Source organism: Protopterus annectens, chromosome 1.part1 (genome assembly GCF_019279795.1).
Source record: "Protopterus annectens isolate FY-2018-M chromosome 1.part1, PAN1.0, whole genome shotgun sequence".
In the NCBI taxonomy this organism is placed as follows: domain Eukaryota; kingdom Metazoa; phylum Chordata; order Ceratodontiformes; family Protopteridae; genus Protopterus; species Protopterus annectens.
This window is the reverse complement of record NC_056726.1, coordinates 1,672,767,924-1,672,840,012: the sequence shown is the minus strand read 5'-3', so window position 1 is coordinate 1,672,840,012 and position 72,089 is coordinate 1,672,767,924.

Sequence of the window (72,089 nt, the reverse complement as noted above, 5' to 3'; positions counted from 1 at the left end):
CAATTGGAATGTCCACAGAGGTTTCTCACTAAAATAATACAGGGCATAAATAATATGTCTTATGAAGACCACCTTAAGGCCCTATCTCTGTATTTTGCCTCCCACAGGCTTTTGAGGGGAGATCTATGCCTGGCATACAGGGCATTATCAGACCCCACTTTGGTGGACCTCCTCCATATCCACAAAACAAACAGCACCAGAATTACCCATTCTAAAGACTTAAACCTTGCCTGTGATGCAAATAGGACCTGCTGGAGAGATAAGTATGTATCCTAGAGACTACCCCATCTATGGAACAGGCTCCCCATCCATGTGAAGCAGAGATTCTCCCTAACCCAATTCAAGTGCAACTTGGACAATTGGATGGGAAACTGAAAATTCATCCCTGGTTTGGCACCAACTGTATGTACAAATGTTTCAGTGGCAGTTCCTTTGATAGCACGTTTAGCATTTCAAAGGTGGTTTGTTAGCAAAATGTGTCATTTTCCTGTTCTTTTTGGGGGGAGCAAAGCTGAGTTACTATTATAGCACAAACAATTATATTTTGCAACTTTACTCTCTTTTTTCATCCAGTCTGTTGTTTGAATTTCACATCTCTAGACTACTTTATGTTTCTCCAGTGGGAAATACTAAGAGGCAATCTTTACTGTTTAATCTGGCAACAGTTATGTTGTAGTTATATGGTACTTATGCATATACTCCTTCTGTTGTCTTTTAGGACAGCTAGGTGTATGCCACCCAGGTGTGTCAATCATCAGAAATCCCCTTTTATCGATGCTGAGAAATCGGTTATAGTGGATGCTTTTAGACAACACGGCGCCTTCCTGCTTGAAAGGAGACAGGCAGATATGGCATGTAGAATGCAAATTTGGCACGAGATTGTGGATGATATGAATGCCGTGGGTGGCCACAGCAGGACATATGAGCTGGTGCACCACAGGGTTCCTTACATGATCACATCTGCACAGAGGAGAGCAGCTACAGTAGTCAATGACCAGATGGTTAGCTGGTGAGAGCCTGCTATGGAGCCACCATTAACACTGAATGAAGAGTTTCTGGCCATTGTCTGGGATCCAGATAGCTCTCAGGAAGAGTGCAGAACAGCATGTACTGGACATCGCTGCCACAGTGTCAGGGACTGCATGCAAGTCCCAGTAGGAGCTTCCAGGTAGACTTTGTTATCTCAACAGTTGAATACTGTTGTATAGTATAACAACTGAAACCAATACATTACTTCTGTGTAACAAGAATTTTTTGTCACGGGAGATTGAAGATTGCTACAATAAACAACACATTCTGACTGATTAACTTAGGTTGAAGTTGTCAGCCAAGTTCTTATTGAAAGTATAGTTAATGGGCATATAAAGGGATGAAAGTATTACCCCCTGTATTACAGTTAATTGTGATGATGTTGCCCTTAACTTTTGCTTAACTTCTTCCATGACCATCTTCCTTGCAGAGAAGAATACCGTCTGCAGATGGTAAGGCAGACATTTTTATGTCAGGACTGCTGAGCAATTTAAAGAAATATTTTAGTGTGTGATTTTGATGTCAGGCCTGTTGTATGAATTGCTGTACTGTCTGTAATACTGGCACCAATGTTAGTTTGTTAGGATATATTGGACTATAGTAGTGTAGGTATTCATTTTTTCCTGTGTTTTTTGAATTTTATCACAGGTGATCATGACAGTGGAAGTGTGGGACCTCTGCCACCTGTTGTCAGTGTATCAGCAGACTCTGATGATGATGGTGGCTAAACAAAGTCACAATCAGGGGATGCAGAGGTTGAATTTGACACTGAGGTTGACATACAGCCATCTCCTGCAGTTACATCAGACATAGCCTATAGGAATGCCTACCCATTCCAGTGAGCCCACAGATATTGGACAGGTGGAGAGCAAGACAATTGATCACGGACGTGTGGTTACTGGAGCTTCAGTGCTTGCTGTCTGGGGCTGTAGCCAAAGTGTGAGTGAGGTGCCATGTAGGAGGGTTGTTTGGAGTGCTCAGAGGAGGCCTATGTTCTCTCTTGCACCTGCTCCAGGTGTCTCTTCCCATGCCACTCAATGTATGTTTAGGGCCATCATGGAGGCACTGACAAGTTCCCATAGATGCTTTAGACAAATTCTCAGGGTTGTAGATGTGGCACAGGCTGTCATGTGTGTCTGCTTTTGCTGTGTTGCAGATTCAATGGATTGAATAAATGACACATTAGATTGTGGGGTGTCTGTGATGGAACAAGCTGTGTTTGTCATGGAACAATCATTTTCTGTGACGGAATGTCTGCTAGGAGGGGAATGGCACTCTCGTGGACATGGGTCAGCCACACCTCTGCTGTTAGCCAACGTGGCTGTGCCCAGTCATGCTCCCAAGTTGTCAGTACTTCCTCTCCTACATCTGTGGGTCAGCTGTCCACACCCAGATGTGGCAGACTATAGGGTCATGGTCCTGGGCATCCCCATGAAGGGATCTTGTCCAGCTGACATCAGTCACATTCAGCTGGCAACAGTGCATCTGACCATGGGCGTGGACATGCCAGTGCAACTTCTGGCAAAGCCAGTTCTGTTGGTCGAGGACAACAGTGATGAACTGCCACCTCTACCATGCATGGCTCACACCTTTCTGACATACCAAGATGCAGAGAAAGCATGCAGCTTGACGGTGTTCATGCAGATATTCACACACCAATTTCACCTGGGGGACTCCTACAGACACACACAACAGTTACATGGTTCAACCATGCAGCTTAAAACTCATTTTGTCACACTGTCCATTTGTTGGCTTATCCAAATGTCTGCCTGCTTCTCTTTACCTACTCACACACACTCACCAACCCTTTGTGTCAGCCTAGGCTTCTTGCCCCCCCCCCACAAAACACCCTGTGCAAGTGATGATAACTGTGTTGTATCCCTGTTTATCTTTTGGATGCAGGAATGCATAAGCTTTGTGTCTGATGCTCAGAGTGCGTAGTTGACCTAGTGGTTAGTATATCTGCTTTTGTGGTGTTGAACTGATTATTGTACCTTTGAGTTATATTGGCCTTGGAAAGTTAGATAAATGACAGAATCAAAATTTCCCAACTTTATTGTGAATGACCTTGTGGGGGGGTGTGAAGTCAGAAACTGCAATGTGTATCATTGCTTTCTAACTTCTGTCTTTAATGATTTTCCAGTACAAACCTATGGTGCTAAACTGAGGGCATTCAGTGATCATCAGTACTTTTGAGAGGTATGACTGTGTGACTCTTTGATGCCTGTGGCCTGCTACTTAATAATAGACACATATAAGTCAAATGTCTCTGCTATCACATGTTAAGGTAGTTTCTAGAGAAATCTCCCACTGTTTATTTGCTTACAGTACCAAGTAATGAAATACAATGATATGCCACTCATTTATATTATTATGCAAAACACCCCATTTTCAAGACTTACCTTGTAAATGCAGCAGTTGCCACAGTTTTAGTTCAGGGCTGACAATGTCTGGTACAAGCAGTACACAGCCAATACATGAGGAGGTACACATTGTGAGAGTTGCTTGACATCAATGTTACTATATGTATGTGTGTAGGAGGAAAGTTTTAGGCCCCTGGGTGGTGAGTGAGTGTGCTATGCATTATCTCTTAGCCAATGCGAGAGCATATTGGGTATGCCTACATCTGCCTACACCCACAGCAGACCATGGTTCCCCCTCTGATTCCTCATCTGCCTATGGCTGTGGTGACTTTGGCATTGATAGTGGATGTGTGATCCTTCATCTTGCTGATCCTGCTGAAGCTGTTTTCTAAGGATGATGTTGTGTAGCATGGCACATACTGTGAATATTTCAGTACATGTTCATGGACTGTACTGGAGGGCTCCCCCAGATTTATCTAGGCACTGGAACCATGATTTCAGCACCCAAACATACACTCAATGACATTTCTGGTTTGAGTGTGTACCTCACAATGGCATTCTTCAGTGGGTGTGTGTGCATTTCTGATGGGTGACATCAGCCACAGCTCCAGTGCATAACCTGCATCTCCCAGTAAATGACCATGTGAGGTATTCCCCCAGTGAACATCTGGTACATTTGGGAGGTGTATCCACACAACAAGACCTAAGGTAAACCAAGAAGAAGATCCAACGAGCTACACCAAGAGTAATAAAATTTGATCCAACAAGCTACACCAAGAGTTTGGGAGGTGTGCCAGATATGTGGGTTGTGGTAACTGCCAAGGTGGCCAACACACATGTTCAAGATGATTCACTTTACATTACACATAACTTGGAAGTTAATAGAGTGGTAGCCCTTTCTGTTTATGTAGATACTACCCTGTTTCATGGGTGGTGTCTTAATTTCTATATGTGTGCAATCTGTGGCACCCAGTACATCAGGGTAGTGTGCTACATGGTAGAACTCCTGCACATTTCTGGTTCTGTCCTCAGGAGTACAGGGAAAATATATGTGGTCACTGGCATGCTGGGCCATAGCATTCAGAAACTGATGGATGATCCAGGCTGGACATGCCTATGTCACACCCAGCATGGCACCATTTGGTTTCTGAAAGGTACTTGTAGCTAAGAATCTAAGTGCTACACACACCTTTGTCTCCACTGGAATGGGTTCCCTTCAAATAGCCCCAACTCTGAGTTGAGGATGGCAGAGGTTAAAGAGTTACTGTAGTGTGTCCCTATCCACCCTGTAGCACCATACAATTTCCACATCATGTAGGTTGTGAAAAGGTAAAAGGGACCTGAAAACTCTTCTGCTTCTAGACCTAGATCTGTTGGCAGCAGCAGCATATGCTTTAGCCTGTTGCACATATACATGAATTAAAGCAGCAGCAACAGCAGCCCCTAACATTCTTTCTTTGTAGGCTCCTTTCCATGGCTTTATTCCAATAGTTTTTTGGAATTCGCAGGGAAAACCTGCACTAAGTCTACACGGTTTATAGCTTGTTGAATAACTCCATGGTGTTGGATTGGATGATTAGCATGCAATTCAGCTGCTTTTACTGTAATTAGCATGCTACTATGTTTACCTTGTATGTGCAGTGGTGTGCACCTCTACACATTGCTTACTGAATCTAAAACTTTGTGCTGCTGTGCAGGGTTTATTGAATTTGGCTGCTTGTGAATTCCTGTTACATTCCTGTTACATTTTTTTTTTGATATTGGAAACGCAACTATTCTTATTATTAATAATATTTGATATGCATGGTATAAAATATGAGTATGTAAAGTCTGAAAATAGAAAATCAGTAACATGAGGAATATGGAAATAAGCATAATATATGCAGGATTACTTATCTTTATCTCCCAAGAAATAATCATGAGAGTAATACATTTCCTTTTAAAAGTATGTCATTATTACTTGCATATGCTGCATCAAAAATGAACTAATGTACTCCGCTGTGTGCTTTCTTTCTCAATAATTGCAGTTAGCTGAAAGCCTGATGATGTGCAGCAGAAATTAGCTATTATCACAAGAAACTGCTAACTTAAAATTACATTAAACATTCCATTTTTGTAAGTGGATTTATTTAACTCGAAAGCTTAAATCCGATATGCCATACCCAAATAACTGTTTTGATATTATTTATAATATATTTATAATAGCACTGAGATTGTATGCCAAATTGACACATTAATGCCTTTATATCATATCTGGGTATGCAGGTTATGTCATATTTGTTTATGTACTGAAATAATAATTTGACAAGGAATTTATATTATCCATGTTTTGTCTCCCCTAACCCTATCAATCTTTTTTATGTGGAAACATTACTGCTGCAACAGAAATGGTCATTAGCACAATAAGCAATCCACTGGGACTCAGCCTGCCATAACTCCACAGGTGGATGTGGCAGCACCACCACAGGCAGCACAGACACCTAGCACATCTAGGTCACAATATGCCGCAGAGCATATTCTCTAGCTGAAGTATTCTTGTCATACCAGACCTTTTTCTGCTGTTGGGCTCCTGCCAGGTTGTCCTGGGCCAAGCCCATGAGCTCCCTTAGCCATGGCCTGAGGTTTAGGACATATGTACATGTAATTGCATAAAAACTTGCAACTGTTAAGTTTTTTGTATCTATGTACATGTGGAGCTTTTTTCCCTGGGCCTCCGCTGAAAATGGACCTGTATCCAGTTGGACTTTCCCGGTTAACAAAAGTAAAATAAAATAAATAAAATAAATATGCCACAACAGACTCCTTGTAGAATTCACAATCACCCTCCCACTCATCACAAATCAAATCTAAAGACCCCCCTCACCCTATGCCCATACAGCAACTCAATGGATGAAAAACCTGTGGCTTTCTGGGATACTTCACTGTATACAAACAGCAAATGGGGCAAATATTTGTCCCACTATCCCTTAAACAGGTCTGCAAATGCCTGTAGCCTGGTCTTTAGTGAAGACTTTAACCTCTCCACAAGACCATCAGTCTGGGGATTGTAGGGGGTGATTTTTAGGTGCCTCACCCCACAGCACTTCCACAGACAAGCCAGCAGGTCTGACATGAAATTGGCACCTCTGTCAGTCTGTATTTCTCTCAGGAAATCTACCCTGCTGAAAATCTCTAACAAAGCATTTGCCACCTTCTCTGCCTCAATGGAGGGCAGAGCCACCGCTTGAGGGTATCTAGTAGCATAATCTACTACCGCCAGGATATACTTTTTCCCTGTGCAACTTGGGGTACTCAGAGGCCCCACAATATCCATAGCTACCATCTGAAATGGGTCCTCAATCACAAGCAAATACATCAAAGGAGCCTTGGCCTTGTCTTGTGCCTTGCCTATTTTTTGGTACTGCTAACAGGTCCTGCAGTACCCTGGTACATCCCTTGCAATCCCAGGATGGTAAAAGTTCTGCATAGTATGTCTCTTGGTATGCTTTGTGCCCATATGACCTGCAAAAGGAATGTCATAGGCTATGGGTAGAAGTGTCAGAAGGTATGGTCTAGGCACTACCAACTGCTGTATTACTGCACCCTCTAGCCCTCCCTCAGGGGTCCATTCTCTGTACAGTAACCCTTTGTTCCAGTACACAGACTACCCTTTCCCTTGAGAATCAGGCACCTCCCTAGCTACCCCCCTCAAACTTTTCAGTGTTGGGTACAAGAGCTGAACCTGTCTCAAGTCTATCTTTGTAACTCTTCCCAGGTGCCCTTCACACAGGATGGCTGGTATCCTCTGACAGTTGTGCCTCTCTGTCAATCTGGGTACTACTACTCACCTCTGCCCTTGCAGTCACCCTGTCCAAGGGAATATCAGTACCTACCAGTAGCTGTGGTTCACCTTCAAGCTTACTGCTACAGGGTAGCTCCCTCCATGAAATAGCTCCCTAACCAGCCCTGGCATCAGGTGTGGAGTCTGTCTGGGTATCCCTCAGGTTGCCAGACCCACATGCCTGTATCCAAGTGTGACTGCATGTGACTGCATGCACATAAGGTACTGAATTATTAGAATCATTCCCTATCAAAACATCTGCAGGGATATCCTCAAACACACCTACTTGGTTTCTTTTCCACACTCCCGCTCAAGCTGAACCATGGCCATATTCATTTTGAATGGGGTCCCTACTAAATCTCTGACAAGTGTGGACTGCCCAAGCAAATACTTAACTACTGCAGGTTTCACAATGGTTATGTCAGAGGTTGTGTCTCTTTTAGCAGTGGCCTGTTTTCCATCTACTAAGATCAGATATAAACTTTGATGATAGTTTGATACTCCCATTTTCTCCAGACAAGTTACCACTGACATACTGTTATTCCCACTTGCTAGCTCCCCCACCTTTTGTTCCCTCCCTTGCCTCCATGGGCATCTATATGATACATGGTCCCACTGGTTGCATTTAAAATGTTAAATCCTTAATCCTGGCTGTGTACCTAAACTAATGGCTTTCTCTGCTACTGGTGTACTCTGCTGGGGTGGTTTAGGCTGCTCACCATGAGTTCCCTTATATTCATGTGCAGCACTGGGTATCCCCTTCCTGTGCAGTGATACACTGCTTTTTATGTAGAGATCTCCCTTTTTCCCCCAACTCATATGCAGAGTTACCCTCTTAGTCTGCCAACCAGATTCTCATGTCCTCAGGAAAAGTGCTAAGGGCTTGTTCCATCACCAAAAGGTCTGCCAGCCCTTCAAAATCTGGTGACCTGACACACACTCACCCACATATGAAAATAAGTGCTTAACTCAGCAATATAATCACACACACTTTCATCTGCCTTGCGTCTATGCTCATGAAACATTTTTTCAGTAAGTTTCAGGTGTTGATTTAAAATGTTCAAGTAAACATTTCTTTACTTTGTCATAGTTTAAAAGATCAATATCAAAAAATTTAGAAACAGCAGTTTCTGCTTTACCATGGCGTAATGGAGTCAGGAACTATACTCAGTGCCCTTAGCCAACATTATACTGTTTACGTAGCCTTTCAAATATATGAATAAAGCTATTAAAAATTATCTCCCTCTGTAAATTGTGGAAGAAATTTACTGACCTTGATTTCTTCTGGGGTTCAGTTATTCCCTTCCCCATTACCTCCAGGACCATGTCGAAGAATCAGCATCTCCCTCTAATGTTGACACTTGTTCTCATTTTCTTCGGCCTCCAAATGGCATAGTCTGTCTGCTGATTCTAATTCCCAATGTTTTGCCTCCAGTTGAAGGCTCTTTAATTCCAGAAAGATTTTTAAGTCCTGTGAGGCAAAGGGGAACTGTCCTTTTTCTGAGGACTGCAAATTCCCATCTACAGACCGGTTATCCTCCTGGTTGCTGCTCTGAGCTGTGACTAAGGTTGAGGTAATTTCTTTTTTAGCCATGTTGGCATGCATCATTCCTTTGGCTTTGCATATCTTAGCCAACTGGTTCTTTGCCAGCTTGCCATACTCCTCTGCTGACATCTTTACCTGCTTTCCCAGACCAAACTAAACTAAAAAAAAAAAAAAAAAAATTAAAACTTTTTTTGAAATTGAAACTCTGAATGTTTACCTTGTGGCTGCTTGAGAGTGCACCCATCTTCAGTGACAACTGCCTACAGACTACAGAAGAAATTAATTTCCACACAACTGCTCACCAATATGTGATGTTCCCTGTATGGGCCAGAAATCAAGGAGCCTGAATCCTCACCACAGACACTGGAGAGGGACGTTCACTTGGAAACTTAATGGATACATTCAGTATTTCCAGATGCAGCTTTCTGCATCAAGCACAATTTCTCTTGAGAGCACACAGGGAACACACACAGCCCAGGGTCTGGGTTTCTCTCTCTGTCTCTCCCCAGGTCCCCAATAAGGCTACCAATTGGGCACAGCTGTTAAGTCCTCAGCCGAGTGCCCAAGCCAAGACCTCTCGCACCCTCTCTGTGAAACCAGTGCTTCATGAAGCAGCTGACACATGCACTCTTTGAGATTTGATTTACACACACACGTGCGCACACACACATGCGCACACACACACACACACACACACACACACACACACACACACACACACACACACACACACACACACACCACTTGGGAAAGGCTGGCACTGGTTTACTAGCTATGCTCCCCTTTCGCTCAGACTATAAGGTAGTTACTACTACCAGACTCTCCCAAGATGGCTACTCTAAGACTCTTACAAGGGTACCCAATTATATGAGTGAAATTACTATTAATACAAATGATAGTTTGACCAATGCAGTAAGGCTTTCAGGAGTGGCCACAGAGTCACCAAACAGATATGACAACTCTCAAAGGTTAAAATATTCTCTAAAGGACCAGCAACAATGAAAAGTTTAAATATATTTAATAATAAATAAAAAAGGATATGAAAATACTAAATATTTATTTACAATAAACCCCAGAGTTTCATATACAGGAAATATTAAACTAACACAGATGAACAGATCCACACAGATACAGAAAAACAGTACTTAACTAATTTAGAGAGTTACTATTCCCTGTTCATGTATTAGGGCAAGGCAAGATGAAGTAGGTGAATGATCCTTCTATATCAGGTTTCCAAAAAAAGAGTGCCATGAGACTTCAGTCTAAACTAGTATTGAAACATTATTTTTGTCATAGATAAAAGAATGACATCACATACATTTGGTCATCTGACTTCTGATTCTGATAAAATTCCCCATTGCTAGAAATTGCATGGATTTAGCATGTGTGTGGCAATAATACAGACACAGAGGGCCTTGCTAAGATTTGTTGCAGCTCCTGGAAGTTATAAAACTATAAAAAACTTCCACTCTTCCTACAGGAGCTAATAAGCCATTCTTCTTACAGACACTGTATCTCTGGCTTCAGTCAAAACTATGAGATAACATATTTATGGCCTAGGCCCAGTAATTTAATGTCTTGCTATTTTTAAAGTTTGAGATTACTCTCTTTTCTTCCAGTATCCTCTGTTAAAACATATACAGTTAAACAGTTACAATAATGCATATACATTCCTTTTTCTGATGAGCATGTCACACTGTTGATACATTTTTAACACAAGCAGCTTTTCAAATACAGTTTTCAACAAATGCATCTGTATATATCAGCTTGATGTATGAATGACATATATTTTTTTACAAAATTCCAGCTAGCTGTGCTGGCATATGTTACATATCCACTACCCAGGTCCTCCTGGCATAGCTAGCAATATCTAATATCATGACCTAATTGGCTGAGTAGGAAAAGCCCTGAGACAAATTGCAAAATCAATGCCACATCAGCACTGACCCAAGGAACTGAGACAGGAGACAGTGATGAAGGCTCTTAAGGTGAGAACTACATTATCACTTTCCTTGAGCTGAATGCAAATGTACCTCTGATGTCCCTTACTTATCCCCAGTCATGGTTTCCCCCTGAATGTGTGCATCCATTACCATCCCTGTCTGTCTTGTACATCCTGTATGTCCTTCCCTATCTGACCCTCTTATTCCTAAGCGCCTTCACCAATGGCCTCTACAAATATATATATATATATATATATATATATATATATATATATATGGGTCTACATTATTACCTTGAATGGCCAGTATATTGAATACACCTCTGTCGACACATAAACAATGAACTACACATTCAGTGAACCACCAAACCATCAAAACTGACAACATTGAATGTGTTTGCTGTCCAGCAGCGTGATTGTGGGGATGAGGAAATATATCTCCTTTTCCCCACTATAGTGCGGTCTTGGAGTTGGTATATTTAAGAAGGGGGGGTGTGGGGGGCAGAGCCCCCCACATGGGTCAAAAAGTATGTTAATTTAGTTTTACTTCATTGGGTTTCGCTTACCTGAATGGCGCTTTTGATGACATAATGCGTTCGATGTTTACATTTTTGATAGTTTGGTAGTTTGCCATTTATGTGTTGACGGAGATGTATTCGATATACTGGCCATTCGAGGAAATAATATAGACCTCTCTATATATATATATATATATATATATATATATATATATATATATATATATATACATATATGTATATGTATATATATATATATATATATATAGAACACCCCATTGATATCTCTCACTTTGCCTAGCTTTCTCTTTGAATCACTTGATTGGTTTAATTGGTCACAAAATTATTCTGCTATTGTCACCCACCCCAGATGTGGTGACTCTCTCAAGTATCAAATTCTGTTTGCAGGTCAACATTTATCTTCTGAAGAAGTGAATAGTTATGGTGATCTCCAGCACTATCCTACACATTCCTCTGTTCTGTCCCCTGTGTTCTATCCTCTTGTCAAAAAATAAAATTGCACACACACAAACACAAAGACACACACACACACACACGGCCAGAAATGACTGATAAAAATACCCTTCAGTTTTTGTCCTCGTCATGCTAATTTGCTGATTGATGCTAAATGGCATTATAGGCCTATGGTGAAAACTGGTCAAGTTTTTGATGTAGATTGCACTAGTTGGGTTATCTTCATGCAAATGTACTTAACCCATCTGTGCTGTAGAAATACAGATTAAGGCACTACTTTCAGTCATTTACTTTAATATTTACTAGGCATTAGCTGTAATAACACCTTATGGGATATTGCAATTGCCGAATCCTCATGCCTATATTCTCCCTTGCATCAATCTGTTGTCAATCTCCCTTCAAATAAGTTATTTTACATTTTTGAAGCAAGAGTTAATATGTGTTGTGTTGATATAATTCTCATTATCTGTAGACTGTTTTTTTGCATACTGGCAAGGGTTTGAATCCAAAAGTATATCAAAGTATTATTTTATAGCATTATTATGTGTGTAACTGTTGGCAACATATTTTATTAGCCCGTTAGTATCCTGCTTATGACTTAATCATAAATATGCTTTCCTACCCCTGCATTTTCCTTATTGTAACACTTTATTGTACAAAACATGACAAAGTAATTATGATGAAAAGCCTAAAAGTAACACGCCACAAAGATGGTCAGCAGTTTCCTATACACAAATCTCTTTGTATTTCAATCTTTCTCTGTCTCAGTCTCTCTCTCTCTCTCTCTCACTCTCACTCTTTTTTTCCCCATTCTGTCTCATCTCATTTTATGCTTGCACATTTATTAGGCTGCTGATTATTACGTACACCTTATGCGATGTTAAAACTGCCATTACTGTTATGAAGCCTGAGGCCTACATTCTCTCTTGCTTTAATCTGTTGACAGTGTCCCTTCAAATGTTTGGTTTATACTTTGTGAAGAAAGGATTCCCATGTGGTGTTCCTATGTGGTGTGCTGAGATTATGCTTAGGTCTGTAGAGTGCTTTTTGCATAGTGTCAAGGGTTCTAATCCAATAAGAATGTCAAAGTCCTATTGACCATTTTTGTATGACTATTTTGTATGTAACTGTAGCTACATATGTTATTAACCCACCATTATTATGCTCCTATTGTAACCTGCTCGCTCCCTATTGGAAACACTTTATTGTGTGGAGCAGGGCAGAATATTTATGATGACAAACATAAGAGTAATGCACATCAAACATAGCCAGAAGTGGCCCATAAACAAAAATGTTTTTTGTCTGTCTCCCTCTACCCCTATCTTTCTCTCTACCCCTGCTGTGTTATCAGTCTTTGTCCTTTGCATGATGCCTGGCACTGAGAAACAATAGTTAATGGACAATAAGTGGCAGTTTATGGCTTATGGCAAAAACTTGTGAGTTTTTGCCTTTGGTCACATTACTCAGCTGCCCATTGGGCTATTATGCTTAGCATTTCTGTACTATGGAAATACAGGCTGACAGCACTATCAGGAGAAATTAAGAAGTGTATGTTGAGCACACTGCAGAGTTGAATCAGCACCATATGGGACACTGACATTATAACTAGAGTTATTAAGTATGCTGCACACAAACTTTCTTGTATCATACAGTTTCCATAATCTGGGATTCCACCATCATTAGCAGGCTTGGTCCTTTATGGGTTTTATAATCATTCACAAAATGTTCATAACTTCCCAGAAAGTAGTACAAGACATTAGATACAATCAAGGTTTTATGTGTTAACAAGCATCGTACACTAAGCACATGTGGGAATACATGCTGCTATACACACTTGAGGTGATAGGAATCATTGTGACGCATCTCCCTGGATGCTCTGTTCTCTGTTAAATCTGACAATGACATGTTTGCTATCATGAATTGACTGTATTACTCCATGAGATCATGTAAACACATTCAACCTCATATGAAGCAGTGCAACATGCCCCAAGTGCATGCAGTCACCAGATATAAGACCTGTGTAATTATATACATGCATAATCCATATATTGAGTAATGTTCCATAACTGTCATGATACATATGTAAATCATGACACATACAACAGTTACATAACAAACTTCTGTCCTGAACTGGATCAGAAACAGAACTGTTTGTATTCCCATACTCCTTATTTGGATGAAGGTTTGGCATGGAGCATCATAGACTACTGTTACATTCCCATTCTAAGTTCAAAACTTCAAAATGTAATTACACATGTGTTACTATTTTTGCCCTCAGTCATGCAAATGAGCTTGTCTGTGGTGTTCTTCAGGGACAGATTATTTTGGGAAAAATTAATATGAGTGGCTTGTATAACTTCTGTATGCTGCAATGGATTGTTGTACTGAATAGACATGGTCATAAATGTGATCCTGGTTAAACACTTCATTATGTAAAGTTATGTCTGCACTCCAACACATTTATACTTGCAAATGATGCACAATGGAGTACACATTTTCAAACATGCTTCCTCAGTAGAAATAAGTAGTTCTACATCATATTTTTGATCTGTCTGTTTGGATTTACACTGCACATTGTCCAAGCATGAGGAAATATTGAAAATGACCCAACAAATGACTACTATTTTGATACAGTCATCCTGACCTGAACACTCCGGAATGCTTGGTTCTCAATCTGCTGTTCCACAACAGTGTTTGTCATCAATGCACCATACTTTGAAACAGCTACATGTCCCTCACATTGCCACAATGTACATGAATGACAGGCTTGATAAGTTATCTGATCAGTATGTAATTAATTGTGGTAAACATACTGCTGTTAATTCTACTTGTCAACACACATGCCTTTAGAACCCAATCTGTTCTACAAACTAGGCTCATTGCAGCACACTAATGTGATAATCTTTACAAATGTGCATACTCCCACATTTAAAGTCAGATTTCTCATCTGGTACTTGAAACTGATACAATGAACTCTAAATTGTGCAATTAGATAGGTAGGTGTTTGAAAACAGAAGGGACTGACTATCATGTGTATATGTGTGTTTGTGTGTGTGTGTGTGTGGGGGGGGTGAGTGCATGTGTGTGTGTGTGTGTGTGTGTGTGTGTGTGTGTGTGTGTGTGTGTGTGTGTGTGTGTGTGTGTGTGTGCATGTGTACACTGTGCATGTGTGTAGTGCAATGTCGAATTGGATTCACTCATGTATCTGTGTGTATACTTCCATTTAGGAGAAACATTTAACCTGGGAGAGGGCCCACATCACTTTTATCATAAATATCTCTGCAGCACACTGATTTGGTCACCCTTTCAAAAGTGCACTCTCTCGCTGCTGGACTCAGCCTTCTCCTGTTGTACTTTCTGTTAACAACTGTTAACACTAGGTTCTCTAGATTTTGTAATTATCTAGGTAGATGGTTCAAATCCTTGAACTTCTAAGTGTGGCTTGGTAAGTATAGCTTCAACGACAGATACAATGTGCCTACTACACTCATGAAATGCATTTAAATTGGGAGAGGGCTCACCCATCACATTCTTACACTTTTATCACAAACATCTTCTCTACAAGACACTGATGAGGTCATTCTTTCAGAAGTGCTCTCTTTCAGTGTTGTAGTCAGACTTTTTTTGTAGTGTTTGCTGTTGATGCTGTGTTTTCTTGACTGTGCAAGTAGATAAATAAGTGGTTCAAATCCAGTATTGCTTAAATAGTGTTACTTTGTGTGTGTGTGTGAGCGTTTGCCTATATTGTGAGGTCAAATTAGCTTTACAAACATATCTGTTGTGTAGACTTCCAATATAAGACATATCAACACTGGGAGGGGGCTTCCCCATCAATCTATTGAATTTTTAGCCAAAACACATTCTGTGAAACACACTGATGTCATCCTTTGAAATGTGCACTAAGTATTGTAATCCTTCTCCTGTGGTGCTTGCTACTGATAATGCATTTTCTAGATTATGTAACTATATAGACAGGTGGTTCAAATCCAAAACTGTTGAACTAGTGAGTGTCTAATTCCAAATAAATATGACTTTAGTAACAAATATAATGTGTACACTTCCACTCTGGAGAAACATTTTACTGGGAGAGTGTTCCCACATCAGTTTACTACACTTTTAACACTAACATTAGTTCTGCTACACGGTGATGAGGTCATCCTTTCAAATGTGACTATCTCTTGTGGCGCTTGTACTTGACATTGTATAACTAGTGAGGGAGGTGGCTTGAACCCAGCAATACTAACAGTTTAACTGTGTGTGTGTGTGTGTGTGTGTGTGTGTGTGTGTGTGTGTGTGTGTGTGTGTGTGTGTCTTTACTGTTATGTAGAGCTGACTCTATCAAAAGATCCATTTTGTACACTTCCATGTAGGAGACATGATTACAATGGGAGAGGTCTCCCCAAATCAATTTCTTGCATTTTTTGGGAAAACACATTTTGGTGCATCACAATGATAAGATAATGGTTTTATCTTATCACTATCTTATTGTTGTAATCAGACCTTTCCTTTAATGCTTGCTGTTTATACTCTGTTCTTTGTACTGCATAGTTAGATGGTTTAAATCCAGCGATGAGTCACTAATGTGAATGTGTGTGATTCTCTCCCTGTTTATAATGTAGTAATGGTTGTACCTGCCTATATGTGTAGCTCTACAGTGTTTGTGGACACTCCTACCACTTTTTTTTCATTTTAGCAGACACTTCATCTATTAAAACAATGGCAGTATCATCCATTCAAATGTGCATTGTCACAGTTGTAAATAAACAACTCTTGTGGGGCTTGGGATCCATATAATATGCTTTAACTTGTGATCATAGCCAGGTACTCATTTCAAAAACATACATTAATCCATAGACTAAGTTGTGTCAGAGAGTGTGTGGATGTGTGTGTGTGTGTGTGTGTGTGTGTGTGTGTGTGTGTGTTTACATGTAGATAAGAATAGTGTTGCCCACATATCTGATGTGTACATGTATAGCTGGAGTGGGTTCTTTCACTACTTTTTGTCTATCTTATCACAGGCACCTCCTTTATTAAGCACTGATAATGCCATTTGTTGAAACATACCTTATCTAAGCATAGTATTAAGCCTTCTCCAGTGGAGTGAGGAAATGATACACAATTTTCTGTAGCTTATTGCCTTAGCGAGAGCCATAAGTTCAAATCTGTGTAATATTATCTACACATTGTGCATGATAGTGCTTCTACTGTCACAGTGATGACTACATTGTGCAACAAGTTCTTGGGTCTGCCTACCATCACTTAATGTTTTGTGACAAATAGGCAGAACACACCTCTCTTTTAACCAATTTACAGGCGCACATATGCCTTGCAGGAATAAGATGATATAATGTCTTCAAATACACATTATCTCACAACTGTAACAAAACTTCTCCTGTGGCATGGACAGTCTACACAGTATCATGCAGCTGAGTAGCTGTTTGAAAAGTGCAATAACTGAATATTATCAGTGTGTATCAATATACTGCTATGTATGAATTACATCCACCACAGTTGTAACGCATGTAATTATTGTGGGAGAGGGCTCCTTCTTTACCTTTACCTCAACCAGCTGCTTTGCAACACTGTGATGATGTCATGCCTTCAGATATTAAGAACCAAACACCTCTTAACTTCCTGATTCATGACCGTAATAAAAAATGTAACCCAAAGTCTGTGGTGAGTGGAAAAGTCCTTTAATGTAGCATAAGCACACACTAATAAAACCTTCAAGTTCGACTTAGCGCTTTCGTCTACAATATAAAATATACAGGCATCTTCAGACTCAAACAAATCAATACATTCATATCATTTAAATAAAAACATAAATGAAACGTGAATTCAATGTAATTTCCTGTTATAGCGGTGTCACATAATACAAACCATCCATATAATTTCATTTAAAAATCATAGAAAGCTATTTAAAACTATTTATAGCACAATTCAAAAAAAATCAACATTCCTTAAAACTACACATCATAATTCAATATATGTACTTAGGTAAAACAAAACTTCTTGGGTCATTATAATGATCATTGTGTTGTTGCCCCATTGTCATCAAGGCTGTCAGCTTAAAATATTGTAAAACCCTATTAGGTCTTAAAAAGCACAGTGAATATCAGGCATGCAATTGTAAGTCTAAGAATTAGCTATTTTCTACTTGTACTTAATAAATGCTTAATACATATTTACTCCTTGGTTTAAATTTTCTTTACAAATTAAATCTGGTTGGCCCTTCTCTTTTAAATGCTGATAATAGACTGTCATTTGCACCTGGTTTCTCTTTGGTATTAAGGCTCAGCTGCCATTCTGTCTCTTTAATTAACAGTTGCAAATCATAGTCACCCCCTCTATTATCTTTTTTTAATTTTGTTGATGACAAAAAATATAAACTTGTTAAAATTTGTACATTCTCTACTATGTGAGTATAGAGCACTACTAAACTCACACTTTCTAATATCTCTGGTATGTTCCAAGATCCTGTCATGAAGACTTCTTAAGGTCTTACCTACGTAGAATGCTGGACATGAAATACAAGTTGCAATGTATACCACATTCTTGGTTTTACAATTGCATCGCCCAGAACATTGCAGATTTCCTCTGTATGTCTTTATTTCTAAGTAGGGCCCATCATTAATGTATCTACAAGTTTTACATGTACCACATTTACTCATTTTTCACACATAGGTTTTGGTGTAAGATTCCTTCTCGTTCTCTAAAATTTCTTTAATATTTTTCCCCTACTCTATATGACCTTGGGTAGGGGTCATAATTTATCTTTCAATCCTTGGTCAAACACAGCATTCTATGTCATGTTTACTGACCTAGTTAACCTCTACGCATTATGGTTATGTTGTATAACCATGACATCATTTTTAGATTGTTCATGATTTACAGTTATTCCTCCACTACATTCTCCTTGCAAAATAGGGAGGAATCTAGAGTATCTATTTCTCAATATTTCCCTTTTTACTGATAGTAACAATTGCATAGGGTATCCCCTTTCTTTAAACATTCCAATAAGAATACACATTTCTTCATTAAATTTATCATCATTAATTACTAGCCTAGAATGTCTGACCATCTGGACCTTTACTATACTTTTTGATGGTAGGGGTGGCAGCTATTGAAATGTAGGAACATGTTAGCCTATCCCCGGGATTCATGAAGCTTGCACCAGGCGCACGCATAGCGTAGGCGTTATAACGCCAAATATGGCCGCCGAGCGATTCAGGTATGATCTAATTCCACGTGCACTACCGGCGTACACCAGATCTGCGCAGCCCCCGGTGTAGGTATGCAAATCACCCTATGTGCAGTGTTGCACCATGCAAATGAAGGCATATAGCGATTCATGAAGTGGTGCAGGCGTAGCGTAAGCCCACGGAAATGTAAACCAAAAAACACGGTTTACATTTTCCCAAACATAACATCGGAGCTATGGAAGAGGGCCAGACCCAGGTATCACAACGTGAACATATGCCAATGGCGAAATACACAGCCAATGGCATAAGAAAAGATGCACAACATGTAAATAACAACATTTAATGTCATGTCCACAGTAACACACAGCAGAACCGCAGGGCATGTGCGGAAGCTGTAACATAAAGAAATAATATAAAAATGTCATAAAATCGCAACGTAATAGAAATCAGGTTTACAGCATAACACACAATGGTAGGCATGGAACACCACAACCAAGGTGCAAGGGTTGCTAAGGGCTTGCGATAGTGTTCGGCGTGGTAAGTATGAATTAGTAGTCAATGCCATGCAAATGAGGCAGATAATACTGAATCGCAAATGTCCCGCTGGAGGAAGGTTGTACCATACGGCGCAGCAGTATAACACCAAGGAGTGGCTCAGAGGAGATACATGACATCAGCAGAGGGGTGTGCCACTGTAGCACTAAGCACATTGGAGCATTGCAAATCTGGCCTGTCCGTTGCTAAGCAAAGCTGCAGGATAGGGGTGGGGAGGAATCGTTTAGCTGAGAGCACACATGGTGGCCAAAAGCGCATGTGTATGAGGATGAAAACGTGCCCGAAACCCAGTAATCGGACGCACGTGCTGCAAACAATAGCAGAAACAGGAAGGTCAGGGGAAGGAAAGGAAATGCGGAAGTAAGATAATTGGAGTACTAATGAGCAATCAACACCAATCAACCCACGAAGGCCAATCGACGGCAGCTGACAAGTCCAGTTGCAGAAACCTGCAAAACAGGATAGGGGAGGCATGTGAATGCAAAGAAAGGAGGGGAGGTATTGGATTGCAAAGATAGGAGACCTGACACAGCAGAGCAAAGCAAACCGACAGCAGACCGGCAGTAGCACACATAACGCAAGATACGCCAGGTCCAGGAAAGCACAAATGAAAGTAGGCTACAGGATGCCTGCCAGAAAATGGTAGGTGCAATGCGCAGAAATGTAAAGGGAAGGTCAAGAGGTAATCCACAGCAGGCAAATGTAATTCAACACCAAAGGCACCACAATAGTAGTTCCGGCAGTAAAACACATAACATAACCTGTAGCTACGAACGTACATACACACCCCATGACATCATCGGTGTTCACAGCACAATAGTATAAAGTGTGTAAGCACCCAACACACACCTGTGTATTCACAAACACTGCACCATAGGTGTAAACACGGGGAACTTTTAAAATGTACATGTTGGGAGCTGCCATAGCTGTGATTCATCAGCATGTGTTAGAGACTGACGGTGTTGTGGAGGATGATGCCAGTAACCACCGCAGGCCTCGGAGGAGAAGGAGAGTGTTCAGACCAAGGGTAACCTACCAGGGGCTACATGACCTGGAGATAGTAGAGCGTTACAGGGTGGACAGGGACATCTTACAGCAAATAGTGGAGCTGTGCCGGCCACGCCTGAGAACCAGAAACAACAGAGGGGAACCCATACCAGTGGACACGAAGGTATGTGTAAGCCTGCGAATACTGGCCACAGGTACCTTTCAAAGGCCAACTGGAGATATAATGGGTATCTCACAGGCATCAGCATCCAGGGTACTATGCCAGTTCCTGGATGCCATGTTACCACATGCCAATGAGCAGATATACTTCCCCAGAACTCAGGAGGAGTTGGCCAGCAATATGCCACTTCCACCATGTGGCACAATACCGGAGGTACTGGGTGCGATAGACTGCATGCACATACAAATCAAGTCACCACCGGTGAGCAGGGTATCTACATAAACTGCAAGGGATTCCACTCCATCAACTGCCAGGTCATGTGCAATGCCCAGGGCATTATCATAGATGTGTGTGCTGGCAGCCCTGGAAGCTACCATGACTCCCATATCTGGCATGCCTCACACCTGTATCAGGTATTTGTCAGGGGGGACATCCCACATGGCCATCTCGTGGGGGATGCTGGCTATGCACTGGAGCCGTGGATGATGACTCCCATCAGAAATGCACACACACCCATGCAAGAACGCCATAATGAGGCACACGCACAAACCAGAATCATCATAGAGCGTGTGTTCGGGATGCTGAAATCACGGTTCCGGTGCTTGGATACATCTGGTGGAGCCTTGCAGTACTCTCCAGGCACGTGTGCCCACATCGTCATTGTATGTGCCATGCTACATAATATGATCCTGTGGAAGCAGCTGCAGCAGGGACAAAATGGTGAAGGCCCTCATAGCCCACTGCAATTGCCAAGGCCAGTACAGGCACAGAGGGATTTGGACCATGAACACACTGTGCCAGCCCCAGTAGGCAGACAGAGGCGTGCCCAATATGCCTACGCCTTGGCAAAGAGGCAACATATAGCACATACACTGACCGTGTAGGCCCCTACGGACTGACACCTCTCCACCTGCACACACAGTAAAATGGATGGCACACAAACATGACCACCTGTAAATTGTAATGTATAGGTGGCCCAATGTGTGACTCCTACATAGGCAGCCCTCAAACATTGTAAACACAACAGCCAGTGCAACACGGAATGCCAACACCTGAACAGTACATGAGTCTTACAGCATATGGTGGTGTTGTGTGCCTGTCACGTTCCCCGCCAGATATAGATATATATATATATATATATATATATATATATATATATATATATATATATATATATATATAGATATATATATATATGTACACATATGCATATATATAATACAGATAGAAAGGGCAATAGTGGGATATATGGTGATATAGATGGATTCAGCGATATCTGCAAATATGATAGATAGTTCAACGACATTCATAACATCTTGGAGGTACAAATAAATAGGATACCGCCAACCATGGAATGTGTAACATACCGACATGCATAACCACGAGGCTAAAAGACCGATAGAACACAGTACCGGAACAGTACATCCGTGAGTAATAGTATGATGATATGAAGGGACGGTTAGTCACCGCTGACAGTGTCGCGGTCCACGTAGGTACAGTGTTCAACTGTGTCTGTGAGTGCCGTAGTCTGTGTAAGTGTGCGTTGAGGGTGCCATGTGCGTTTTCTGTGTGACTAATGTGTGTGTGTCCGCAACATGTGTATGTTGGTGCCAAGTCAGAGGCAGACCAGTATGGTAGGTGTGGGTATAGCTAGCCGTAGGCATACGGTCACTACCTGTACCACAGTAGGAGGGACATCCCCACCCTGGGCAGGCGTGTCCTGACATAAAACAGTACAAAGGGCAAATGTCCGAGATGGTAGGACATAAATATGTCCCATATATAATGTAACAGTCGTATTTAATAGTTATGCCTGTATGTAAGAAACTTAAATGTTACATGCAATATGATAAGTATCCAAAGTCACAACAATAGGTATGTAGTGAGGATAAAAGTATGTGCTACCTGTGTACTGACCGTGGCTACGTGTTGGCCTGTAAACACTGCTTTGTGTCCCGCAAGTGTCCAACAATAACCATATGATAAGGTGGCAACCCATGGCAAACAGGCTCTTTTAACAACACAACCACAATGACTGCAAATATCTGGGACAGAAATACAAGGGATAGCTGTCACCTACACATGTCCCCTGATATATCGCTGCAATTACGGAGGTATACAAGTAGCAAGCTCACCTGCAGACGATATAGAAACCAATTAACAATGGCCCAATGTACAATCCCATAACATAAGTCTACTAACTGTTAGCTCTCTAATCAGGGATGGAGCCCACACACATATATACGGATCATGTAGAAATGCAAGGCCCACAAACCGTATATGTTACGTACAACCACCGACATCCCCCACACTGGAAACTGAAGCAATACAAACTGTAATAGCAGCACAAACATCCAGTCAGTCAATTACATCTGCAGAACCCTCAACATACCGTGTGAGAGACACAATTAAAGGCGACATGCAAAATTGCAGGCGTTGTATAATGGAACAAACAGCCATGTTACAGGTATTGATTGCAATACTCCGTTAACAGACGTCGGGATGACAGGTACACCCACATGTTGAACCAAATACTCTACCTGTCACAATCAATCCACGGGGGACATGAATCCAAACTATACTTGTCTCCATGCATAGCAGTTGCAGTTACTCATAACAAAACACAATACAGACCGTCTCCCTGAAGGTAGGGCAAATAGGCAACGCCCAAGTGGAGAATCCAATTATACCCCACTGTCACCACGTAATTGGTGAATGGAGTAGCTGCACAGCTGATATGCAAGTAATTAGTCACTCAGGAACACCAATTGGCGGGAAGAATCCACATGTTTCAGGTATCGACGTATATAAGGATGACTTGCCAGACATTCAAACCGTATGCTCATACCGAAAAACAGTTGAAACACTGTGAGAGAGATAGAAACGAAACGCTGTAACAACAACAAGGTATGTAGAACGCCCGATATGTAAGGTTATGTATAGCATGATCTGTATTAATTAGTCTTACTGTATGTATAGCCTGGTTTGCATTAATTAAACGTGTCCGCAATGCATAAAGTGGGGAAAGGTATTGATGTAGTGATGTCTTGCTGAGCATACTAACGCTTGTAGAATCTGTGCGTCCAGCAGTGGGACACAAGGTACACAGCACAGACACCAGAAGGGATGCTACATGAGACCATTAAACAGAACAATGCCATACAACCCACCGTCAGTGGTAGGGTATGTCCAACAAGGACGTGCCATAGCAGGGGATAGTATATGTTGATATACTGTCACAGCATGCATGTGTATGGGTAAATAACGTTAATGACATATGTAAGGTGGTCCCGCTGTGCAAGTATCCTTTGCATTATGGGATACTATGTGAAATATGTGTAATGTATAGTATTATAGGTAGATATGACAGATATTCTACACAGCATAACAGGCATATCATGCATACCACAGGTATCGTCTATTGGTATGTACAATAACAGGATACATATGGCCTGTAGGTATGGGACATAGTAATAGCATGATAGCTAATCTAAATGGAAGGGCTACCAAGTAACCATGCACAAAGGACATGTAATAGCTGCACAGGTCCATAATGGGGTACTATGCAGTCTGTCAAGTCCATGTGTAAGCACAACTACAGTGTTCACACTAGTGTCACCTCTCCAGGGTAGTGTCCTGTGAAGACAAGAGCCAGGTGTCACCTGCACCACTGCACAGTACAGCCACTGCAGTGATCCCAGGCCTACATGTGTCTCCCAACCACCAAGGGAGGTATCACATGAACAGTGCTACTGAGTGTCCCTGCGTGATGTACAGAGGACTTATGTTCCACAGCATGGTGAGTGTCCTGTTTGGGAATGTAACCCAGAAGCACATCCCACTTATTGTGACGTGTGTGCACATATCCATGAGCATGTTGCTCACAGTGGCCTCTGCTTATCTTGCGTATGAGGAGTATATCCATCAATAATGTTGTGGACATGGGCCCTGTCTGATCAGCAGAGGTCACCCCTGAGTATGTAGTATGCAAATGTGTACAGATGTGGTGTCCGTAGTGCAGCCGCATATTTAAACTGTCGGAGCTCAATAAACGTCATGGCGTGTTAATGTTGTGGCATGTAAAGCTGTAGCTGTTGTGTAAGGTACACCCTAAATGGGGTGGTGTACCCTTGAATGTGTGTAGATGTCTTGAGTTCAGAGGTACAATGGGTGCCTATGTACCAGTTACACACCCAGTACAGATAGGTGTGGCCACTTAGGAGGATATCCACGCGACAGTGGCAATACGGTAACCACAGGAGTGGGTGCGACATATGTGTGTACTGCAAACATGTACAATGTGATATGTATGTAGGGGACTACCATCCATGTGATAGTCAGTGGGTGAATGGTGTAATGCAAAGGTGATGTGCATGCACCTTGTGTCATGCAGCTTGATGCCATGATAGTCATATTATGTATCTGTCACAGCGACACCCGTATGGTTGGAGTCAGTATTAGCTGGTAAAGCAATCATGGCTCTTTGTATGTAGGGGTTCTAAAGCTAGGCAGGGAAAGTCCCCTGTGCCAGCCTGTTCCGCAGGGAAGCATATACTTAACATGAGGGGCCCTATGACTGAGGACTGTGGTATGCCAAAGTATCTGACATGTAGTAGGTACTATGGTATGCTGGCCTCACTGGGTGTCCTGTCCATGAGCCACATAGCATAACATCCTGAGAGACAGGGTACGATGTGTAGGTGGATGTGTATGTTGTCAATACCAGAATGGGGAATGGTGCTGAAAGTCAATGAGAGGACAATGTAGGATGTGTGGACACCCGTACCATCAGCAACTGCCCTGGTAACTGTATGAGAGGAGTCCACCATGTGTAGGGGCCATGCTCTGACCTTAACAAGCCCAACCCGGGTGGCAGCAGAGGACGGGAGACCAACAATGTCTCTGAGAATGACGTCCTTGATGATGTGCCCCATAGCCACGCAGAACAGTCCAGTCAGGTGTGTAGGACTATAGTCCCACTCGTGCAATGCAGTGCCACCTGTGTGTAGTGTGATAAATGCTGCTGTGTGCCATTCAGGGTCTACAATGTCTGAAACAAGGCTATTACTGAATATGGTGGCCTAGTGGGGAGACAAGTAATTCAGAGGTTGGTGGACATCACAGCCTGGGACGTTGGAAGGTGACATGGGTTCAGTGTCCCAGGACACACAGAGTGTAGGTCAGTACTGTGTAGGTGTGACCACAGGGACACCACAATGTTCATGTATGGATTGCGGCCCTGTAGTGAGTGAGAGGGTGTACTGTCAGCATTGAATCCATCCTCCAGCATGTTGCCAACAATACCTGGGTCTGCAATGTTCTTGAGTGACTGTTGTATGTGACAGCAGATGTGGGTGTTGCCATTGAATACTGACATACCACCATAATGCCTGGTGGTACACCCCGGAATGTTTGGCAGTCATGTTTATGTAGCTAGTCTTGGAGTATGTGATGAGGGACCCTGTGAACCCACCACAGCTGACCAGTGAGCCACCCCACACATGGGAATGTACACCACTGTGCAACAGCCTACACCTGTTGTTGTACATCATATGTCCGTGGAACATGACCAGCAGAGTGGCGTCTGTTATCTGGTGTGTACCATCATGGCTCTGTGTGGAATAGCATGATCCATGCAGTTGTGTACATGCTAATTAAGTGCACTGGGGTATGTGTCAGCATTTATATGTGCATTGTCCATCTGCACGGGTGTCATGATGTTAACAACCGCTGTCAGCAGACGTCTGTAGTAGGTGTAGTAGTACACATGTACTGTGTATGCTGTGATGGGTGTGTTTCCGGGATGTGGCTAACAAGGTAAATTAGCATATGTTTGGAATCCACCAATAAGGGGATAACCCCAGGTGTGTAATACCAGTCACATGGTGGTAGTGTTCATGCCGAGGGTAATGTAGGTCTTGGAGGTGGTGTGTATGTGTTAATCCAGCAGAGTGGAGGGTATGACTCATGGATGTGCTGGTACATGAGTGGCTATCCCAGTGAAGTGTGGGGTAGTGTCAGTCACACATCAGTAGTAGCTGAGGCCCACTGTCCACTATACCACCATAGAAGGTATGTTACCCGTGGGGTATGATGTTGACTCTGTCGCTTGTTACAATGTGTATAGCGGTCCCGGACACAGTTAGTTGCACATGGAGCACCTCTGATGCATTGTGCTAAGCAACTTGCCAGGATGTGTGCAAAACATAGTGGGATATGGGAACCCCTCAACTGTGGGTGTGCCGGTCCAGGTATGTGCCTGGAAGGTATGGTCTGTCTGTAACCTGTCATTGCAGGTGTGCTCTGCAGAGCCTAAAGGCAGGTCCCAGTCACTGCAGAGATGTTGGAGTGGTGCATTATAAGGTGTGCCTTGCCTGCGTGCGTCACAGGGGAAGATGCAAGCAATGTGTCACATGACCCCATGTCGCGCATGCCAGTTACCGCCCTGCCGGTGACAGTTATTGGAAACTGTGCAGGACAGGCAGTATAGCAGCAGCAAGAGCCTAGCATGTGAGCTGTACTCCCATGGCTGACAGGTGCAAGTCATCTGTGCCACAGCATTGTGTTTGACCAGGACAGTCATAGCGGACAGATACCACATGCCTGTGGAATGACAATAGGAGCATAGGCAACTGTTGAAGTGGCACAGTCGGTCATTGTACAATGGTATCGTGTCTGGACGAATGCAAAATGCTCCCCAGGGCTAGGCCCACACCCTCAGGGCTATAAGACTGGTGAGCTATTGCATGTCCCTGCACACGTTGTCTGTGAAGTGGCATCACAGGGCAGTCACACTAACATGGCGAATGACAGACATATCATACCTGGTGAGGTGTGGCATGCATGCATAGGTTATGTTGCAGAAGCAGTTACCCAACAGCAAGATGTAAGTGAGTAACGCCTTGTGTAGCCTGCTGTGTGGAACTGCAGTGTGACACCCTACAGAGTCAGCTATGACTGGTGTGTTGTGAATGTTATAACACACTATTGGCTGTATGTGGTTGGCACACATGAGTCTGTGGGCTATAAGCTGGTGATGTTGTCTTCCATGATGGGGGCTACCTCTGGTGCCTACAGTGAGTATGGAGATGTACTGCACATGTTGTCCTCGTAGGTGTGGCCATTGGTGTAGATTATGTGAGACTATGTGATGGGTGGGGTGTGTTGCGAATGTTACACATCCCCAAATGACTGTCAGGTGCAGTCAGGGTTGATGACAGTATTACCCCCAGCCATAGCTGTCAGCCTCCTGTCCCCAAAATGAGGAACATTAGCCCTCATACAGTGTGACAAATGGGCGAAACGTGGAACACTTACAACTGGCTTACTAACAGCATCGACTAGGAAGGGCATATGATGGCTAAAATAGGCTGGTCTTACTTATAAAACAGATATTCCAATGAATTACTATGATTCTCATCTATCTAGCCATGGCTAGCAGGTAAACTTTGTACAACAATGAATGTGTGACAGACCCTTCCAATGTGGAACCTTGAGGAACATGCACCTTTTAGAACCCCAAATGAGGTACGTTCCCTGTAATGAGGTACACCTGAGAGCTATGGGCCCAGCACGGCTGCAGACGTGCATCCCCCACAGGCTGTAGTGCCGTATGTTGGGAAGTGAGCATTGAATGTGTACACGAGACAATTGCTCTATTGCCACATGTACGACATATCCCTCATATAGACAGGCAGTAGCACTTGTACGTGACAGTTGGACATGCCTGCATATACAACCATGTCCCACAGGATATGTGCGTTACGTGTGTACAACAGCTGTCATACCTTAAGCAAGCTGGGAAGTGTAGGACAGCCAGTGTACCTGTGGGAAATGGTGTGGAATGGGCGCTATAGTAATCATTAGCTCATGACATGCTCACATGTTCTGAACAAGTGCCTAGCATGACCATACAATACAGATAGGGTGTTGGATAATATCAACCCACAAGTGGTGATGACAGTCATTTAGAGTGGCACCGCACTATAACCCTGCTGAGTATGGTGTGCATGTCCATGAACCATTAGCACTGTAGATGTTAGCAGTACAGATGTACAAGATAGCACGGATATTTGATTACAAATACCTTTGCATGTCACAGGTGTGTTCCACCAGTGGCCTGTTGACAGACCCACAACTACAAAAGGTGCAAGAGTGACATGTGCACAGCACATCTGTGCCAGATACAGTAGAACAGGGTTAATGTGTTGTACCCCACCCTCATTGTAGCCCATACCACACACACAAATGTTAGGCATCTGTGTATGTAAGGCTGTGAATGGCCATGACCTATCAGTTTAGCTGTGTCAGTGTTGTGAACAACATACAGAATGGGCTGTGTGTGTGAGGTGTGTGACATATGTGCACAGTCTGATGGATGATACCAGCAGTGTCACCGCTAGGTAAACATCCCTGTACCCATAAACTGCTACCTAGGCTGTGGTCAACATTATGGACACTGTGTAAGGGATGGTGCTGTACAGTGCACCCCCAACATGGTGACGTCTCCAGGCCCCTTAGGTAGTCATCTGAGGTACCCATGTCATGTCAGGGTGCCATCCATGAGCACAGAGATCAGTGGCCAGGCATATACAGCACTGTGGTGACCAATATTGGATCACATACCACCTGTAAGGGGTAATGGCTATGCATGGATGTGCGATAACAGCCTTCACAATCCACACCTCCACTATGCAGAATGCCATCTACCTTGCAGAAGGAAATTTGCTACATCATGATGATGGACATGCTACATGTCCATGTCCTGATCTATATGACATATGTCATGGACAGCCACCATCCTAATACTGGGATCGCCACAGGCTGGACAGATCCCTGTGCCATATATGTGACATACTCCCACCATACCATGCAACCCTGTCCATCAAAGCTGCAGATGTCATCCCAGTCATACGTGGTGTGATGGCCGCATGGTAGATGTACTATCAACTGACTGGATCAGTAATGTGGCACTGATGCAGCTTGCAGTGGCACAATGGCCGTCTGTAACAGCGTGGAAACCATGCCCGCACATGCTATGGTTGATAACCATCCCTGCGAATGTCGTCTGACTATCCATTGTCCCATGTCTATCACATGTGTAATACAGGCGATCCGTGTCAGAATGTTGAACAGTTGTACAGTGCTCTGTAGATGTATATGGCAAAACATATGCATGTACAGGTGTCCATGCATATGTATGCATTGTCACTGCTCAAGTCCATTCCGGCTGTGTCTGTGTTGATATGTGACATATACACAGCATCCAGGTCAACAGTTGTACCGTGGACACATTGAGGCATGTGCAGATAGGTAAGAACACAAGTGCAGGCAAATAGACATGCCCACAGCAAGACAGCATTTACATGGAGTATGAACACTGTAATGAGGTGACACACATATATGGTGATGATATCCAATGCATAATGGGTGTGACATGTGTGACACAAACACGTCAATCGTGTCAGTGCCATGGTGCTTTGCAAAGATAACTGTGCAGATGCAGTAGATGTCATAGAAATGTATGTGCAGCAGTATCTCTGTACATCTCTGAAACTCTGACCTGTCACCATCATTATGTTTTACAGATAATGCCCCGTACATGCCTCCCAGCATACACCCGCCAGGAGGATGATGTCCTCATCCTACAGCTCCATGACAACTATGACTTGTTGTTCAGCCATGTGCCACAGCATGCCCAGCAGCGGGATGACCTGTGGCAGGATCTACGCAGGAGGGTGAACGATGTGGGTGGCCATAACCGCACCTACCAGCAGGTGCGCAGACACTGCATGGACCTGATACGACATGCAAAACAGCGTGCCACTGCAATCGCCAGCGAACAAGGTGGAACAGGTGGTGGGCCACCAACCCAGCCCCCACTCACACACACTGAGGAGCTACTGGCCAGTCTGGGGACACCCAGGGAACAGCATCCAGAAACACTAGCTGCCATCGTGGAGGTGGGTGTCTCCCAACCAATGAGCCTGGAGTTGCCTGGTAAGTCAGTAATGCACATATGGCTATTATATCCCATGTAGTTGCATGTGTCACTGTACATAATGTAAACTAACAACATATGCCAGGTATGTGGACACACATGCTGCATACTACAGTATGCTATGTTGTGTATGCACACATGTGCATACTATATGCTATTACACAGGTGAATGTGTGCACATGCACAGTGCAACCTGTGGCTGTCATACATTCATGGATAATGTTCATACTGGTGTGTCGCCCCTATACAGGTACCTCTGGTGTGCCGCACAGACATGGGTCCGTTGCAGGTGAGACTGTCATCAGTATCAGGCATGTTACAGTGTAGATCTATTTGCCATGTGGCCAGTTAACACTTGCACACCTGAAGTTTGTTCCAGTCACGATATGCAGGTCGCACCACCGTGCATTCACACACGCCACCCATGTGTAATATAGTCACACGTAATGATATACAGACTTGAAACCACAGTACTTGTCATTGCGACATGTGTGGTCAGCTGTGCATACAACGGTGGAGGTGTTCTACAATGGAGGCATATGTAGTATGCATTGGAACAACATGTGTAGTGCGCACACAGTACCACACAGTGAGCTGTGATATGGGCAGCCCACAAGTGTCACCATTGTGTCATATGCCCCTGCATCGGGTGCACACATTGTGATGTGCCACCTGACATGTCCCAGACATGTAGTGTTCTGTCTGCAATATTGTCACACTATCACATGACCTATACCCCACATACCAAACATACAACCCGTTGTCTGCATAGACCTGTGGAATGTGACATATCTGACATGTATGGGTGTATGTCATATGGGACCACACAGACATGTGGAGAAGATGCCCATCACACACAATTGGCCACCCCATGGTCCAATTATAGCCTTAGTTGACCGATTATACAGTTGATGTGGTACAGTGGACAACCTAAAAGCCTGTGCACAGCTACTGGAGGTGTCACTGAAGTCTACCATATACGATCTGTCGAACATCACGACTGTGTTGCAGTTATGGCTATGCAATGTGTACATATTATGCATTCTACAGCAACATACATGCCTCATGTTGCCATGCAATGGCACAGTGTCTGTACTTCACACTGTATAGCAATTTAGATGGCTCACACTACCCTCCCGTGCTCATGCACATTTGCTAAACATGCATTCTATCTGTAGGGCATACACACAACACTGCAATGTGAAGCCCATTATGATGCTGTACATGTGTCAGGACACCATTGTGTCAAACATGTATGCATGTTAATGCACATGCCAGCAAATTACATGTCAAGGTCACGTCAGCCATGTGTACTGTTATCCTGTTCTGGGCCACATGGTGTATCATGGAGATGCATGCATACTACCATGATTGTGTGAACTGCATGCCTACTGATATGACACATGCTTGCTGTAGTGTGCACCCCAGGGAGGTATGCTTACTAACACTATTAATGTCTGAGCTGCATGCACTCTGCTCTATCACAGGCATGCTGCATGCCATCTGACAAATCACATGCATGGTGTGTCTGTGTGTCTGTGTGTGTGTCTGTGTGTGTGTCTGTGTGTGTGTGTGTGTGTGTGTGTGTGTGTGTGTGTGTGTGTGTGTGTGTGTGTGTGTGTGTGTGTGTGTGTGTATCTGTGTCTTTTGTACTTTACAGTATTTCTTGGCATTCACAGGTGATGCAGGTGCGTTACCCTCCTGCGGTCCATCTGATGTTAGTGTCCCCACAGATACTAGCGGTGATGAACATATGCATGAGGTACAGGCAGGGTTGTCAGGGGCTGAATCTGTGCCAATGGTTACCATCCCAGCTATGTCCCCCTCTTCCCCGCACACAGTTCTGCTGCCAACACATACCGCATCACCAGTGGCCATAGTGGAAGGACAGTCAGCGTCTGTTGGCGTGGAACAGGAATGTGTGGTGGCTACAGAAGGTGTGTCTACACACCATAGTGTCAGTGTAATGACTGCAGATGTGCCACAAAGGCATGTGGCCGGTGCTGCTCGTAGGAGGACCTCTGGCAGACATGCACCTGCAGGACAGAGCGCAGCAGCTGGTATCACCAGACGCATGTTCCAGACTGTAATGGCGGCACAGGCATGTGCTGAATGGCAGAACAGAGAAGGGCAGAGGCTGCAGAGGGCTGCTATCCATACCCTAAATGACAACATCCAGGCATTGGCAAATGCTCAACAGCAGATTGCTAATGTTCTGGATAGGCGACTAGGTGAAATGGCCGGAATCCTTGACCGAGGCATGGCAATCTGCGAGCGGGAGCTGTCTGTGCTGGAACACCTGGTAGGAGTGAGGCGTAGGCCACGTGGACATAGGCCAGCAACACCACCTAGTGTAGGTTGGCGTGAGCGTGCCACCTCACATGCCCGCTCCCATAGTGCCGGTAGCAGTAGCAGTGCAGCTGCTGCTGCGCTGTCAACACCAGGACACAGCAGGCCATGTGGACGTGGCCCTGGACGGTCTCAGCAGGGACACGTTTCCAGCGAACATGTGTCGTCGGACAGTAGCCACTCTGTACCTCCACCTGGTAGTGCCCGTGCAACCCCAGGCAGGCACAGGTCACATGGCCATGGACGGACACAGTGAGCTGTACAACCTGCACTGTACAATCTGGGGCTGTCAATTATACCCCGTGTAGGCATCACAAATGGCAGAACTGTGTACACACATACACGCACACAGCAAACACAACTGTAGGGCTCCACAACATCCACATGCATTCTGCACAGACATGTCCAGTCAACTCACTGGCCCTTACACACACACATGATGTTATCCATTGGTGCAGCCTATGCCCTTGGCAAACATATCACCCTGTGCATATGATGAAGCCTGTGCCGCATCCCTGTCATCCACACCATCGGTGCAGGGTTATGCACATATATTCTGATGCACAGGGTGAACAGCATAGTGGGAGGTGTATGTAATACCTGTGTATGCATAGTGAGGGATGTGTATGTTGCAGTGGTTGTGTGCAGCCTATGCCCCTGGCAAACATATCACCCTGTGCATATGATGAAGCCTGTGCCGCATCCCTGTCATCCACACCATCGGTGCAGGGTTATGCACAAATATTCTGATGCACAGGGTGAACAGCATAGTGAGAGGTGTATGTAATACCTGTGTATGCATAGTGAGGGATGTGTATGTTGCAGTGGTTGTGTGTGAATACTGAGTTGTGTATGTGGCATAGGTTGTGTACTGTCGACATGCACCAGTCACACCATGTAGTGCAGGTGCAGCATGCATTGTGATGTGTTCACGGTATGTGTCTCGGTTACATCTGTAGCACCATGTTGGTTGTGATACCCTGGTTCCCTCCTATGGTGTACTTGCATGTGCCTACAGGTAACAGTGTTTGCAGTCCCCCATGTGTAACTGTGGAGTACACACAGGCACGTCTGGCAATATCAGCATGCTACATGTACCTTCATCCTGACTGTTGGACACACAAACATGACACAGATGTCCTCACATAAACTGCACCTGACGCATGTGGTCGGTGCCACAGGCTACACTGGACAGAGACGTGACATACATAGCAGGACACATTACAGGTATGGTGACATGGTGCAGGGGTTGTACACAGCGGCTTGGCCAATGATGATGTGAGGTGTCACTTGGTAGCTGGAGGCCACACTGTGCAGCAGTAGGACCCTGTAACAGTACGTGAACATGGCCGCAGTCACGGGGTGTACACCACTATAATGCACACCCCATAGTGTGCAGCTGGGGACCCTTGCCTTTGTGGTCATCTCCCTCATAGTACTATGCACCCACACGACATTTCACAGAGAAGGGACATGCACAGTTAGCCAGTATGGCTGGGACCTATGGCATCAACAGGGTTGTGCAATGCATCACCATTACGGGTTAGTCAACACGTGGGGCCAGTGATAATTTCCCACCATATATTAGCATACACACTCACACCAAGCACCAGACATACATACAGACACACACACACTGTGGTGACCACACAAGTGTATACGGACAGCCGATGTGTGTGATGCACCTCACCGGCAAACGTCATGCTTCCCACACTGACGTATGTACACTTCTCTACAATGGTGTACAGGGATGTGTAGCAACTGGGACATATTCCCCGCAATATGTGGCATCCCTGGTCACACATTCGGATACACATGGCAGTGCTGGGAATGATACACCAGCCATATGATGACACGTTTGATGGACATGCAGCGGTATTGATTGCATTATGTGTACCAACGCTATATCTGGCAAATGTGCTGCTATATACACACGAGAGGTTGTAGGTGTTACAGGTGCCATATGACATATAGTTGTTAACACCTGACCGCTGTGTATGCATTATGTCAGCACCGTCACGTAACAGCGACATAGCGTACAGTTAGCACATGGCATGATAGGATGGTGTGTGACACAACTGTGAGCCACCCCCTGCACACATACATCTAGACAGGTGGTTCACCACGTTATGTACACACATCCCTCCATACATGCTGTTTGTATGTCACCATATACAGATGTCAATGATGGGTCTGCATTGTGTCTGCATGTCATAGGTAGGTGCAACTATGTTACGGACATCGGGCACTGCACATGCATGTTTGCTGCATGCACAGTACAGATGTCACATGTGTCTCCTGTTGCCATGTTTGTATGCATTGCTATTGTTGGACATGTGTGTTGACATACATAACACATGGACTGCGGTATGATATCACGGGTGTCACAGGCAACCAGTACAAGGGTATGTGTCCCGGTCAACACTGCTACCCCCTGTAGTGTGAGCATTCAACAGACATGGGCTCACATTCAATTCGCGTGTGTAGCATTGATTAGGCCAGTGTTATGCACGAGGTACATCAAAGGCCATGTATGTATGTGTTGTGTGTGCAGTCCATGCACACATCCACACAATCACATGTATAACATACCCAGACGTGTGTTCATTGGTGTACAGCAACAGTCAGGTGTCACAGCTGTGTAAGGATCATGGTATGTCTTGAGCCGATCTGTTCATGTATACTGGTATCATTGCAATGCATAGCACCTGTTGGATCCCTGTTGGTATGTGTGTACTCTGCACAGCTGGTGTACACCGCTGTACAGCCCAGTGGTCATGTGTCACATGGTGTTGTTGGACTGTATGGCTGTGTAGTGCTGCACCAATGACATGGTGCTGACTTGACAGCTACAGTGTACACTGCAGTGGGTACGTGTGTGACCTGCACCTGTGACAGCTGTGATGGCAGCTGTGTGTGTACAGGTCAATGCATGTGTGACCGCCCTGTGCGTGAGGGCAGTTATACCTTACTGTGCCCTTCTGTGTGTACACTCCATCTGCATGCAAGGTTGCCCTTTGCAACAGCTGTGTGTGTGAGCATGCCCAGTACGCCGTTGTGTAGATGGACACACAGTACATTCCACACTGCGCCCTTCCATGATTAGACTCCGTGTGCATGCAAGATGGCCCTTTGCAACTGCTGTGTGAACATGCCCAGTACGCCGTTGTGTAGATGGATACACAGTACATTCCACACTGCGCCCTTCCGTGATTAGACTCCGTGTGCATGCAAGTTGGCCCTTTGCAACAGCTAAGTGTGTGAGCATGCCCAGTACACCATTGTGTAGATGGACACACAGTACATTCCAAACAGACGTGTGATTCTAAGCGTTTGGGCATGGCCATTTGACATCCTGTATAGCCATGGTGGTCATCCAGGCACCAGATGTCCAATTTCAATGTCACGATGGATGCCTACATTGAACACACTTGTTGCTCTCTTGAAGGGTGTACTGTCTGTGGCGCATCCCGTATCTATTCAGTGTTGTTGTGCTCCATAGATATTTAGTTGGCCCGTTGACAGCACTGGCGTGTTTGTGTACGTCTACCTTGGGAAGGTAATATGCTTTCAGACCGCTCACACTCTAAACATTCCCTATCGGCATCTTTGCCTTTGCGGATGATGTCACCCACCTAGAAGTATGCCTCTTGGAGTGCTGTGTTCAGTAATCTCGGGGCGTTCTGTAAATGCGTAATGCTGTAGTGTGTTAGAGTAGGTAGGTGTGTGTTCAACTCCCGGCCCTTCCAAGTGTGTGTGTGTGTGTGTTTCCAGCTGCCTGGGGACACAGTAAAGTTTTTAGATGCCTCACAACACATACATTCCTTATTGGCATCTTTGCCTTTGCGGATGATGTCACCCACCTAGAAGTATTCTTCTGGGAGTGCTGTGTTCAGTAATCTCGGTAGCACGTTCTGTAAATGCGTAATGCTGTAGGGTGTTAGAGTAGGTAGGTGTGTGTTCAACTCCCGGCCCTTCCAAGTGTGTGTGTGTTTCCAGCTGCCTGGGGACACAGTAAAGCTTTTAGATGCCTCACAACACATACATTCCCTATCGGCATCTTTGCCTTTTGCGGATGATGTCACCCACCTAGAAGTATGCCTCTGGGAGTGCTGTGTTCAGTAATCTCGGTAGCACGTTCTGTAAATGCGTAATGCTGTAGTGTGTTAGAGTAGGTAGGTGTGTGTTCAACTCCCGGCCCTTCCAAGTGTGTGTGTGTGTGTTTCCAGCTGTCTGGGGACACAGTAAAGCTTTTAGATGCCTCACAACACATACATTCCCTATCGGCATCTTTGCCTTTGCGGATGATGTCACCCACCTAGAAGTATGCCTCTTGGAGTGCTGTGTTCAGTAATCTCGGTAGCGCGTTCTGTAAATGCGTAATGCTGTAGTGTGTTAGAGTAGGTAGGTGTGTGTTCAACTCCCGGCCCTTCCAACTTTGTGTGTGTGTGTGTGTGTGTGTGTGTTTCCAGCTGCCTGGGGACACAGTAAAGCTTTTAGATGCCTCACAACACATACATTCCCTAATGGCATCTTTGCCTTTGCAGATGATGTCACCCACCTAGAAGTATGCCTCTGGGAGTGCTGTGTTCAGTAATCTTGGTAGCGCATTCTGTAAATGCATAATGCTGTAGTGTGTTAGAGTAGGTAGGTGTGTGTTCAACTCCTGGCCCTTCCAAGTGTGTGTGTGTTTCCAGCTGCCTGGGGACACAGTAATGCTTTTAGATGCCTCACAACACATACATTCCCTATCGGCGTCTTTGCCTTTGCGGATGATGTCACCCACCTAGAAGTATGCCTCTGGGAGTGCTATGTTCAGTAATCTCGATAGCGCATTCTGTAAATGCGTAATGCTGTAGTGTGTTAGAGTAGGTAGGTGTGTGTTCAACTCCCAGCCCTTCCAAGTGTTTGTGTGTTTCCAGCTTCCTGGGGACACAGTAAAGCTTTTAGATGCCTCACAACACATACATTCCCTATCAGCGTCTTTGCCTTTGCGGATGATGTCACCCACCTAGAAGTATGCCTCTGGGAGTGCTGTGTTCAGTAATCTTGGTAGCGTGTTCTGTAAATGCGTAATGCTGTAGTGTGTTAGAGTAGGTAGGTGTGCGTTCAACTCCCGGCCCTTCTAAGTGTGTGTGTGTTTCCAGCTGCCTGGGGACACAGTAAAGCTTTTAGATGCCTCACAACACATACATTCCCTATCGGTGTCTTTGCCTTTGCGGATGATGTCAGCCACCTAGAAGTATGCCTCTGGGAGTGCTGTGTTCAGTAGTCTCGGTAGCACATTCTGTAAATGTGTCATGTTGTAGTGTGATAGGGTAGTTAGGTGTAAGTTCGATTCCCAGGCCTGCCAGGTGTGTGTGTGTGTGTGTGTGTGTGCATGCTCCCGTCCGCCTGGGGACTGAGGTTATGCTTTTTGACGCTTCGCAACACAGATGTATCCTGCTGACGTCTTTGTCTTTGCGGATGTTGACACGCACCTAGTGGAATGCCTGTGTGTCTACTGTGTTTAGTAATCTCGGTAGCGTGTTCTGTAAATGCGTCATGCTGTAGTGTGATAGGGTAGTCATGTGTAGATTCGATTACCAGCCCTGCCACATGTGTGTGTGTGTGTATGTCTGTATCTCTCTCTCTCTCTCTCTCTATATATATATATATATATATATATATATATATATATATATATATAAAATCTATTTTCTGCCCATACCTCTGCTCTTGCATGGACAGCTGACTGTTTCATGTATCGCATATTTGCATAGCTTTCACATACCAATGAGGTATGTTGCAACTCCCAACATTGTCCATGCAATGTCCGTGTTACGGGCAGTGTTACACGCCCTTACAGGCGTTTGCTGTATATCTTGGCAGACATCTATCCTTGCTGTACTCTCACTGTACTCGTACATGCCGGAGGCTTCATGTATCATGGCCTAGTTTTGATGTGTGTATGTCTATTTGTGCTGTGTGCATGGCTCTGGGTATGTCCCACTATCATCATTTGTAAAGGTGACAGCCCTATAGGTTCTTCATGTAGACTGCTGTGTCATTTGACATGTCAGCACATACCAGGACAGTACTGCACGTCCTACTGCAGTGCATTTCATACCTTCTGCATTATCTTTCAGTCGATATTGCTGTTTCCTCACACATGGATCTGTTTCTGTTCATACCACTCCACCTCCTAGAGCAAGTTGCTGGACAAGGCCTTATCTGATAGTGGGACACATAGGGGCAGTATTGACATGTTGCTCTTACAAACGTAGATAGTTGACACAATAATAGGTTTTGCATTAGTATGGCTTTTCTGTTGGATTTGGTGTCTTACTCACATGTTTGTCATTATTTCATGTCTTCAGTTATCATGAAAGTGCCAGAATGTTACTGTTGTTACGTGAAACACACCAAACATATGAGGCAGAACTCTGCACATTCTGCGTAAATCTGTACAGTTGCGGAGTATGTGTCTGTAACATAATATCAACTTTCTGACACCAATACACACACTGTATGGCAGCATCACAGGCCACATGCCATTACATTTATATTGCAGGACACACCCACCCAGACAGTTGTATTCCTCACATGGCCAACAGCTGCTTATCCACACTAATTGGTCTATCATGTACCGTATGTGTGCGCCGGTATTTGCGCTTTCCGTTAGTGGCAGAGCTCACGTATGTATCTTGGGGACTGGACATTGTTACGGTGACACTGCATGACACCCTGAGGGACACATTACTTTTGTGTCTATTAACCTTCCACATTGACATTCACAGGGCATACGTTGTCATTCACATTTGTCAGAGAACATGCGTGTGTCTTGTACATGTTTTCTCATTTGTCCTGATGTCTCTCTTCTCACCTGTCCACCTAGTATCACTAGTTCTGTACATGTATTTTGGACAGGTTACCTTCATATGGGTAAACGCCCTGATGTTTGACCTTGTTACATTTGTCATAGTGATGTGCCTTTCTGGTAAATTGCTGGCAAGGCATTACAGACTGTGCGGTAGATAATAGTGACTGACATTTCCATTACATGATTAGTAACACTCATAACATCCGTATTCATGGGTACGCCAGTATTCTCACGACGTTCTGACTTTGTCTGTGGTATATCTAATATAGTCCCTATTTGTATTTCATGTACTGTGCCTTAGTGCAGCTGTGTTATTCTGACAGTTTGCCAGTTATGGGGACCGTCTCGGTCATACGCATGTCCATCCATGATAATCGCCTACATGACACTGATATAGGGCCCTACATATTGCCAAAATGGTTTCAGCAATATCCAGTGGATGGTTTGTCCCATTATTGAGAATATAGGCGTGTGCTATACCCACATCACTCTCACAGGGCGGGCCTACGAAATCCCTGACAAACAACACCTAGGCCCATTTCTGCATACCCATGATTCCCATACCTGACAACCCTCTACAGTACCCATTACACATGTTTAATGTGTGTGGTACTGAAGTGTGGAGACACTTATATGCACTCCCCACTCTCCGGATATCAGTTCGTACGTCATACATTCTATCGACACATGTGTCATCACCCTTGCACCTGATACTGTTGCATGTACAGCTATTTCTTATTTGCTGCGGTCACTTGTTTTGCGTCAATGTCGGTTGACACTACATAAGATTCAATTTTTGGAGTCCTGCAATGGACACCTATCTGCATGTTTAAAGTGTAGAACTTGCTGGACTGTCACTTTCTGGCCATTGGTTTGGAATGCTGCGGTTTATTCACCTTTCCTGCATGTCTGTTTGTCTACCCATATTAGATATAACGTCGCCTATTTATGTACATATGTCATATCTACGGGACATAAGTCTGTTGTGTATACATATATACATGTACAATCCTCATTTCATAACTTGCTTTGGTTTACGTCTGTGGATTATGTGTATACACATATATCTATATCCATACCATACCTTTCCACTATACAGATTGTCGCAGAGTGTACAGCTGCTTGCCCCTTTATCTTCGCTGTGTTTTAAATAAACCTGTGTCTATCTGGCAATGTCGTGACATTTCATTTGAGACTTACAGTGGAGATTTCTGGCAAGCAGTTCAGGTTACGACTGCATACCCTTCAGAGAATCCATGCTACTGACACACACGTTATTCTATCCACTTTCTATGTTTGTTCTGGCACATATCTGATGTTTGTCCCTATTTGTACCGGTAGTTTGCATGGCTTTGTCCGGTTTCATACTTTACGAGGTTAACAGGTTTGAGCCATGTATAACTAACATGGGGGAAACAGCATTCATTTACTATGCTGTGAGCGGATCACACACGCACAGGCGCACTTGCATTTCCTTATTGTGGGTTATGCGCAGGCGCGCATGCATATCCATATTGTGGGTTACATATGTTTACTAAGTCTTTGTGCTTACATGGGCTTTATTACTTGTGACAGTACCAGTAATTATCTGTAATACGGTTACCGGATGTTTGCGAAACACACGTTCACCTTTACATATTTAACTGTCTGTACAGCACAGACGCATTCATTACACTTTCACATTATATGTGCTGTAGTCGTTGTTCAACCGGGACTGCATTCACGTTGGCCGGATGCTGTAACCACTATACGTTTGGTGTTCTGACTCATTTATATGCATACCCATAGTACATAGCTACATTAACATATGCCTCACCACTTCACTTACGTCACAGGCATCCATTCTCCTGCTGGGAAAAATGCGGTACTACATGTTACACATTCCCTATTCCCTACTGCTCTGGACCCACGCTGCATATTTCATCACTGCAGGGATATTCAGAACCCAAAGGCTTATAGTCCTGACACATACAGGTCTTTAATTGTCAGGGTGTTCATGTGGTGATCTGTGTTTAGGCTTGTCCGCCTGGTGAACGGAACTGCCCTGACCATGTTCAAATGTCAGACAAAGCACATGGACAGGGTTTGTCCATTTTAAACATTTAATCTGTGTTTACAGACACAGGTGTTTGGGCATCTTTCAGCAGCTTATGATGTTGGCAATACATAATATGGGTGGGGGCGGTTATGATACATAATCCACGGTGAGTGGTGTTCCCATTCACATTTGACTATTTCCTGTATTCATTCTATTTTGCACATGACTTAACTATGAATTAACTATGGGTATGCAGTAGTACAGTCAACATATGTGACGGCTTGTTACAGTATATATGTACGGACCTCTGTAATACTGGGGACTACCCCACATCCTTCACAGCATTTCCTGCTTATGTACATACTATTATTCCTTGAACTTTCGAAGCTTGTGAGAGCAGTAATTACATCTGTCCCTATTTGTCCACCCATCCTTTTAGGCTTTGTCCAGGTTTTGTTGCTGTAATAGGTTGACAGGTGGTGTCGGTATGTGATTGAGTTGAATATATACTGTCGATAATTCAGTGGGGAGTAGGGTTACCACTTGTTCCTCTTTGCGAGGGGAGGTCCCACTTTGGACAGTTGTGTCCTGCGATGACACCTAAGACATGGCAAATGTCCTGTGATTTTAAGACAATAGTATATTTATTCATTTCTGTACTAGTTGCATGATATAGGTATTTTGTATCTGGTACACATAACTATTATTTGGGATAGCATAAGCTATTCAAATGCTATGGTGTTAGCTTTTAACTTGGCATACACGTGTAATTCTGTACTTTGCACAGGCCAGGGGTATGTTTTATCCTGCAAATTCTCACATTTCTACAAGGGATGTCCCACCTTGGCCATCTAAACAGGTGGCAACCCTAGTGGGGTGACCTGCATGGTGGACAGCTGTTCCATCCTGCATAGTATGAATTGCATGTTTGTGTAGATACTGACCAGTACCGTGACTACACATACATGTTTTGTCCAGATGTGTACAGTAATGGACACCGTGGCATGTAAACAACTCTGAGGTTTCAACAGGTTACTTATCCCACGCGGGATGTACACACATTTTGCCGTAACATTAACGCGCGGGCATTTGGATTTACGTACCTGTGATGGGATGTTTACAAACGTGGGATACATATTTGCAATCCGGACACTGCCTAGGACGATACTTCCTACTACATATGGGGAATACCCGCTATGTGTAGGTGTACGGATGCGCAAGGCTGGTAGCTGGATTTGGTGGACATTCGGACATGGGTGCGGGTTATGTGCTATACAGGGGTTGTTGCGTATTGCATTTGCATGCATGGGTTCTACTTTTGGATATCCCGTTCCGCATATAGCATCCTATGTGTATGTGACGGTTACGTTCCTCTTCATGTGTATAGCACATTTTAATATACATATGTTTGTGTGTGTTTGGTATACAATATGGACTGTCAGGTTTCTTTATGGTTGTTATATAGCCACAGCTGTCCTGCTGTGTACTATCACTACCACTGTGGGATTGCTGATGACCATACCCATGGGGCTAGACGTGTGTATTGGCAGTGTGTTGACATGATGCGCTTCACTTCCACTGGGTATAACTTCTGACAGTGCAGTACATTACGGACACATGATTTTAAATGTCATTTGTTCCATGGATGGAAACTTATATTATGTTGCGTGCATTTCTGTTTTGTTCTCCATTTTGTGTGGCCGGGAACTGTCTTGCATGCTTTGCATATGTTTCATTATCCACGGACACTGTTAGGTGCGATTACTATTGCAGGCAGGCTATAATATTCAGCAGTTTAGGTTGCTCATCGCCAGCTGACATTGACACGCCTCCGGGCGCAGCTTAGTAATGCCCCATGCACTCGCGCACGAGTCCTATGCACGTGGATGTGGTAGCGGTGCACTTTCATTAATATGCATATGGTGTTACTACACCATTTATACGCTGCACAGCCGGCGCAGGCCTTACACCGGCCTTGCGCCGAGCTTCATGAATCCGGGGGTATGTCTTTTTCCTAAATATACTTGATGACGATTCTCCTGTCTTGGGTTCTTTGAGTAATTTAATATCCAAATAATCAATCTCATTGTCATGAATTTTGTAAGTGAATTTTAAGAAACTAGTTGTTTCATTAAAAAAATTAATAAATACACTTACTTCATCAAGCCTACCTTTACAAATGATTAAAATATCATCCAGAAATCTATAGTAGGCTACTATGTTTTCCATATAAGATGAAGAAAAGACATCTTTTTTCTCCCATTCTGCCAAGACAAGGCTGCCAAACACTGGAGCACATTTTTCATCAATTGCCACTCCCGATGTTTGTCAAAAATATTCTCAATCAAAGTGTAGAAAATTGTTCACTAGTACAATTTCCAACAAATCAACCAGCAAATTTACTGTAGTTTGTTCCACTAAGCCACTTCATACTAAACTTTGTGCATACAATTCTAGACCGATATCATGGGGTATTACTGAAAAAAGATTCACTCATAATTTGTTCTTGTGTTTTTTTTACCTCTCATTTTACATTTTTTCATTTACTTCATTATACAGATATCCTGTTTTACTAGTTTTATTCATATATCTAGATACCTCCTCCCTTATCCCTTAATAAATACCTCTGTGTAAATAGTAATATTTTAATTTGCTTCTCATTTTCTTTGTTTATTTCTTTCTCTATACCATAATACTTCTGTATTATTCTCTAAGTTCTCTAATACATTTCCCATACTTTACTTTCTCCTTCTTTCGTACATCATCCGACCATTGAAAAAAACAAACTTTTAACACTACTTTTTAAATTCAATCCATGATTCAGACCAGATTTAATAGAGGTCCTTCTTGGTTGTGTAATCCTTCCATAACTGCAAAACTTCCAACTGTCCAATTTCATGCCATAATTTCTCATTTATTTGTTTTATTCCCTTTCGTAGTTTAATATACTCCCTTTCTTCCAATACCTCGATCCATATCGCTAAATGATCTGAAATACCTGTCACAGCTTATAGCACCGTCCGCTACCCTCAGGCTTTCTGATAATACAAAATAATTAATTTCAGATCCAATTTCCCCCTTCTTTAAGAGCATTGACTTTTGTTCCAGACTGCTAGTTTTCCACATTTTATTACTTCCTGTATTTTTTTACAACTTTAAATTTCTTTTTACATTTTCTTCTTAAATCAGAATCAAAGTCTCCTGCAATTCTAATGTTTATGCTAACCATCACATAGTCAAATATTTGATGAAGCAGATACTCTCTTTCCTTGTAAATTATATATGCATATAAATTATAATTCTATAAACATTTTCTTTCCACCTCACATCCATAACACTTAGCCTTCCCTTGCTTACCAAGGTTACATCCAATATTTTCAACGTTTTTTTTATATAACACAGCCTCTCCAGAACAACATTCACTTTCTAAGATCCATTTTATATTTCCACTCTACATTTTTTGTGTGCAGTCTTTCTTCATTCATCAGGAGTTTTACATGCTCTTACAGAATAACATCCAGATCACATTTAGCACACTATTCCAGTATCCCTCTTCTTATTATTGTATTAATAATACTATTCACATTTACTGAAAGTACTCTAAAATTGCTGCGTTTCCTTCTTTTAAGCTTAGGGGAAATATTTAACATTTTTTATTTTCTTATTTTTGCTCTTTTCTTAATTGAATATATTTTCTTGGATTTATGCATAAATAATCCTTGATCATCAGATTCACTGGCTAGAACTTCAAAAATGTTAGTATCAATCCCTGATAATGACCTCTCTTCTTGCAGCCTCTTTATTTCCCCTCTCTCTCTCTCTATCTCTCTTTCTCTCTCTCTCTCTCTCTATATATATATATATATATATATATATATAAATATATGGATCTATTCAGAGTATTGAAAACACACTTACATGAAACACACATGATCAACATGACAACAGAGAAATGACATTTTGTCAACTCCTCACGTCCAGGTTCCTGAGGGAAAAGAGACAGTTGGTCAACAATAAAAAGAAACCACAGCGAAACACTTTTGACCCACACAAAAAGGGGACTTTGCCCCCCACACCTTCTGATATGGGGAGCTGTGCCCCCACACCCCCCTTAAATAACTATACTAACTTTGTGATTGCACTATAGTGGAGAAAAGAGGAAACTTACAACTGTTGGATGACTGCTAGTGATGTGAGGAGTTGATAAACTGTGTTTCGCTGTTATTGTCTCGATCATGTGTGTTTCACATAAGTGGGTTTCCGATACTGGTTTTCTTCTTCTTCACTTACTTCACACTCTCCCCCAGCCTCTTGCTGTCCTTCTTCATGTATGTTTTCTTCCCTTTCTCCTTGTTATTCATTGTTTATTGTTTACTCTCGACAGTCCATCCATAGGTGTCCCATTTACTTACAAAACTTACATTCCAACACGCACCTTTTTTGATGTGTGTTCTTTGGTTATATTTTTACCTTGTCACAATCATTAATCAACTGAGAAAAGTCCTTACAAAAGAAATATGGTTTAGGCTGACCAGAGTATTTAACGTCCTTCTATGACCAGCTGCAAAATAACACTTGGCAATTTTTTTCATCATGTTTTTCTTTTTTATCATATTTCAAAACTGCTCCTAACCTATAAGTTTTTCTCGTGTTTAACTTTCACAATATTATCAACATAGGTTCATAGGTTCATAGGTTTATACTAGGCTATCTGCCCTAAGGCCCCTTATATTAAAAAATATAATTATTTAGCCATTAGTTTGTTTCTGTAAGTGCCCAGCAGTGAGAGTTAGTTGATTCCCCTCTGGCCTCTGTCCAGCATGAGGCCAGGTAAACTTTTTCTCCCATCTTTCAGTCAGGATTTCTCTTGTCAGCCTCCTGATTTTATCCTTTGCTCCCACATGGCATGGATTTTATTCTATTCCAGCTCCACGTCTCAAGTGATAAATCTAAGGTGGTTTTGCGTGTTTGTTCTATTGAGGTGGGCTTTTTTGATTTGCTTGCTCTAGTGGTTTGGTGGCTGGTTGGTTGGTTTGTTGTTGGTGTCATGTACAATTCCGGGCAATGACATCTGCATATGGTCAGGCGGTATGCTGAGCTGGAGGAGCTGGAGTTTTTAGAATCTGTTTTGGGCTTCAATCTGGCAGCATATTGCGGATCCTTTTGGTGAGGAATTTTTGGTCTCTGGGTGAGGGGTCTCCCCATGAGGCTGTACAGTGAAGAGTCCATTGTACTATGGATCATCAGGGAACATTATTCTGATAAGGGAGGGGAACAATGAATGGATGAGAAGGAGATCCTCACTTCTTCATGATCAGGTGGGCAATGTAGAAGGTCTTTAGGACACTTTCAAACTGGGTCCTGTCAAGAAAGAAAACCAGGTCCCTGGGTGTCCAGGTCCCCCCCCAGGTATCTTCTGTGCTTAGTGGTTTACCTACCTATATGGTAGCTTGGTTACCTTGTTTTTTTCTTTTCCGTTTTCTATACATTTTAGGGCTGCTAACTTCATCATGGCTCTGGCACCGGCTATCTGTTTCTGTGAGTCCTTCTGAAGGATATCAGTGTCGATGCACCATGCCACTATTGAGTTGGTCAGTCTGCTCTGCAAACTTGTCAGCCAAAGTCCTCCCCAAAGTCCTCCCATGTTGGCTGAGAATAGGGCGCCACACCAGAGCCCAAGGACCGACACCTGTGGGACACCACACCAGACCGCTTGAGTCTGACACACAGGTACCCTGTAACCCTGTGGGTTCTGTCCTGTAGCCCAGTTTGCAAACCCATCTTGTGACATATGGGTTTACATTTAAGCTGGTAGTTTTTTCTACAATGCAGTGGGGTATTGTGTCAAAAGCTTTGGTAGTCCAGGGTAGGCTGTATGGACTGCCTTTTCTTCTTCCCCTTCAATGTGACTATTTTGAAAGAAGGAAGTTCAAGTTCAAAGGCATGATCTTCCCCTGACAAAAAGCTGGGGTCGGTCGGGTGTCTGCCAAGCCCCTTATCTTTGTTTATGAGCTCCATTATGATCCCTCCATAGCTTTGGCAGACTAGAGACTTTGTTAAGCTTATGGGGTGATAATACCAGGTCCAGGAGGCGCCACTTGTGGAGTGGGGACCACAGTGCCGTGTGACGCCACCCTTGGGCACGTATCCTGTGGTAAGGCTGAGATTAAACAGCTGCCTTATGTGCGGGTTTAATTCCTCATTTAGCTCGTGTAGCACACAGCCGGGGACACCATCCAGCATCAAACAGACCTTGCATGCATTTTTAACATCATCTTTTTCCAGTTCAACAGTTCTAAACTGCAAATTAACATTTTTAACATTTAAGTTACTACCAGAAAACAAATAATTGTTCCACAGTGAAATGTTTTTTATTTTGTTTCACAATTCCAGAAATGTCATCAATTCATCTGTTTTGAACAAGTCCCAAAAAATCTTTGTCCTAATATCTATAAAAGACCAAATTTTGAGTTTTAAAACACAAAACAGTGACCAAATTGTTCCATACATAATATATGACTGATTGTTTATTCTTATTCTAAGAGATGGTATTGTCATTATAAAGCATTTGCACTTAAGTTTGTTGCTGCTTTCATTTATTTGCCTGCTGTCACTGCTGAATATGTTTTAGTTATTGCATTATCTGTTACCACAAAAACAGACATCTTAACTTTTTGCTTCTTTCCTCTTTTACTTTCTGTCAATGCTGCATAAATTTTAACAGCTGCATTCTCTACTCTCACAACTTCCAAGCTATATTATTTACTGGTATTTAATTACCGGGAAAGTACACTGGACTAAGGTAAGCCCATTTTCAGTGGAGGCCTGGGGAGAGAAGTTCAAGGTTATAATCAAAACTTACATAAAACTTGCGCATAAAATTATCATACAACTTACATATAAGTTTCCAAAAAAAGATAAAATTCAAGGGGAAATTAAGAACATTACCAGGAGAAAGAAAGAAAGAAATTACAAGAAATTACAGAAAGAATTTACTTATTAATTATACATAAGAGATAAAGGTGATAAGGCATTAAGCTAGCAGCAGAGTTAAACATGGTCAAAGTGCAGACAATAATATCATGGCAGTATGGTTAAAAATGTTATACAGATTATGTACCAAAGTATGCATACAATTCAAGGCATGCTTAGGATAAACTATATCTATAGCTATATCTATATCTATCTATCTATATCTATCTATCTATCTATATATATATGTGTGTGCGTATGTATGTATGCATATATATATATATATATATATATATATATATATATATATATATATATATATTTTATATATATATATATATATATATATATATATATATATATGTATATATATATATATATATATATATATATATATATATATATATATATATATGTGTATACACACACACACACACACACACACACACACACACACACACACACACACACGGGTCCCATTTAAGTGATTGAAGTTTCAGAACTTTGAATTTCATATGGTTGAAATCATATGATCAAAGTTTTAAAACTTCGAACACTTAAACGGAGATCTCCATACAGCACAGAATGGGAATATTCCCTTTTCTTCTCTGTAGTGCAATCTCAGAGTTGGTATATTTTAATAGCGGGGGGTGTGGGAGGTGCAGGGGGGCTTGATCCCCCTGCATAAATGTGTGCTAATTAATTAATTTATTTTTTTGAATGTTCGGAGTTTTAAAAACTTCGATCATATGGTCCCAGATAGATGACATCTGAAGTTTTGAAATTTCAGCCTTTTAAAGTTGACTCAGATATACATATGCATATATACATATATATATATATATATATATATATATATATATATATATATATATATATATATATATATACGTGTGTGTGTGTGTGTGTGTGCGTGTGTGTGTGTATTTATGTAAAACATAGGGAGGAAGGCATAAATTGAGAACTTTGTAATATGTAGTAGAGAAGGAAAGTGGAAAAGAGGAAAAAGAGGGGGTAGGGAAAGAATAGTAACTGGAATAGACAGTAAACAAAAGCGAGAGATAGGAAAGAAGGAAAAGGAAAGAATGAAAAATAATGATGTACAATGAAAGCAGAAAAGATGGAAAGTAAAGGCGAAAGGGGCTAGTGAGTTAACAGAAAGCAAGAGGAGGAATTGAGACGTTAAGTTCAAAAGAAATTATCAGGAAAACAAAGCATTGGAGCAGAAGTTAGGGCATAAACAGATTTGGATTTATTTAATACGTTAAGTGATAGGAGAAGAAGGAAGTTACTTTTCCATATTATCATCATCAGCATATCTGAAAAAGTTATCTGCCATCTCAACCCATGACACAAGAGAACTGCCACCTGGACTATACTGCTCAATTATTTTAATAGAACATCATCTGCAAGGACTTCTTAAACCATTTGTGTTATATGCTTCACTTTCTTACCTTTTCCATTGAGACAGCTAAACACTACTCATTTGTAATATCCACCATGCAGGAATCTTTGTTTACATTCTGAAGCTTTGTATTGAAAAAATGTTTTTCCAAATTCTCACTTTCCACCTTCAAACTCTCCATAGCTTTTTTATCTTCCTCCATACTACTGCTTCCCTCAGGCATGTTTCTTGTTGCTAGTTAAACAGTCCACCAGAACCAACAAAGGTTCAACCAAGAAAATACAATGAAATTCGAACCACAGTGTGCACTGAATGAATACTCAAGATCTGAAACACGAAGATTTATTCAACCAACAACAGACTAAGCATATGCTTTCACCAGCAACCTGGCTTCTTCAGAGTCTGACAGTAAAAAAGAAAATACTGGCCTAGTGTGACTAACTTGGTCAACAAAGGATCAAAGTATAAATAAAAAAAAAAAAAAAAAAACAATATTATAGCCATCTAAAACATCAACATACCCCCCCCCAAATTCTGGACATCAATATGAAATTTGTTGCATCTGGACTCAAACAACAAACCCAGCCCTTCTCATAATAATTATCCTCTATAAATTGCAACTTTATCCAATACCTACTGCATAGAAAGCATTACTTTTCTAACTAAAAGCTCTTCACCCCATTCAGTGTTTCTACCACCTCCTCTGTAACACCCATTCTTATTAATTCAGCAAACAACAGGTGAGATGAAATCCAACATTGTCCATACACCATACACACTACCACTTCCTTTAACGTCCCTCATCCCAGCATACCCACCTGAACCTAATTTATCCTCTATATCAATTGCTAGCAACTTCTACTTAAGATCTGTTCTAACATCAATGATTAAAAAAAAAACTTCTACTTAAACTCAAACCTTCATCCACTGCAGCTGACAACCTCCCACCTGAATACCTAAAGACAGCTGTCAATGCCATAGCATACTCAGTCTCTCTTCATAGCAATAGATCAATATCTTGATGTTATGTAATCTCACTATGAAAAAAATCCTACATTGTTCCTCTTCATAAAGGTGTCATCCCGGCTGACATCTCTAACCTTTGGCCTACTGCAGTATTATCACCTGTCTCAAAAATTCTTGAAATATATATTTATAAGCAATTCCTCCACTATCTTCTACAAGACCAGTTCTCAACATCTGCCCAACATGGCTTCAGCACAACACAAAACACATCAACTGCCCTTCTTTCATTCATTGACACCACAGACAAATACTGGGACTCAGGCAAACTTGTTTCTTCCTTATGTATTGACCTGTCACAAGCTTTTGATACATCTTCTCACCCTAAACATCTGTGTAAACTGTCTCAGCTTGGGCCATACCCTTCTTCATTACTGTGGTCGAAAAGCTATTTAACTGACAGGCTCCAGTCTGCAAAATGCAAAATACTTTCTCTCCATACTTGCATATCTCCACTTTTATACCCAAAGGCTCTATTTTTGGTCTCTTGTCTTTAATATCTTTATCAAAGACCTCTATACCTCTTTAGGTCCAGGGTGTCTTATTCAATATGCTGATGATTTTACACTTATATGTGGTTATAACTTGCCTCAACTCCTCCATATCACGAAGAAGCTTTTTCCTCAGTTGAGAAATGGCTTATTAATGCCCAGCTACTACTGAACCCTAAGGAAACCATGTTACTGTTATTTTCCCCAAATCACACATGTCAGATAAACTGAATTTCAACATATTTTAACTATAACATTCATCTCCTATATGGACTGGTTATAGATGATAACCATAAATCTGATCTGCATGTTGAAAATAATATTAAAAAAGAATCTTCAAAAATTAGGACAGCTCTACAGGCATAAAAAACTTCATTAGCAACACCACCAAAACCACTGTTGCCACTACATATCTTCTCCCATCTCTCTTTTATACATCACACCCGTCCTAACCAACCTTCAGGATATAGTTAAAAATAAGCTAACGTCATATTATAATAAGGTTGCAAAATTTGCCAATGTACAGCACCGCAAGCCACCACTATATTGCCCTTAAAGCTTTGAATTATCTCAAACTGCCTTGCCTCATACATAAAGCTTAGCACCACACAACATTACTCACAAAGTTGACGACTGTCCTGCTTTTACTCATATTCTCCATTCCAGTCACCTCCATTGACTACTTTGATCTAATGAACAACATCTCATCTCAGCATATATTAACCTTACAAATCCTCTGGCCAGAAACTCTACTCACTCTGTCACTAAAAATTAATTATATCCCCCTGTAAATTAGATCTACCTCTAACTTCTCCAACTTCAAACTACTACTAAAACTATACCTGAATAAAACCTGGCTCTGCTCCTACACCATCCCTGGCTAAACTAGTCCCTCCCTCCTTCCACCAACAGCATACTTTAACTATGTTCAGAGAGAAGGAATTACTAAAATCGATTTCTTTCACAAAGTTCAAATATAGTTTAGTCTAGGCTAGATTACCTAGTCATCGCACTTCCAGTGAGTGCACTCCATGTGTTTCACGTCATCTCCATGAGCTGTGACTTGTGAAAACATTTATCTACTGACAATTTTCTTTTTCAGCTTCTTACAGCTGCCAAAATATTTGCAATATGTACGTATAGATTCACACTGCATGAACTGAAGATGATTTTGTACTTAGTTTATGTCAATCTTCTGTATTAGGCTTTTTAATAACTTTAGTTAACTGTAACCATATTATGTCAAAGTGGAGCTTTTCTCCCCAGAACTCTGCTGAAAATGGATATTATCCAAGTCAGACTTTCCCAGTAAACAACTATCAAATAAATAAAATCCTAGAGTAGAAGAAGGAGAGTATTGTTCAATTAAAGATTGTTGCAATGATTATTTTTACAGATCTGGTGAGCTAAAAGAGAAACATATTAAGACAAATTTGAGTTTGCTTTTCAATTATACCAGTTAATCCCTAAGATTAGGTTGAAGTGGTTAAGTTCTTACCAATTCACAGAAGGCAAACATGGCACATTCTCAGAAACTGCTTTTCCTTTGCAAGAGTTACTAGCTGACAAGGCAGAAATAAGTATACTACTATGCAACAGTTTTGTGCATAGCTTTCAATCTTTCTTCAGCAAAATGGGTGATAAAATTTATGACAATTGATTTTCATCCATTAATTATTTAAAATAATACTGTAACCACAGAATAGAGCAGAAACAAATGTTACTGTATTTATACTGTTTCTGTACTAAAGACTACCATTACTAATTACGAATTTCAAACAATTAACAATTTTGAACTTATGCCTTGCAATGCATTACTTTTTAGTATATAAATAAAAGACACTGATTTACAAATTTTAAAGTTAAAATGTGTGGTGTACCTAATATTGTTTTAAACTTGAGAAGTGTAGTTTGAGAACAGAACTGATGAGACAGGTTTATTCCTTGAGTTGAACAAAATCAGCCAGAATTTATGAACACATACATTTTGTGCTAATGCAGTATGTGCAATAAGCAGAGGCCACTGCTCTAATGTATATTCATTAAACCTCTGTGCACATTACACCCAGCTGCCAAACAAGGCTAAGCAGCAGAATATGCTAATGAAGGAATAAGTCGGGGAATTACATGCTAATGAAGCAGATCAACATGGTGGTACGATTCAGCAATCTACAAAACCTACATGTACACACCAATCTGCTTTTCTAGCCTCAATTCCAATACTTTTTGGAATACAGCACAAACATATTTAGAAGAAAATGTTAGGGGTTACTGCTGTGATCATTAACCTGTATATGCAGCAGACTTTAATGCAAGGTGTTACTGCTGCTGTTGTCAGATCTTGGCCAAGAATAATAAGAGTGTTCAGCCCACATTTGACCTATCATGGACCTCATGATACTGAAATATTACAGAGCTACAGGGTGGACAGCAATAAATAGTCAGCCTATGTCACACTCACCTGAGGCACATGGAAATTATGGAGAACTCATCCCAGTGGAAACCAAGATATGTGTATCATTATGTATACTAGCTACTGATACATTTCAGAGACCCACAGGAGATATATTAGGGTTATCACAGGCCTTAGCCTCAAGAATATTGCACCAGTTTCTCAATGCAATATTGAAACATTTAAGGGAGTATATCTGGTTTCCATGTACCCCAGATGAGAGAGCTACCATCATGAAACAATTCTATGCTTTTCGAGGATATAGACTGCATACACTTTGAAATTAAAGCTTCAGCTGGTGAATAGGGAAGGAGGTACATAAACAGAAAAGGATATCAATCTATCAACTGTCAAGTGATCTGTAATGCCAAAGGGATCATCTGTGATGTGTGTACAGGCATACATTTCAACCTGGAAACATCAAAAATCTGAACAAAGGTCCATGAAAAATAGGTACAATTGGCAAAAAATGTCATGCTGATTCACATAAATTTCACATACAAATTATGTAGTTCCACCCACCCCAGTGGGATTGTGGGATACCAACAAACATTCCAACACAAGATGAAGTGCAGACAAAATATTAAACACAAAATATAATCAGAACAATAATGTTTTATTTATATTAACATTTGAAATTGTATCAGCCATTGGACTTGTAGAAAAAACTAAAATACGATTTTCTTTTATAAAAATAAATTAATTGCTGCACACACTCAAATAACCTCGGAGTTGATGATTGGATCATGAATGGTTAGGCTTAAAAAGGTTTTGAAGTTCAGCATCAACTGTTCCAGCTCTATTGGAACCTTTAGAACAAGATTCATCAGTTTTACACAAGGTTCCCCTTTGTATACATGCAACACTCAACTGCAAACTACAAACTGTCCATTTCCTCCTCTTTATCAGAAATATCCTAATGCAAAGCATTCCCATTCAGCTGCTAACTCCAATAACCAAACTGGATGACACAAAGCCGAGAATCTGGAACTGTGGCTACCAACCATGAGAATGTAGAGAAGCTAACAGATGATGACCTTGGTGAATTGAAAAATAGTGTAAGCATGGAATGCTTATAGACTATGACAACCGTGTTGGGCTGAGGTGGCAAATGGACTGATGTGGGCTGCAAAGATAACAAAAAAGAGAAAGGCAGTGTGGTTGGTGTAGGAAGAGAAGACAGCTATTGTAAACAAAGGAAAAATGCAAAGAATGGCAGGAACAAACAAGAGGAACAATGCATTACTTATGCAGATGTCAGTAACAAATTAGCAAAATGTGGAGGGATGATCAAGGATAAAATGTAAACCAGGCAGGTAGCAGGCATAAAGTAAGAAAATAAGAAGGCATTCCTCAGGAATATTAGAGAGAGAAAAATCTGCGAGGTAAAATAGATGATCTGCTATAGAAAGTTTCAGAGTTTAAGGAGGTCAGGGAATCAGGTAAAGAATATTATATTAATACTCTCCACTGGAATTTACTAAGGAAATGGAGAGCAGATTCCCAGCCATTTTTACATAGTAACCTATTAAAAGGTATATAAAAATAGATTTTCACAGCACATTGTATACAGCCTGTACATCAAGGCAAAGCAGGTCAATTTCAAAACAACACCCACAGTGGTAACTCAGTTTTCAGTATCATTCACATTGGTACATGAGCAAGCATGCTTATGCATCCCTAAGAAATTGAAAATATAACATTAATACACAAGACACAAATAAGGGAATATGCCATCCAACTGAATAATAAAACAAATATGCATAGACTACACAAATATGCTTGGCCTGTCCAATACTGTACATCATGTACAGAAGTTGCCCAATGTATTAACCCCAGCAGTGACCAGGACAATCTTAGCATTATCTTTACAATGTGCTGAGCAAGCAGAAATTCATAATTACTAGGGTTGTAGTAATACAGCCAAAATAGCCAGGGACTTAATTGTCTGGCAGTTGTTTGTTGTTTAATCTGCACTTGAGAGTTACTTTTGCTGTAGTTTTACAGTAAGAAATTCCAGGATCATCCATCTTGTATCACAAGACATTAGCCTGGTCTCTCTAAGTTGGGAAGCACTCCAAAGAACTCAAAATGTAGTCATTTATTGACCATAGGGCATAGGAGTCAGTTTTAAAGCTTTTCTTTCTCTGCTCTAAATCAGAAAAGTTTGCATGGAGCTACCCATAACATTGGCAGTTAGCGATGCCCTGTATAGTAGCAAATGTCTAGGCAGCAAAATTTCCCAATAAAGTTAGGATTTGGTCTGAAATCTATTAATCAGTGCTGCGTTTTGAGGACTTAAGCTTAGAGCAGCTAGCTTGCATAACGAATAGCACTATCACATCCTACTGCTATACAACGTCTTGCCCTTAACCCCAGAAACTAGTCTGCATATAGAAAAGCACTACCTTATTACAGCACCATATAACATCTTGTCCCTTAATTCCAGAAACTATCATAAGAGACCCCTGTTAAAATCCAATCCTTAATCCTAAACAGCCCACCTTATTACAGGACTGGACAACATGGATATGCAATTTCTTAATGCCTCAGAGCTCAGCTTGGTAGATTTGGCATCCCAAGGCACTGTAGCAATTGTCTCATGTTCTCAGACAATCGGTTAAATATGTAAGAAAATAACACAGTATGCGATAGATATAAATACACAACTTCAGTGGAGGCAAACATTTTGCATGCAAATGAGGTTGCCAAGAATACCTCCACTTCAACCCTCACATCCTCAACAGACACACACGTGCTCGCATGCACACATGCAAGCGCACACACACACACACACACACACACACACACACACACACACACACACACACACACACACACACACACACAAACACACACATTGTCTTATGCTAAGGCTCTTAAAAGAAACCTTCCCAAATCTTAAAGACCTTCAAAGCTGCCTAATGGCAACACTGCTCATCAGTTATCACTAAAGCACACACCAAAAGAGGCACTAAATATCTCACATAGTGGTTCCCTAAGAGTAAAACCCATAAGGCAAGCATATACTTAACCCAAGAGTGTTGTCATTATGGACTCTATTGTGTGATACAGGGATACACAGTAATCTAACCCTCACAAGTATGGCAGGTGCACAGACCAAAATAGTCGAATTGTACTCCAAAAAAGCAAGGCCAGTATGCAAAAGTGTGGAATACAAATACCAAGTTTAATCAACAGACCATAAGGGTAAAGTCAAACACAATACCCTACTAATAACAAATCCATGGGGATTACTATGCAGATTACATTCTGGCACTTAACTCTCCTTTTTGGATACATCCCAGTCAAGTTTGCAGTGTTATCGGGTGAATCGCATGCGGAGAAGATGGCTTTTTAGCAATCTTCCGTATTGTTTGGGCTCACACTGACTTTGTTTGGTTCTTTGTTTGGTCATCCCTATAAGCCTTAGGGAATGTTTTTTCTGGAACTATTATAAGCGTGTTTCAGTTGTGTTATTCCTGGTATCGCATGTTATCGGGAAGGAATACTATGGAACTGGCCAATATCTTATGGACATACATGATGAATATTGGTTGAGATATCTTTTGGGATTCTGTATGGGACAATATTTTATGCTGAAATGTGACTTTGGGCCTAGGCTAAATAAGTAACTTATTTAAAACTTGTGAACATCAATATGCTAATGTTTTGGGTTTTTGCATATTTAGCTTTTGTTTACTTAACTTCCATTTTGTATTATGTGTCTTAGTGTATGGTCGTTATTGCCCCTATGGTTTTTGATTTGGTTTCAAACACATAAAAGTGTGGCGAAATTACTTTTTTGAACATCTTTTTTGGTGTTTGGAACATAAAGAGTCCATAACGGAGGAACGCAGCATGCGTTTTAATAAAACAGCTGTGGAAGATTAAACGTCATTGGAATATATCTGGACATATGGACTTTGAGGGTGTGATTGATGCTTTACATCACACTGATTGGACAGTTTTAGTTTTAGACTGATTTAGTTGTACGCATCGGCTGTTATTGTTCTCCTAGTGGACTATAATTAATACATGCAAGTCTTGGGGCTCAAAATAACAAAAGCATAAATAATATAGATTTCCACATTTTATATGTCGATATATCATTATATGTGATCATATTGTTTAATTAATGTGCATCTGAATTCAACAGGGGAACGTAGCATCACTTACTAAAAGATAACTGTACAGAATTAACTTGTTCATTTGAATATGTTTGAACGTTAGGTCTGTTTGGTTTATTTTTCACATTGGTTTGATATCCGATGTACGAGTATAAGCGAGGGCTATTATTGCTCCCCTTGGTGTCTGCAGTTTATAATTAATTTTTGTTTTGTTTAGGTGCGATACTAATTAAATTAACACTATTCGCATTTACATATCATATGCTGTTGGGACACATTACTGTTTTTTGGGTGGATCACGAATCCTAATTACACCATTGATTTTAGGATATTTAATTATTGTTCTGTATGGTTGACCTTTTGCTTACTATAATTCTGATTGGACTCCTATAATAGTTTCTCTGTGGCATTGTTAGATAATACCATAGCCCAAATTTTTGGGGCTGAATTTTTATTATCTGGAAGGCTTAAATTCTCATAATTTAGGATTAACATTTGGGTCAGTTGCAATACTTTTGATTTCTTATTTAAGATCAGTTATCATGGATCGTATTACAATTTTACAAGGTCTTTCAGCGCACAAAGATGACCTATAAGTATTTGGGTTAGGTCCCTCTATTGGAGATAAAGTAAATGTACATACTAATGATCCAGGTGATGCCTGCAATCTCATTTTTCAGAAATTAACAAAAAGTATGAAACAACCCAGAACTAATGTTTGGCATTTAAATCTACGTAAAGGCTGCCAAACTAGGGACATTGCACAGAGGGGTCGTAGAGTGACGATTCAACCTTTAGTTATCAATCTTGAAGATTATCTAACTGACCCAACAGAAAGCTTCCATGGCTTTGGTCAATATGTTCACAGCATATTATGAGTGATCTATTGATCAAAATACCATAGAAGTGACATCTATATGTGAGGAGACCAAAGCCTACGAAGGGCAAGTTTATTATGCTTCCTGTTTGAACCAGTTAAGCAAGGAATTACTTAATCTTGAGAAACAACTTAAAGATAAAAAGTTCAAAAGTTCAATAGAGACATGGGGGACTACCAAAGGGGTAAATACTTTGGGTTAACAAAGAATGTCAAATTTGGTAATTTTGATACTAATTCTTCCACACACAAGATGAAGAGACCCAAATCTATTCTTAAGAAGCCTAGATTTTCTAAAAATGGGACATCAGGGGATGAATCATCCTCAGTCACAGATGTAGACACTAACCGTACTCAGGATTCCCCAACCTCCAAAAGACGGAGTTTGGATAATCCTTTAAGGTTAAATGTTGTAGGGGAGGAAGGAAACACAGGCTGGGTAAGCAATGTTGAAAGTCTTTTGAAAATCATGATACACCATTAAGTGGTAGTGAAAATGTCCATAATATATCATCTACACCGCTTTCTGAGGTTGAACTAAAACTTTTAAATAAAGGCTTGTATTGTGTACCAGGATTCTTTGTTGCTGAGGACTCATTGGCTCAGGATGTCATTTCCTTTTATCAGATACTTAATTTAAGATTATATTTTGATTCTGCATCACCAAATGTTAACATAAATGAATTTAGATTTCATAAATCTACCTTTATGCCACCTATGCATAAGCATATTGCCATGTTCCAGACTAGTGTGCTCAAAGATCTACATATTAATACCAGCAAATACCAGATTTTACCTCACAATCTCTCAATGGTTGAACAGCAGGTGGTTATGAATCTCAAAAATAACAAGAATCTGGTTATTTTACCAGCAGACAAGGGTGGAGCACTAGTGGTGATGAATTTGGCCAGATATTATAATGAGACTCAAAAACAACTAATGGGTGGTAGATATTATATGTACATGCCTTTAGATCCTACCTCCAGATTCAAACATCAAATAGATTCATTCCTCCTTAGTGCTCTTGAAGAGGGAATTATTACTGACTCTGATTTACATCACCATACTGTTCCAGATCCAAAACATCAATATTTATACCTATTACCAAAAATCCATAAAGATCTACACAATCCACCAGGTAGACCTATAGTCTCTGGCAGATGTTCTCTTACAGAACCCCTTTCATAATTTCTTACTAAATATCTCAAACCTTTGCTGAGTTGGGTCAGATTCCATATACAAGATATGACACAATTCCTGCAGATAATTTCTGATATGCAGTTGGAAGATGGTTGTTTTTTATGTACTCTTGAAGTTACTGCACTATATACCAATATCCCTCATTGGGCAGGCTTACAGGCCCTGCAATATTGGCTTGATAGGGTTGAATTATACCCATCTGGGTTTAATACCTTCTTGGTTTGTTTGGTGGAACATGAGCTTACCAAAAATGCATTCTATTTTCATGGTAAATGTTTTGGCAAGTTCAAGGGACCACAATGGGAGCATCTTTTGCTCCCATTTATGCGCACTTATTTATGGCTTTTCTGGAGGAACAACTAATTTATGACCCCAGTCATAACATATATATGGGTGAAATAGATATATGGAGATGTTATTTGGATGACTGTTGGATGGTCTGAAGGGCGGATAGTAATTACTTACAGGAACTTGTACAATATTTGAACAGTAACAAGTGGGGGATTCCATTTATGGTTAACTATCATCTCCAACAGATTAACTCTCTTGATGTTACTATCACTAGGAACACTGACAATAATCTTGCTAGTCAACTATACCATAAATACCCCGAATACAAGACACTATTACATGCCACCAGTTTCCATCCATAGCACATCATACGTAATATTCGAAAATCACAGTTTCTAAGGATGAGATGCATCTGTTCAACTCAAGACATCTTTGAACATTACAGGGAGGACCTTATTAAAAGATTTCAAATTAGGGGTTATAAACATGATAGCATTATATTAGCAAGCAATTGGGCCTCTGAACAAGACAGAAATCAGTTATTAAAATATAAGGAACAACAACATACGGGTTCTTCAGATATTCGTCTGGTTACTACATTTGGTCGTAACACTAACTTACTTATGGATACTGTGAACCGACATTGGAACATATTAATGGCAGACCACAGACTATCAAACATACTTAATACCAAGTGTTTGTTCTCCTTTCATAGGGGACAAACTTTGGGGTCCCATTTTAGCCATTACAAACAATGGTCTGAGCAAATTACACCTAAACAGCAACTTATGATTACTGGTGAACCACTCTATGGATATCTCCCTTGTGGACACTGTACTCACTGTTCCAGTGTTGTTAAGTTGAAGATATTTACAAGTAAAAATACATCCTTAGTATATGATATAAAATGTTAGCTAACTGTAGCACTGACTGGGTTATTTATTCATGTTCAGCACTTTATATTGGACAGACATCTCGGCCCTTACGTTTACACACCACAGAACACATTAGTGATATTAGGAACAAGAGGAACTCTTAATGCTTTATATAAGCATTCATTGAAACACACCACTGCATGTTTTAGATTTACTATTATAGACAAAATACACAGAGACAGGCCCAACAAAACTGGGTGGCATACTATTTTTAATCGGAATGAAAAACATTGGATCATCATATTGGGAGGGTTGTTTCCCCTGGACTAAATGTGCAGTTATAACTAACCAATGAGAGTTATTTTTGTGGTTACCAGGATGTATATAAAGTACTTATAGGTTCAAATTACTTGTTATTTACACTGAGGAAGGCTATTTCAGCCAAAACTGGTCTGGATTTTTTATTAGTAGAGGACTGTGTTTGACTTTACCCTCATAGTGTTTTGATTAAACGTGGTATTTGAATTCCACACTTTTGCATGCTGGCCTTGCTTTTTTGGAGTGATACAGGGATATCCCAGTCACTTTTTTAGACAAGGTGAAGATAACAGTTAGTTACCTATCTAGTGCTATGATCTGCAATATCACACAAGCACTAATGTCACTGTACCACAGGTATCACAGGTACCAATATACTGGATTATATGAAAAGCGACATAATGGATCTCTTGGAATATGTGTCTCAGCCACATATTTGCTTTCACCAAGGATGATGCCACAGAAAGAACTTAAAATGGCTGATTTTAATAACTGTCTTAGTTTCTGGTTTCATTACAGGAGGATACAATATCTGTCTGCAAAAGAGGACTTGATCACCAGACTACATTGCTTTGCCAAGGATGGGCTGCACCTGCCCCCCCTAGGATTTTGGATCTTAGCTAAAACTTTATCCATCCCACTTAGAGCCATTTTTAGGCAATACCCAAAAGACAAAAACTACCAAAACAGATAAAAAAGTCTCCAAGCAAACTTAAAAAATGTTACTACCAAAACTGGAGCCTAAATAAAAAAACCCACACCTTTCAAGCCCTCCTCACTCTGGAGAATGTAGAGATCTGTGCTAGAACCAAGACTCAGTGTAAAGCCATAGAAAATACTATAGTAGTGCAAGGCTACAGTGTCTTTCACACATTTACAGCAACATTGCAGAATGGGGCAGAAGGTAGCAGTGCCTTTATCTACTTTAGCAACAAACATACTCACTGGATTGCAGGCTGACTGACAGACAGGACTTAAGAAGCCAGAACTGGTGATGCCACCACCACCACCACCACCACCAAATGGCCAGTCAACAGCAGAGTGTATCTGGGCTCTGTGCTGGGCCTGCTCCTGTTTAGCATCTACTTGTTGGAAGTCATGGCTAACATTCAAGGCCTCTGGCACACCAAGTTCACAGATGACTGTAAATTGGAAGCTATTGTAGATTCCTACCAAGAAATCACCATCTTGAAAGAGGGTTTAACACATACAAATCACTAGTGTCAAAGCAATGTGCTAAACCTCAGTGCTAAAAATGCATTATAATGTCCTTTGGGAAACTGCCAACTCAAGTTAATTACTACATTAATAAAATGCCTTTAACAGTCAACCGAAGTTAATTACTTCAATAATAAAATGCCCTTAACAGTGAATCCAGTAGTAAGAGATCTGGGAACATAAGTAGACATAAAATGAACCAAGCAATGCTAATACTAAACAAGTGTTTAATAAAACAGTTTCAGGTCAAACAAACCCTTCATCAGTGTATAAAAATTTGAACACATACTAACCATATTTATACCATTAAAAATCATACAGCCATTAATTATTTAATTGAACAATTGACATCCTAGTTAAAAACAATAATTAAAGTTGAAAAGCATAGGTCTCTATTTCAAACATATTTGTTTATGTCTTAATACAGGTTTTAAAAAGACAGTTTGATTTAAACCCGATAATTCATCTGCACAAAGATGTATTATCCATTGATATTCCTTCATTTGGAGTTTCTTATTCAAATCTCCACCCTGCACATCTTTATACACTCTATCTATCACTCTAAATGAAAATTTATGTCCATTACCATATTCACTAATTTGTTTAGCTAAGGCGTTAGTATCAATATTTCTCCTGATTTCTGAATGATGTTCAGTTATTCTTTCTTTCAGTTTTCTAGTTGGTTTTCCAACATAGAATGCCTGACATGCATTACAAGTGGCTAAATATATTATAGTGGTTGTGACAGATGTTGCTGGACTTGAAAATACATAATTCTTTTTAGTTAGAAATTGTCAGAATTTAAAACAGAAGTTATGTTATAAGGATATGAATATTAAGAATGACAGGGCAGTAATAACTAAGTTGGGCACTTTTCCCTGCTACAGCTGTTGTTGCTGTGATGTCATAAACAAAAATAATGTTTTCTTACATCCAGTAACTAAAAATAATTATGTATCACAACCACTATACTATATTTAGTCACTTGTAATGCATGTCGGGCATTCTATGTTGGAAAATCAACTAGAAACCTGAAGGAAAGAATAAATGAACACCATTCAGAAATCAGGAGAAATATTGATACTAACTCCTTAGCTAAACATATTAGTGAATATGGTAATGGGCATAAATTTTCATTTAGAGTGATAGATAGAGTATCCCTCGGATTCACTAATCTTCCATGCAGGACTAGTCTAGTCCTGCATGGAAGTGGCCGTTTAGGAGGAGGACGGCAGCGTGCCAAGCATATTAATGAAGGCGTGCTGCCTGACCACCTAATCCTACATGGAGTGTGGACGAGTGCAGGGGCATGTCTGAGAGTAGAACTCTCAGAATAAACATGCTCCTGCAAAGTAGAACAGCAGAAACTGTAAATAAACTAGCAAGACTGCTCATAAGTGTCCGCATATCCCCACCAACAGCCCCCATGTGTACAACAGCAACAGGACATAAAAATAAACAGAAGTAACCCCTGTATTTATGTCTAAAACTCCGAGTACAGCTAACCGTAGGTGCACAGATGTGCCCATCACTTAGCTATGGTTAAAGCAACTTAAAAGGCGGAAGAGGATAACAAGGAAGACATATGCAAATGAAACAGCACAACAATAGTGTAGTGGTCAGAGTATCCACCTAATGAGCAGGCATTCCCAGTGCGAGTCCCACTGCAGCACATACCATTTTCCATGTGAAATCTGTATGCGAACATATATTTACATTTTACTGCTGTATAACCTACTAAATAACATTTAAATGTGAACTGGACTACTGCATGAAATGCACATGTGAAGAGTCAGTACCATAATGAATAAGTCAGCAGTAAGCAGGCGTAAGCACAGATAAACAGTAGTAAGCATATGTAAGCACTAGTAAGCGTGTGCAAATGTGTTTGGGTGGGGTGAAGCACTGCCAACACAAACCAAGCAAAGGAGATGCTAACTGCGTGTAAGACACTGTGACCAGAAGTCAGCAGCGCTAACCTCTGCGCAAATCCACTTACAACCACTTGCAAGTGTCTTAAGCACACTGTATCCAATGGCTGGTGTCACGTGTGACTCTGTGTACACTAACGGAGTCAGTCATTGGTACCGCAAAGCATACGTGGCAAAGGTTTGCCGGTATGCACACAAAACACAGTATCCAGCAATACCAGTCAACATTATCGGATATGTAGCTAAAGATTTAGAGGTATATGTGTTTGCATGAATATCCATAACTATATAGATATATACCTCCCCATCTCTGTAGTACAAATGTATACAAACATAGATAGACATATAGGATTTGTATTAGAACATTACCCCACCTCGATTGTCGTGCAGGAATAGGTGTGGTCTACATGATTGACAGGGCAAGCCCGTGTGACGTTGCATGCTGAGTGACAAGCCATGCAGATTACCAAGTGACATGCTGAATATTCATTGATTGACCATTAACATAGTGAAGAGCTGGGGGGGCGTCTGTATGACAGACTGGGGAAAAGGCAGCACTCAGTGAAAATGAAAAAATTACTACATATATCAGCAGGCACAGGAAAGAAATGCAGGTTCATTCAACTATTAGTGGGTCAGAATCTTTGTAGGTCCAAACACAAAAAAAAAAAAAAACTTGAAGCAAAACACACTCTTGGGCTGTGGAGGAAAAACACTATTTTCAAGTAACTGCAACAGTGAACTAGTTAGAGAAATGCCAAAACCCAAACCATAACCCCCCCCCCACCTTTCTTTACTATATGTTTGTGCAGTACCTGTACCCCCCACCTTTCTTTGAACATATTTCTGGAGATAAAGCAACAAGCAATATTCTGAGGCAGTGAGACACTAAATACATTCAGTAAATTCAGTAAAAAAGACCTTCCAGAAAGGTCGCCACCCGCACCCTTACAGAACTGTAATTGTAAGTCTGTGTAATACTGCAATAGATTGTATACATGTAGCATATTATGTGTTCGAACCTGTTACCCTTTAAAAATTGTGATGTTAAGTCTGATATTGTAATATTTTTTATAAATGCAGCATATTCTGTGTTCGTTTGAATAATCAAACCTTTTGTTCACTGGAAATTGGACTGCTTTCGTGTCACAATCCCGGTATCAGCAAATAAGACAGAAAAGAGGTTTGTACTGAAATAATTACAATGCTTTGCATATTCATTTTGCAGGTGATGGTCTTCCGATGAGTATTCAAAGCACTTCTAAAAGTAAACGTTATGCAGAGAGTGCTGGGAGGGCTTTGGGCCATCCATGCTACTGCACATCTGGTGGGGTAATGTTCTAATACAAAACCGACATATAAATAAATACCCACATATACATATATACATATGCAGACTCCCATACATCCACATGTCATTTTATATATATATATATATATATATATATATATATATATATATATATATATATATATATATATATATATATATATATATATATATATATATATATATATATATATATATATATATATATATATATATATATATATATGTATATGTTTGTGTGTGTGTGTGTGTGTGTGTGTGTGTGTGTGTGTATGTGTGTGCGTAGATATGCACACATATATAACTATGATAAGATACAGCACATAAGAATGACATATGTTCACAGGTCATGCCAATGGAGGTGAGAGAACCAAGCAAGAAACGTGTAACACGTAGCATGAAACCACCCCCAGGCGGACAGGGGAAACATGCAAACAAACCCACAGACAATGTAAGCAATCCACTGCTCCCCAGACCACAGGCAGGATACAACCAGGGGGGGGGGGGACACACAGTGGACCCGAGAAGTCTAATCTTGGAACAGAGACAGGACCGTCCCTTGCAGGACACCCCAAAAATTGTCTTGTTATAGGAGGAAGCCCGTGCGATGACCTATCAAGGTGGGGCATTTACATACTCAGACTACAAGGGTGGGAAAGGCCGATGACCCATGGGTCGAGACAATGTACAAGATGGGTGCTGTGAAGTGAAGAGTGAGTAGTGCATAGTGGTGTGCTTATACCCGACCTGCACCCAGAGTTAGGATGAGTGCTGTAGAGGAGGTGCAGGTGGGGGAACTATGGGTATGTAATTATGTGTCTAGGCATGCAGGTGTTTGCTGGAGTGGGTCTATTCGGGCTGCCCCAGGGATGTAAGCAATAGCGTTCATTGAGCAGAGCCGCCGCCCAATGGGCAGCCACTCCCGCTACGAGTCCCACTGCAGCACAGTCTATTTTGCATGGCAAAGAATGGAATAACCAGATGTAGATGTAAATATGTAGAGGTATGTGTGTCTACATATATAGCCATACTTACATGGAGAGATATACCTCTCCCTCTCTGTAGTACAAATGTATACATACATAGTCAGAATATATATAAATACCCATATATAGATATATACATATGCAGATAGCCATACATCCATATGTCGTTTATATATATTTATATATACTAGTACCTACCTATGAACCTATATATATTTATATATATATATATATATATATATATATATATATATATATATATATATATATACAGCAATATATATATATATATATATATATATATATATATATATGTGTGTGTGTGTGTGTGTGTGTGTGTGTGTGTGTGTGTGTAAATATACACATATATCTAGATAGGATATTATACAACAGTTAAGAATTACATATGTTCACAGGCCGTGCCAATGGGGGTGAGGGGTCCAATCAACAAACATGTAACAAGTAGCATCAACCTCCCCCCCCAAGCTAGACAGGTGAAACATACAAACACACAATAAAAGTAAACACACCACTGCTTCCCAGACTACAGGCAGGATACTACCAGTGGTTGAGACCCACCAAGTCTAATCTTGAAACAAAGACATGAATGTCCCTTGTGGGACACCCCAAAAATTCCATGATATTTGGATTTCCAGCCATTATATCAATGTCCAATAGCAGGCCACGCATGTTCTTGGTCTACAAGGTTGGGGAAGCCTGATGATCCATGGGACGAGACAACATACGAGATGGGTCCTGAGAAGTGGGGAGTGGGTAGTGTGTACTGGTGTGGCCAGACCCGACCTGCACCCGAAGTAAGGAAGAGTGCTGAAGAGGATGTGCGGTTTGGGAACTATGGGTATGACATTATGGGCCTAGCTGTGCAGGTGTTGGCTGGAGTGGTTCTATGTGGACCGCCCCAGGGATGTAAGCAATAGTGTGCATTGGGCAGAGCCGATGCCTAATGAGCAGCCATGCCCGGTACGAGTCTCACTGCAGCAAAGTCTAGTTTACATGGCAAAGGACGGTATAACCAAATGTGTTGTTGCAAACCCACTAAATGACACCAAAGAACACTTGGTCACAACACCCCACTGTAGGCATGTAGGCCAAACTAATTGGCCTCACAATGTATTATTGCTGTCAAGAACTCTCAACTGCCCCTGATATAGACTCTGATTTTAGGTCTGTCCATCTTAATCCCTCTGAAAACTGGTGAGTGCTGAAGAAATGGTGGTGAATTGCCCTTAATAAATAATGATAGTAATTCAGAGTTATATACATTTTACGTCAGAAAATCTATATTAATCCACATTCTGTTATTCTGCAAATGTTTCAGGTTAATACTACAAATATTTAGAAAATGTTCCTGATAGTCCCTGATTATTTGAGTTGTCCCTGATTCTGTTGAGATATGTCTCCGATCAGTTGAGAGCTATGTTGCTGTCCTCACCCCCAACCCAGGGGTGTGATTGTTCAGACCTACCCCCATATGCAGGGTATATATACAGCTGTCATTGTAGAAGAAATGGCCAGCTGTGGACCTTCCCATCAGCCATCCTGCACATCCCTGGACATGTCCCCTACTATCAGCCCCTTTGTGTGGTCTAATAACACCACTTACCTATTGACCCCTGTTGCGTTTGGAGTAATGTCCACAGTCACAAGTAGGTGACACCCTCCACACAGCTATATTGGTAGAATCTGGAACCCCCAACCCAGGTGTATTACCGCAGCTGTCCCATACTACACATGTAAGAACACATCAAGGGAAAACCCAAGCACACTTGGATCACCACCTGGTGAAGTCCGCCACCCCCAACACCCCAGACCCCTACACCAACTACTGACACTGACACCTCCTGTCCTGCCTCATATACATATCCCAACACCCTGCAAACCTGCACTACCGCTCCCCCACCAATTAGTTGAATGGCGTACTATACAGTAAAAATGTCCCCCCTCCACCTACCCGCCTACACCTCCACTATTCACATCTACTCTACAACACAGATATGGCATAACTAAACCTAAACCAAATACCTGAGTGTAGCCTAACCAGAAATTCTAAACTGGAATTCCACTTAAATTTACACTGTCTTTCGTGAACAGTCATACCTGACATGTACACCTGACGTAAGCATGTATAAAACTAACATGTACATGAAGTAGCGCAGGGGTATGTGGCAGGAAGCAGGAGTACACCTGTGTGGGTAGTGGTAAGCATTGCCTACACAGATTAAGCAAATTAGAAGCCAACTGGTTTAAGAAACTGTAACCGGAGGTTAGCGTGCTTACTGTTGAGCAAACCCGCTCAAACTTGAGTGTGCTGCCCAGCAACAAAAGAAACTGCCTCTGCAAGGCTCAAACTCTGGACTCTGTACACTGTAGTTATAGTAATCAACCACTAAGCCATCATAGCAATACAGATGGATGAGGTATCAGCAAACTAATCCTCACCACAGGAAAATCAAACCAAACATGTGGACTGAATTTATGTACAGTGTGACGTGGTATAACTTGCTACATAACATAAATATGTGAACTGGAGTACTGCAGTAAGCATAGATGTGAAGTGTTATTGTAATAAAGTGTAGAAGTCTCCAGATCCCTATACAGTGTATGTACACATGAATCACAGATACCAGACACATATATAACCTGTAATGAAGAATACATCACTGCCAAAAGGCACATATAGTCCAAATTAACTATTAAGCAATGCTAACCTCAGCACAGCTCAACTTAGTAAGAGTAAGCAATGTGTAGGGGAGCCAATCCAATCTGCCTACTGGTATACCCCATTAAGCACTGCCAACCTTAGGTAAGCAGGTGTGCCCAAAGCTTAGCCTCTTCAAACCCAGCCAATCATGGAAAAGTGTGGGTAACTGGCTGTATTTAACCACACAGGTGGGAATACATTCCATAACTGGTTGTAGCTTCCTACTGCAGGCAGAATGGCTGGTGTGGGTGATGGCGCTCATTTTAGAGTGCAGTGCTGGGGCATCCAGGAGTCAAAACTCATGGTATGGCTCCTGGCAAAACACCATGAGGAGAGACTACTGCAGGGCCAGTATCAGGGCTCGCAGTATAAAACAGAGCCCTGGGACAGTCTCGCCTGTGACCTCACCAGTACTCCAGGTATCCCCCGGACTGTTGAGCAGATCAGACACCACAATGCTGACCTGAAGCGGTGGAGGGGGGATGTACTGGAACAGTGGATCCACAAGTCTCGGCAGATGGCAAATGCCCAAGTACTGAGTAAGTACTCATTCCACTAAGTACTTAAGAATTGCCTAGATTGTGTATACTATGGATAGGTATGGCTAAATATCACTGTATTCCTCCGACAGCTGCAGATGAGTGGGCTGTGAACCAGCAAGCCCATGATGCTAGGTTGCAAAGGCTGCGTCACATGGCAGGTTAGTATTTCTCTGCATGTACTGTCATAACAAATACATATAAAAGCCTTAGAAAGTGTTGTACCAGTAGGAATAAATGTGTAATATTCTGTGAATAAAGGTATAACCCCTGGAGTGCTTCTGTTTACACTTCCTTCATATGTAGTTGAACTGTTGCATACTATAAATAGTACTGTTGTATTAAGCAGTGTTACCCACACTGTGGTATGCAGATAAAATGTGTATGAAGTTCTGTATAACAATGTTGGAAGTGCCAAGAGGTCAGTCGTATTATACAAGTGAGGGAGACTTAGATAGAAAACAGTAGAAAGCTTCACATCAATTCCTTGATGGTACAGTGTACTGTGATGTTAGCTATAATTTTGTTGTCACACACAGCAGGGTTTTGAATCCCGGGAGTGGTAGTAAGTTGTATGCATAATCATACCCCACAACTGTACAGATTTTGTTACAATGTTCAGATAGAAAGCTGTATGCATAATTACACCCAACAACTGGACAGAATATGCTAGACTGTTCAGATAGACAGTTGTATGCATATTCATACTCCACAACTGTTCCACTCTGTCCAGCATGTCCAAATAAATGGCCCGTGTCACCCGAATGGTACCCTCTTCCCCTTAAAAAGCAGTGTGATGATCCCAGAAATGTAGGCAGCTGTTAATGACATATAACTGATAGTCAAACATGTACATAGTCATAGCATGTATATGAAACCATACCTGTCATTCTAGCACCTCACCCAAAGTGTATGACAGCAATACCCAACATATGTTGCATTAACACCTGCATCTTGTCACGCCTGTATGTAAGACACAGGTCATGTATATAGTAATCTATAAACATACCAGTGTACAATAGTAGGCCATTGGGTAGTGTAATAATACATGTAAGGGAAAGATCACTGCAGTGACTAAGAATGTTGTGAAAACTACAACAATATATTAGTTGTTAATTGAACTCTCTCTTTCACCCCTACCATATGTGTGAAATAACCCAGTGACACTCCTCAACTGGTATGTGTACACTCCAAACATTTGTTGGGACATATGTCCTAATGGTTTATAAATATTCACATTTGTTTCTGTGCATGTGCCATGTTAAGATACACCCATATTGGTGGCCTGTTGCCATCAGTGAAACCTGCATGCTCTTGCAATGGCCACTGGTCCATATATGCATGTGTTCTACTTGCTCTGCAACTGTGTTACATCTGGTGTTTCGGATTAATGAGAATACCTATGCATGCTGTTATTACTAATCCTGAATGTTGTTGACTGTTACTAAACCATATCTGTCATA